Consider the following 72,089-nt stretch of genomic DNA (forward strand, 5'->3'; position numbering starts at 1 on the left):
AATGCATATATTTATAAATCACAAAAAAATAATTTATTATAGAACATGTATGTAAATAAACCAGAAATTATTATTATTATAAGTGTATAAAACCTGTTAACAACAAAGACTGTCAATAAACATTAACATATTTTTACTTCAGTTTTATTATTTACAAACCACAGAATTCAACTGAATGAGATCATGCAATAACTAAACAAGAGACAGAGAGAAAATTATTGTTGATTACTTAATCTGTTGTTGTTTATAGCAAGACCTGAACCTCTCCCCATGGTGATCAGACCTCAAATGAAGAGACCTCCACAAAGTTGAGCTAGTTATAAAGGATGATATGGTGGAGGAGGAGGGAGGGGCCCAAACTTATTGGCCCATTGTGTTTCCTGTCATTTTATATCATGTGACCACTGTTGAATTACGTAATGGGCTCGGCTTCAGCTAGCACAATTGCCTACGGCTTATGGGAGATTCCCATGGGTGAAACTGATCGATTCCCAGTGCTCTCTGGGGTTCGGGAGGGGGTAGGTTAAGAAAAGGGAATAAGGGATGACCTTAATTGTAAGTGAGCCAAATGTGTAATCTGACAGAGGATCTGATAAGGTGGTTACCTGTACATAACCTCCCCCCTGTTCTAATAAGGACAAAATCAAGCTAACCAAAATCGTAATGATTTAGGATAGAGAGGACATTGAAAAGTCTAAGAAACAGCAAACAAATTTAGTTTGACTCCACAGATATGTGACAGATGATTGTTGATGCTGAAATGCATTACGATGTTTTAGTTTCTGTTCAGTATTGGTAACAGAAATTTGTTTTGGAAGCTGTATTAGTCTATGAAGGTGTAATATCTATAGCAAAATGGTTCAAAATGGACATCACACACATCCATGCCTGAGGCAGGATTCGAACCATCCATGCCTCGGGCATGGATATGTGTGATGTCCTTAGGTTAGTTATGTTTAAGTAGTTCTAAGTTCTAGAGGACTAATGACCTCAGAAGTTAAGTCCCATAGTGCTCAGAGCCATTTTGAACACTGCGGATAAGAGCAGCTTGCAACAAAATTCCTGAAAACAAGATGTATTCTAAAGAATTTGTTTTAAATAAAAAGGAAACACTAATTATTGGACCTATGCGCATAGAAACGCTATGGATGGGCTAACAAGGAAACTACTACGTAGATGGCGTAGGTAAAGGAAACGTAACATCGGTACACTGGGTAAGACGTGAAACAAAATAATTAATTTTTTAAGATATTGGTATAAGACATCCATACAACTGCTGTTGCCTGATAACTGTGTACGACTGCTAGTGAAACGCTATGCAATTCACAACAGAATCTCTCAATTTAGACTCGTGGTCGTAATTAGCGGTGGCGGGAAAGGTTTAATACTCGCATTCAGACCCACATTCACCCAAAGAACAGCAAGGACGGACCCAGCGCCAACATACAACGAGGCTAGGGGGTTTGTTCCGCTTTGTTGAGAAATAATTAAATAAGAGAGTAAATCTGAATATCGCGGTTGCGTTTGAAGTTGAACTTCGGTTTGGAGAAACAGCCTCAACGAGGGCCACACGTACACTCTTATGCGCTTAACATGAAATCATAAACCACAAATACAATTAAAAATTCCGGACAGTATATATTTAACATTCCAAAATCAGAACAATAAGTAAACTATAGGACCGAGACAGGGGGCCACAGCAGAGTTAGGCTCACGGTTAACTTGTGTGGCAACGTGGTTCTCCGAATCACAATTTTACGTACCGTGGCCCATATCTGACTACATTAAACCACGCACCCGTTAACAATTAACATTTTATAGAGGACACATTTGAGTAGACAAAGGGTACTGGCAGAGGGCCAACCAACTCTAATCTTAACCCACGTGGATGGTTTCCAACGGACATATGGTAATGAAACAAAGAAAATTCACAAAAAGGACAAAATTCGGAAAAGATTAGAATGCATACACTCGCAGTCGCAGGCACACAAACATTCACACTGAACCGAGGGAGTACTTTCTCCCTGAGATCGCTTCAACATTAGCAACACCCTTACGCTACGTTTTTCTTACACACCTGAGTCTACATTAGGAATGAAACTGAAAAAACTGCAAAAGCCTTCCGTTCCTTGCTGCGAACCAGCAATACAACCTTTATAAGACAAACGGGGGGCCAAAAACTGCACAAAGCGCAAGTTCAGTGAGACTGAATTACAAAAAGCTCCTCTCTCGCTATGAGACAATGCGCCACGTGGTTAAATCAACTCACCCTTCTTCGAAGAGATCTCGCCTACAGACCCTCGGAGAGCTGGAAGCAGACTGACTATCTCACTCTAAAACTTCTCCCACACAACGCCGCCAACCTAACAACAGTTACTTGCACGCGAAGGGAATAAACCTCTTTGCCTACGTGAAAACGACCAGGGTTGGCCATTCCGTCAGACTACCGCTGATTCTATGCAGCAGACTAAACCGCCGTACAGCAAAATGAAACACACCCACATTCGTTCACTCACGCATGCCAGAGAGTTTTGGAATAGGATAACAAGGGATAAACATTTTATGGAATCACAGTCGTGAGTTGTGACACGTATAAAGACATGGACGACTTACAATGGCGTTATAGACACATTTGCATGTCTGAAAAGAACCAACATAACAACCATCATAATCTTGAGTTATTTGGAAACAGCTATTCTAGCTAAATAATGTGATATATGGAAACTGTAATGTTGTGTAATATGGGATAAACTAAACTCATTTGTCATCATATACTAGGTGTGTGGCCACGCATGCAGAGCACACGAGGAATTCATCAGTCTACTGACTGGTTTGATGCGGCCCGCCACGAATTCCTTTCCTGTGCTAACCTCTTCATCTCAGAGTAGCACTTGCAACCTACGTCCTCAGTTATTTGCTTGACGTATTCCAATCTCTGTCTGCCTCTACAGTTTTTGCCCTCTACAGCTCCCTCTAGTACCATGGAAGTCATTCCCTCATGTCGTAGCAGATGTCCTATCATCCTGTCCCTTCCCCTTATCAGTGTTTTCGACATATTCCTTTCCTCTCCGATTCTACGTAGAACCTCCTCATTCTTTACCTTATCAGTCCACCTAATTTTCAACATTCGTCTATAGCACCACATCTCAAATGCTTCGATTCTCTTCTGTTCCGGTTTTCCCACAGTCCATGTTTCACTACCATACAATGCTGTACTCCAGACGTACATCCTCAGAAATTTCTTCCTCAAATTAAGGCCGGTATTTGATATTAGTAGACTTCTCTTGGCCAGAAATGCCTTTTTTGCCATAGTGAGTCTGCTTTTGATGTCCTCCTTGCTCCGTCCGTCATTGGTTATTTTACTACCTAGGTAGCAGAATTCCTTAACTTCATTGACTTCGTGACCATCAATCCTGATGTTAAGTTTCTCGCTGTTCTCATTTTTACTACTTCTCATAACCTTCGTCTATCTCCGATTTACTCTCAAACCATACTGTGTACTCATTAGATTGTTCATTCCGTTCAGCAGATCATTTAATTCTTCTTCACTTTCACTCAGGATAGCAATGTCATCAGCAAATTGTATGGTTGATATCCTTTCACCTTGTATTTAAATTCCACTCCTGAACCTTTCTTTTATCTCCATCATTGCTTCCTCGATGTACAGATTGAAGAGTAGGGGCGAAAGGCTACAGCCTCGTCTTACACCCTTCTTAATACGAGCACTTCGTTCTTGATCGTCCACTCTTATTATTCCCTCTTGGTTGTTGTACATATTGTATATGAGCCGTCTCTTCCTATAGCTTACCCCTACTTTTTTCAGAATCTCAAACAGCTTGCACCATTTTATATTGTCGAACGCTTTTCTCAGGTCGACAAATCCAGTGAAAGTGTCTTGATTTTTCTTTAGCCTTGCTTCATTATTAGCCGTAACGTCAGAATTGCCTCTCTCGTCCCTTTACTTTTCCTAAAGCCAAACTGATCGTCACCTTGCGTATTCTCAATTTTCTTTTTCATCTTCCGTATATTATTCTTGTAAGCAGCTTCGATGCGTGAGCTGTTATGCTGATTGCGCGATAATTCTCGCACTTGTCAGCTCTTGCCGTCTTCGGAATTGTGTGGATGATGCTTTTCCGAAAGTCAGATGGTATATCGCCAGACTCATATATTCTACACACCAATGTGAATAGTTGTTTTGTTGCCACTTCCCCCAATGATTTTAGAAATTTTGATGGAGTGTCATCTATCCCTTCTGCCTTATTTGACCGTAAGTCCTCCAAAGCTCTTTTAAATTCTGATTCTAATACTGGATACCCTATCTCTTCTAAATCGCCTCCTGTTTCTTCTTCTATCACATCAGACAAATCTTCACTCTCATAGAGGCTTTCAATGTATTGTTTCCACCCATCTGCTCTCTCCTCTGCATTTAACAATGGAATTCCCGTTGCACTCTTAATGTTACCACCGTTGCTTTTAATGTCACCATAGGTTGTTTTGACTTTCCTGTACGCTGAGTCTGTCCTTCCGACAGTCATATCTTTTTCGATGTCTTCACATTTTTCCTGAAGCCTTTTCGTCTTAGCTTCTGTGCACTTCTTATTTATTTCATTCCTCAGCGATTTGTATTTCTGTATTCCTGATTTCCCCAGAACATGTTCGTATTTCCACCTTTCATCAATCAACTGAAGTATTTCTTCTGTTACCCATGGTTTCTTCGCTGCTACCTTCTCTGTACCTATGTTTTCCTTCCCAACTCCTGTGATGGCTCTTTTTAGAGATGTCCATTCCTCTTCAACTGTACTGCCTGCTGCGCTATTCCTTATTGCTGTATCTATATCGTTAGAGAACTTCAAACGTATCTCGTCATTCCTTTCCGTATCCCACTTCTTTGCGTATTGATTCTTCCTGACTAATGTCTTGAACTTCAGCCTACTCTTCATCACTACTATATTGTGATCTGAGTCTATATCTCCTCCTGGGTACGCCTTACAATCCAGTATCTGATTTCGGAATCTCTGTCTGACCATGATGTAATCTATTTGAAATCTTCCTGTATCTCCCGGCCTTTTCCAAGTATACCTCCTCCTCTTGTGATTCTTGAACAGGGTATTCGCTATTACTAGCTGAAATTTGTTACATAACTCAATTAGTCTTTCTCCTCTTCCATTCCTTGTCCCAAGCCCATATTCTCCTGTAACCTTTTCTTCTACTCCTTCCCCTACAACTGCATTCCAGTCGCCCATGACTATTAGATTTTCGTCCCCCTTTACATACTACATTACCCTTTCAATATCCTCATACACTTTCTCTATCTGTTCAACTTCAGCTTGCGACGTCGGCATGTATACCTGAACTATCGTCGTCGGTGTTGGTCTGCTGTCGATTCTGATAAGAACAACCCGGTCACTGAACTGTTCACAATAGCACACCCTCTGCCCTACCTTCCTATTCATAACGAATCCTACACCTGTTATACCATTTTCTGCTGCTGCTGATATTACCCGATACTCATCTGACCAGAAATCCTTGTCTTCCTTCCACTTCACTTCGCTCACCCCTGCTATATCTAGATTGAGCCGTTGCGTTTCCCTTTTCAGATTTTCTAGTTTCCCTACCACGTTCAAGCTTCTGACATTCCACGCCCCGACTCGTAGAACGTTATCCTTTCGTTGATCTTCAATCTTTTTCTCATGGTAACCTCCCCCTTGGCAGTCTCCTCCCGGAGATCCGAATGGGGGACTATTCCGGAATCTTTTGCCTTTGGAGAGATCATCATGACACTTCTTCAAATACAGGCCACATATCCTGTGGATACACGTGACGTGTCTTTAATGCAGTGGTTTCCATTGCCTTCTGCATCCTCATGTTGTTGATCATTGCTGGTTCTTCCGCCTTTAGGGACAATTTCCCACCCCTAGGACAAGAGAGTGCCCTGAACCTCTATCCGCTCCTCCGCCCTCTTTGACAAGGCCGTTGACAGAATGAGGCAGACTTCTTTTGCCGGAAGTCTTCGGCCACCAATGGTGATTATTTATCAAAATTTAGGTCGTGGTGAAGATCGAACCCGGGACCGAAAACGTTTTGATTATGAATCAAAGACGCTACCCCTAGACCACGGGTACATGCTCTTATAAGGAAGCATTGCCTTTTCTGTCCTCTAATTGGCTATTACTTGAGTATAGAAACTACAGAACGCCCCGATACGGAGCTGTGGCACATCAATGAAAGTAGTTGCTGGAATGACATTAAACGTCGCCAAATTTTTCTCTTTCCTAACATCTCATGTGAATTACAGGAAGTGATCCTTTCCAAATATATCTTGGTCGGCCAATTTTCGCAAATACTCTTTTGTAGCTTTCGTTAATTTTTTATGTCTGTATTTAGTTAACTGTCGAATTCAGACAAGAAGTGCTGTATAACACCCCCATCACTTTGCTTGGAAATTAATGAATGAGAAACGCTTGGTAAAGCCGATATAGCTCAGAACCTTTCATATATTCATGGAATTCCTTAATGCCACATAGCCTCAATTCCAGTTTCAGTGCCACGACAACGGCCACTATTTTATGAATGACAGTCATCATGAGTAATGGTATTTAGAAATTTTTAAATAATTGACATCATTATGTCACACTGATTGAAAGTGATAAATATGTTTACATTGTTACACGTGTAAGTGCTAACACAACGTTAAATCTGACCATTTTTCAACGTGATCTTATTTATCGCTGTATGTACTTCGTTACTGACACTCGCAAATAATGAGACACGCATCACCTTCTGGAGAAGAATACTAAGTGCCTGAAACAGCTCAAGGAATAAAATTTCGTATATGCAACTAGTCGCTTATTATTTCGTTATAGACGACTACAGTTACTGAAAATGGACAAAATAATATTTTTATTTTTCGGAAGAGGTTTACTTTACCGAGTATAAAATAAATTATGCTTAATCTGAGTGTATAATCTTCACATCGGTCCTTTTGATTTTGCATCGTTGCGATGTAAGGAGAAATCAGTAAACGATGCTGACATGTTCGAATGGGTAATACTATAACACAGAAAATGAAAATTCATATAAAACTGGTAGTTGTCATATTCAGCAACCAGTTCATAGTTACTGGTTTCTAAAAGTCGAATCACTATTACTTTTAAAAGATCATGAAACTTCTGACTTTGCAATAAATTCAGGATATGTGCATTTACTGTTCTGTCAGTAGGCCAGTTCTTCAGGAACGAATAATCTTTTGTTGTAATAGCAGTATTTCCAAGCAGTACAAATACTTAATTGCGAGGGGGGACTGGAAATCGGTAGCATGAAAATCAAGAGATGGAATGATTGTTGGTGAATATAGACTGGGGTAAAGGAATGAAAGAGGAAGTCACGTGGTAGAATTTTGTACAGAGGATAATTTAATCATCGCTAACACTTGGTTTAAAAATCATGAAAATAGGTCATAGACATGAAGAGGTCAACAAACACCGGAAGTTTTGCTATTTATTATATAACAGTAAGCCAGAGATTTGGGAACTAGATTTAAAATTGTGAGACACTACCAGGAGCAGATGTGGGCTCTGACCACAATTTATTGGTTATGAACTGTACATCAAAACTAAAAGATTTCAACACATTAGGAAATTAAGGAGATTAAACCTGGATGAGCTGAAAGAGCTAGGGTTGTTGAGAATTTCAGAGGGTGCATTAGCCAACGATTGACCTGAACAGAGGAAAGGAACACAGTAGAAAACGAATATCTTTAGAGATGAAATAGTGAAGGCAGCAGAGGATCAAATCGATAAAAAGACAAGACTTACCAGAAATCCTCGGGTAATACAGGAGATGCTGAATGTAGTTGATGAAAGGACAAAATATAGAAATGTAGCAAGTGAAGAAGGTGAAAAGGAAAACAAATCTCTAAAAAGTGAGATTCAAATTAAGTATGAAATGGCTAACCAGGATTGGCTAGAGGGCAAGTGTATGTATTTAGAAGCGCTCTTTACTAGGGTAAAGACAGATACGGCATAAAAGACTATTAAAGACTCCTTTTTGGGAGAAGATATGCAGTTGTATGAGTATCAAGAGCTCAGATGAAAAACCCAGTCCTAAGCTGAAAAGTGGAAGTAGTCGATGGAAGGAGGATGAATTTCAAGGCAGTATTATTAAATGCAAGAGGATGTAGATGAAGGTGAGATGGGAGATATGATATGACATAAAGAATTTGTCATAGAATTGAAAGACTAAGTCGATACAAGGTTTGGCAGTAGATATTCAATCATTCAGAAGTACTGATAGCACTGAGAGAACCGATAATGGCGAAACTCTTCCATCTTGCGTGCAAAATATATGAGACAGTCGAAATACTCTCACACTTCAAAAAGAAAGTAGTTATTCCAGTTCCATGGAAGGAGGAGATGAATGATGTCAATAATGCCGAACTATCAGTTTCATAAGTCATGGTTTGCAAAATACTAACTTGAATTCTTTACAGAAGAATGGAAAGACTTAGAAGGTAGGTTAAGTGAAGAACACCTACCTTTATAGCATTTGTCGACTTAGAGAAAGCTTTTGACATTGTTGATTGGAGTACCCTCTTTGAATTCTGAAGGTAGCAGGGGTAAAATTCAGGAAGCGAAAGGTTGTTTGCAACTTGTACAAAAACCAGACGGCAGTTACAAGAGTCGAAGGACAAGAAAGGAAAGCAGTGGTTGAGAAGGGAGTGAGACAGTATTGTAGCCGATCGCTGTTCCTATATTATCAACGTTTGAGAAAGCGAAAAAGACAGCAAAGAATAATTTGGTGTAGGAATTACCTTGAGGCAGAAGAAATAAAAACTTTGAGTTTTGATGATGACATTGTAATTGTGTCAGAGGAATTGGAAGAGCAGTTGAACGGAATGCGAAGTGTCTTGAAAAGACAATATGAGGTGAACATCAACAAAAGCATTACAAGGATAATAGAATTTACCCGAATTAAATCAGGTGGCACAGAGAGAATTAGATAGGAAAATGATACCTTTAAAGTAGCAGTAGGGTTTTGTTATTTGGGATGTAAAATAACTGGTGGGATTAGTTGGCAGGAAACATTCTAGCATATCAAGTGATTAGGTATTTAATATTGGCGGAAGTATGGGGAGCAAGAACTGTGATGGAGACCAATAGATGCATACAGTTAGCAGATTCAAAAGGATGAGGGTTTTATTAGTTATTCGGAGGTGAAGAAGCTTGCACAGGTTAGAGAAGCAGGGAGAGCTGCATCAAACCAGTCTTTGGGCTGAAGACCACAACAACAGTTTCATAATGTTAAGAGCTACTCGATATAATGGAGTATGAGCGTTTTGTGCAGTAATGAAATGAAAGTTAATTAGTGGATAAGACACTCGTAAAGACAAGATAATTAATTTAGGTGACATTCAATCGATGTGTCTCTCGTCGCTTACAGTACTGATGAGCAGAATAACGACTGGGAAATATCTTGCTCTCCTTCAGTTAGGTAGCATTGCGACAGTGGAGACACAGTCATCCGAATTTACACTGATTTTTAAGTTTATGCATAATGAAGTAGTAACGAACTATTTGTATACATTATTCACAGAAAGAGGAGACCTTACAGCAAGTCTGAGGCATTGCGAGGTGCATTTATTGAAGTAAAATCAAAAGAATACTTCCAGTTCAGTGGACACATATCATCGCTATCGAGTTTCTCAAGAACAGTTATGACTCCACGTGCCTTCATGGATGCAGTAAAACCTTTATATATACTCTTCAGGATGTGTGGTTACGCTTCAGTGATTAGAATAGACAGAAACAGGAAACACTTCTGTCTGAGAGGGTGGTATGTAACAAGTGCAATATGGTTTGCTTGTATTGTGGCACTAGGCTCATATTGTAGCTATAGTTACTCTTGTAATCCTCCGATTAGAGAATACTTACCAACTTTGACGGTTCCTGCGGTATTAGTTTTACTGCTGGTGTGGATGGAGTCAGCTATAATGCTATTCAAGTGTCTCACTACTGGGAACCGACACCTCTGCCAAATAATTAATCTGCTGGAAACAGTAGATCAATTGCTTCTCCACTGCCAATATGGGTACAGCAAGGTTTTTACCAAAACACGGAGAGTGGTTTTTATTTTTGTTGCACTATTAATAGGACTCTTTATTGGTCTCTGTTTACATACTGCAGCTGTTAGTTTTGAAGGGAAGTGGAAGGAGAATGTTGTCTTTTTTTCTGCACTCTATAACTTAGTTTGGCAAGTACAGTTCTTCGGCATGGTGCTGGTTGTGCGGGACCGGATGGGCGCCATCCGCAGGCAGCTGCTGAGGAGTGTGCGGCCGACGCTGCGCAGGGAGGTGGAGCTGGAGGAGGCGGCGACCTCCGGAGGGCGGCGGTGGGTGGCGGAGGGTGGGATGTGGCGGCTGCAGCGCGCCAGGCTGGCCCTGCACCGTGTCGCCCGCCTCTGCGGTCAACACTTTGGGCTCTCGCTGTCGCTATCCTTTCTCAACCGCCTGTTCCAGCTCGTCTGCACCAGTTACAGCTCCGTGCTCTTGGCGAACAACTGGCAATACCTCTCGTTCGGATTACGTGCCCTTGCCGCTGCGATCGGTGTTCTGTTGGTGGTTGAAGCCAGCTTCCTGCTAGCCCTGTGCTGGGCGTGCTCGTCTGCTCAGGACAGAGCGGTCAGAGTTGGCCTGGTGCTGGACAAGATTCAGTCCCTGCTGGGGCCCAGTGTTACGTCACGTTCTCTCCAGTTGGCAGTGGAGAATCTGCGTTTTTCCGCTGCAGGTTTCTTTGACTTAGATATACGTTTATTTGTTGCTCTTATTGGTACGAGTGTCACATATGTTATAATACTTGTACAGTTTCGCAAATAAGACAACAAATGCATGGTTCACTAGCTTTCTTTTAGTACAATTAGTCACTCACTCAGAGACACTATGTAACAACTCCTACCACTGCACACTTGGCTTTGAAATGTAATTACGCTTTTTCATAGTATTAAAATAAAAATTAGCAAAGTCGTCAATATGACTATTCTTCCTGTACAGACCAGATTTTCCTGTTACATAATGTGCGCATGAAACAGATGTGACTCTCCAGTGTGGTATTATCATTCAGTTCATATTCTATAAATTGCCTTCAAATTTTTTGATAGTAGTTTTCCAGAAAGTTTCTCTGTAAATATTGTTAACTATTGTACCTGTACATCTTCGAATGTTTGCTATTAAATACCATTAAAAATATGACCAAAAGTACATTAAAAGCCAGGCTTCCTTCCATAACTCAGTTGCCAATAGTAAGTCAATATTAGTTATACATCAAATTAACACTTACTTACAGTATAAGTTTTATTGTAGGAATTTTTGCTTCTGTATTTTGAATCGTTAAATGGGATGCATTGTATTTGGTGCAACAGGTATAAGGGCAGATATTTGTATATGTCGTAGGGTGATATGTACACACACCAGAGTGTTGGTTGTTTTTTTTTTCTCTTTGTCCATCACTCCTCACACAAACACATCACATACTCCACAGCCCAATGTTTTCTGCATGGTTGTAACTGCCCCACTAGGTGGACGAGACCTGCCAGTACAGACTCATATTTTAGTATCCATACAGCCACTCTTCAATACATGACCTGCTGTAGAGGAGAAAATAACCATTAATGCCTTGCTGTGACCATTAGTTCTTGGAGGTACTACCTAACATAAAAATATACCTCTTGTAATACCTACAAATATCAGTTTATAAGTGACTTAAAATACTGATGTAACGTTTTTCGGTACACCGTCCTCAGTCATCAAAAAAATATCTCCATTTACACCCGTTACACCCTGAAAAACGAATGGTCCACATCGAAAAATCGAATAAATCCCTGGGTAGAATCGCTACTAGGAATACTATTTCACACTCTTAAATGTAAGGTTGCCACAATACAGTGAGAAAAAATGGGGCCACTAGGTTTTGTAAAATTATATATATTTCTTCATTCTACACACAACACAATTAAGAAGAGTACTTCTCAGTTGAGCATGCATTTCTCAGGACAGTATTATAAAAATCACTGTAACTTAAATCAAATTTGAAGAAAGTATAAATTCATTATCATTAGATCAACTAAATATCTTTTTTGCTCATCACTGTATTTAATGTTTGTAGTGGACAAACCTCTACCTGTGGAAGTAAAACATTCCATATTTCTGATGCACTAATCAGCTGTATTTTGTAGACCCATTTCTGTGGTACTGAGATTCTGGCTAACTTTGCTTTCAAATGTTCATCCCCCACCCCATAAAATAAATTACAAACCATATCTGTGTCTGAATGCATATTATCTAAACTAAGTAAATCAACAATATAAAGTCATTCGGCTAATTCCAAAATACAGGCTGTACATAAAGTCCGGGAACACTTTCAATTCTTTCTAGCACAAGAACAAAACATTGTACAGATATTATACATATAACATTTTGAAGAGAAACCCTGAAAGTTCTTTTTTTTTTCATGATTACCGCCACAGCGTAGTTTGGTGATTTGTCGATAGACAGCGTTAGTCGCAAACATGGCGAGTTCAGGTGCGGAACGAACTTTCTGTGTGTTGCAGTTCGACAAAAACAAGTGTGCTACAGCTGTTCAACGGATGTTTAGAACCAAGTACGGTAAGAAGCCACCAACAAGGAAGGCCATTTACCACTGGTACAACAAATTCGTTACGACGGGTGTCTTGTGCCCAGCAGAGAGAGACGGACGTCCCAGTGAGAGTGAAGTGAGTGTGGAGCGCGTACGAGAGACATTCATCAGGAGTCCAAAGAAAGGTGCCTCAAATGCAATCGGACTCTCTGTTCATCTTTCAGCAGAATGGGGCTCACCCCCAATTTTCATCGGGAAGTTCGTGGGTACCTGAACACGGAGCTGCCGTGTCGATGGATCGGCCGTGCTACAGAAGTGGAGAGTTGTTTCATGAAATTGACTCCCCGATCACATGACCTCACTCCGTGTGACTTTTTTTCGTGAAGACACATTAAAGATCTGATGTAGCAGAGCTCCGGGAGAGAATACGGGAAGCGACTGCCACAGTCGACGATGCCATCTGGGACGGGTATGGAAAGAAATCGATTACCGTACTGACGTCTGCCGGGTCACTCATGGATCGCATATCGAATGTTTGTAAAGAAAACTTTCAGAGTTTATCTTCAAAATGCAATATGTACGACATCTCTACAATGTTTACTTCTTGTGCAATAAATAACTGCATGTATTCCCACACTTTATGTACACCCTGTATTTTGAAACTCATCGTTTTTGTTTTCAAGTGATGTATTATTCATTAATGATGGAACTTGGTTATCATTGAGATCCCTACATTCATTCAAATATTTCAGACACACTACATTTATGTGTGTCTGTATTCTTATAGTTGTGTTCGCCTTTGACTTTGTATTAGATCCTCTAATTTATCTAGCAGCTGTTTGCAACTCATAACGAAAATAACAGTTAATTAACCCATGTACAAACTCCATTTTTATTTTCCCCATTATCCAGTAAGGTTCACAAATTGTCAGTTCATTTTCTTCTGAGTTGAGTATACCCTTGGAAAGTGTCATTTAAATGCAGAGAAAAATGAAGATATAATTTCACTAAAATAAATTATTGTTTTTCTGAACCAGACGCATTCATACAGTTCATTTTAATGAATTAGGGTCATTCATCTACACTAGAAAAGTACGATGTAATGGCAGGAAGATTTTTCAACAAACGTTCTACGGCAGGCGTTAAGCTTAAGCATCTTGTAGGTCCATGTCTCAATAAGGCAATGTATTCCATATTAAGAAATTGAAAGAAATATTTGAGCTGCGATACGCCTCTAGCTGAATTTGATAAATAGTTGATTACTGTAATTTCATTATCTAAGGACATAACATTCACACCAGATTTACAGATTTATGGACTGTATGTGGACAGCAATTAAATTTCACTACACAACGTATTTCCCTTTTTAAGTGAACGTAACAAACAGTTATTCTTCCCACAGTTTGCATTTGTGTTGTCCACAGTAAAACTTGGAACCTGGGACGAATTCAACTCGCGTTATGGGATCTTTCTGAAGACTTGCTAAGATACTGCAGGTTCACTAGCCTCATCAGAGAAATCTATAATTCTGTCGGACACACCTGCTGGCACGTCAAAGTATCTTACACAAATAGTATAACACTTTTGATTATCTATGTTGGAAGTGTCAAATCCTCCACCGAAATATTTGTTAACCTTTAAGTTTTGCGATAAATTATTGACGCTGTTTGGTCCAAAAAGAACAGCAATCAATGCCTCACATTTTGTTTTATCACAGGAGATCTTATCTTCATTTGTCAAATCTGGGAATAGCTGAGACGATACTTTCACACTGCTGTCATTGGTGGCGTAGCTAAGATGATGTTTAAATGTGTGAATTGCGAATGTAAGCTCAGACGCAGTTTTCTGAAAAGCACTTTTAATAGCGCCATTTTATTAATTCTTAAATAGGTCTATTATTAGCTTGAAAATTAGAATTTGTAGAAATTAGCACGCATCTACTACATAACTCCTCAGTTTCAGCAGAGTCCATCTCCTAGTTACTTTTCATCAATGTGGTTTGTACCGTCGTTAAGCGTCTGCGTTTGTGCTTAATTCTGTTAAAAGGAAGTCTACCATAGGCTACACCACCGTGTGAAATGGAAAATCTCTCTCTAGTTTTCCAATTAATGATGTAATACTTACTTTTTATGTATTTACCGGAATGGTCGCAATTCTGGAAATCATGTTTCCCAACACGAACGAAACATTTGCGGTCTTCTATTCCGGTATGTGCTGGTCTGAATATCTGATACACTTTTCGTGAGATTAGTGACACTACTGTTGTTGTTGTTGTTGGTGTTGTGGTCTTCAGTCCAGAGACTGGTTTGATGCAGCTCTCTATGCTACTATATCCTGTGCAAGCTTTTTCATCTCCCAGTACCTACTGCAACCTACATACTTCTGAATCTTCTTAGTGTATTCATTTCCTGGTCTCCCTCTACGATTTTTACCCTCCACGCTGCCCTCAAATGCTAAATTGGTGATCCCTTGATGCATCAGAACGCTTCCTACCAACCGCTCCCTTCGTCTAGTCAAGGTGTGTCATAAATTTCTCTTCTCCCTTATTCTATTCAATAGCCCCTTATTAGTTATGTGATCTACCCATCTAATCTTCAGCATTCTTCTGTATTACCACATTTCGAAATATTCTATTCTCTTCCTGTCCAAACTGTTTATCGTCCACGTTTCACTTCCATATATGGCCACACTCTATAGAAATACTTTCAAAAACGACTTCCTGACACTTAAGTCTGTACTCGACGTTAGCAAATTTCTCTTCTTCAGAAACGCTTTCCTTGCCGTTGGCAGTCTACATTTTATATCCTCTCTATTTCGACCATCATCAGTTATTTTGCTCCCCAAATAGCAAAACTCATTTACTACTTTAAGCGTCTCATTTCCTAATATAATACCCTCAGCTTTATCCGATTTAATTCGACTACATTCCATTATCCTCGTTTTGCTTTTGTTGATGTTCATCTTATATCCTCCTTTCCAGAGACTGTCCATTTCGTTCAGCTGCTCTTTTAGGTACTTTGTCGTCTCTGACACAATTACAAAATCACGGGCAAGCCTCGAAGTTTTTATTTCTTCTCCATGGATTTTAATTCCTACTCCGAATTGTTCTTTTGTTTCCTTTACTGCTGGCTCAATACACAGATTGAATAACATCGGGGATAGGCTGCAAGCCTGTCACACTCCCTTCCCAACTACTACATCCCTTTCATACCCCTGTACTCATAAGTGCCATCTGGTTTCTGTATAAATTGTAAATAGGCTTCCGCACCCTGTATTTTACCCCTGCCACCTTCAGAATTTGAAGGAGAGTATTCCCGTCAACATTGTCAAAAGCTTTCTCTAAGTCTACAAATGCGAGGAACGTAGGTTTGCCTATCCTTAATCTATTTTGTAAGATAAGTCGTAAGGTCAGAATTGCCTCACGTGTTCCAACATTTCTACGGAATCCTAACTGATCTTCCCCGAGGTCCGCTTTTACCAGTTATTCCATTCGTCCGTAAAGAATTCGTGTTAGTATTTTGCATCCGTGGCTTATTAAACAGATAGTTCGGTAATTTTCACATCTGTCGACACCTGCTTTCTTTGGGATTGGAATTATTATATTCTTCTTGAAGTGTGAGGGTATTTTGCCTGTCTCATACATCTTGCTCACCAGATGGTAGAGTTTTGTCAGCACTGGCCAGAAAATAGTGCCAGTAGTGTCAGTGTCGTCGTAATTACCGTCTGCTTCACATCTGCTGTGCAAAAAAAAAAAAAATGGTTCAAATGGCTCTGAGCACTATGGGACTCAACATCAGTCCCCTAGAACTTAGAGCTACTTAAACCTAACTAACCTAAGGACATCACACACATCCATGCCCAAGGCAGGATTCGAACCTGCGACCGTAGCGGCCGTGCGGTTCCAGAATGTAGCGCCTAGAACCGCATGACCACACCGGCCGGCTCTGCTGTGCAGCGAGCTACTTTAAGTATTAACTGTATTATTCTTACTTGTCACTTCTTCCGTGTGTTTTTGCTTTTAGGAAGCTTTAATTTTCGAGTACTAGTAATAATGTTCCATAGATTTCGTTTTTGATTTGAACACAGTCAGAGAGAGTCCCTTTAGTCAGTTGTAGTACCAGTAGTGCTAGCATTTGTTTTGAATACAGTTCAGAGACAGGTAGTGCTCATTTTCATTGTTTTCAACAAGAACTGTCTAGTAGCCACAGTTTAGTCTGCTATCAGCCGCCTTTAGTGAATTAGCAGTCTAGTTAAAAGTTGATTAACTGTCTACAGTAAACCGTTGATTTCTTAGAATGGATAGGATGTGTGACTGCTGTGTACGGACGCAGGAGGAGCTGGCCACTGTTCGCGAACAGCTGACCGTGTTGATGGTTGCGGTCAGCCGTCTTCAGGCTGCTGCCTCTGAGTGTAGCGGCAGTGGGGAGTCCGGTGCGTCACATGGTACACCCCAGGTGTTACAAGTTTCACCCACAGTCCCTGCTGTCGAGACATCTTCGAGGGTACCGGGCGCGGTTAAGCTACCCTCTCCCAAAGGGCAGTGGCGGGTTCAGCGGCGTTCGCGCCGCACCAGGCGAAGGGTCAATGTGGAGAGGCTGGCCGTGTGGCATCGCCCGCTCTGCCTGTGAGTGGACATGTGGCCGCTCCTTCAGCAAGGTCCGAGCGGGCACACAGGGGGAGGGGTTTATTAGTGATTGGGAGCTCCAACGCTAGGCTGGTGATGGAGCCCCTTAGGGGGATCGCGGAAATGTCGGGGAAGAAGGCCAGTGTTCACCCTCTCTGCTTGCCGGAGGGTCTCATCCAAGATGTGGAGGAGGCCCTGCCGGTGGCGATAGAGACCACTGGGTGCATCCGACTGCAAATTGTTGCTCATGTCGGGACCAATGACTCCTGCCGTCTGAGTTCAGAGGTCATCCTCAGTTCATACAGGCGGTTGGTGGAGTTGGTGAAGGCGGAAAGCCTCGCTCGCGGGGTGGAATCTGAATAGTATCGTTCCCAGAATCGATCGCGGTCCTCTGGTTTGGAGCCGTGTGGAAGACTTAAACCAGAGGCTCAGACGATTCTACGGTGTTCTGGGGTGCAAATTTCTGGACCTCCGCTATCGGGTAGAGAAATGTAGGGTCCCCCTGAATAGGTCAGGCGTGCGCAACACGCAGGAAGCGGCTACAAGGGTAGCTGAGTACGTGTGGAGTGCACATATGGGTTTTTTAGGTTAGAGAACTCCTTCCCTAGGCCCGACAAAATGCCTCCTGAGACGCGACAAGGTACTAGTAGGCAAAACGCAGCAGGGAATAACAATATTAATGTGCTAATAGTAAACTGCAGGAGCGTCTATAGAAAGGTTCCAGAAATGCTCTCATTAATAAACGGCAACAGCTCCCACATAGTACTAGGGACAGATAGTTGGCTGAAACAAGATGTAAACAGTAATGAAATTGTAAACTCAGATTGGAATGTATACCGCAGAGACAGGCTGGGCAGTGAAGGAGGAGGCGTGTTTATAGCGATAAGAAGTGCAATAGTATCGAAAGAAATTGACGGAGATCCGAAATGTGAAATAATTTGGGTGAAAGTCACGGTTAAAGCAGGCTCAGACATGGTAATTGGATGTAATAGGCCCCCTGGCTCAGCAGCTGTTGTGGCAGAGCACCTGAAGGAAAATTTTGAAAATATTTCGAGTAAATTTCCCGACCATGTTATAGTGCTGCGTGAAGATTTGAATATGCCGGATGTAGACTGGGAGACTCAAACGTTGATAACGTGTGGCAGGAACAAGGAATCCAGTGAAATATTTTTAAGTACGTTATCTGAAAACTACCTGGAGCAGTGAAACAAAGAACCGACTCGTGACGATAACATATTAGACCTTCTGGTGACAAACAGACACGAACTATTTGAAACAGTTAACGCAGAACAGGGAATCAGCGATCATAAAGCGGTTACTGCATCGATGATGTCAGCCGTAAATACAAATATTAAAAAAGGTAGCAAGATTTTTCTGTTTAGCAAAAGTGACAAAAAGCAGATTTCAGAGTACTTGGCGGCTCAACATAAAAGTTTTGTCTCAAGTACAGATAGTGTTGAAGATCAGTGGACAAAGTTCAGAACCATCGTACAATATGCACTAGGTGAGTATGTGCCAAGCAAGATAGTAAGAGATGTAAATGAGCCACATTGGTACAACAACCGAGTTACAAAACTGCTGCGGAAGCAAAGGGAACTTCACAGCAAGCATAAACATAGCCCAAGCCTTGCAGACAAACAAATAATACGCAAAGCGAAATGTAATGTGAGGAGGGCTATTCGAGAGGCGTTCAATGAATTTGAAAGGAAAGTTCTATGTACTGACTTGGCAGACAATCGTAAGAAATTTTGGTCTTATGCCAAAGCGGTAGGTGGATCAAAAAAAAAAAAAAAATGTCCAGAGACTCTCTGACCAAAATGGTACCGAAACAGAGGATAACAGACTAAAGGGCGAAATACTAAATGTCTTTTTCCAAAGCTTTTTCACAGAGGAAGACTGCACTGTAGTTCCCTCTCTAGATTGTCGCACAGATGACAAAATGGTAGATATCGAAATAGACGACAGATGGATAGAGAAAAATTAAAATCGCTCAAAAGAGGAAAGGGCGCTCCACCTGATGGGATACCATTTCGATTTTACACAGAATATGCGAAGGAACTTGTCCCCCTTCTTGCAGCGGTGTACCATAGGTCTCTAGAAGAGGGTAGCGTTCCAAAGGATCGGAAAAGGGCACAGGTCGTCCCCGTTTTCAAGAAGGGACGTCGAACAGATGTGCAGAACTATAGACCTATATCAACGTCGATCAGTTGTAGAATTTTGGAACACGTACTATGTTCGAGTATAATAAATTTTCTGGAGTCTAGAAATCTACTCTGTAGGTATCAGCATGGGTTTCGAAAAAGACGATCGTGTGAAACTCAGCTCGCGCTATTCGACCACGAGACTCAGAGGGCCGTAGACACGGGTTCCCATGTAGATGCCGTGTTTCTTGACTACCGCAAGGCGTTCGATACAGTTCCCCACAGTCGTTTAATGAACAAAGTAAGAGCATATGGACTATCAGACCAATTGTGTGATTGGATTGAAGAGTTCCTAGATAACAGAACGCAGCATGTCATTCTCAATGGAGAGAAGTCTTCCGAAGTAAGAGTGATTTCAGGTGTGCCACAGGGGAGTGTCGTAGGACCGTTGCTATTCACAATATGCATAAATGACCTTGTGGATAACATCGGAGGTTAACTGAGGCTTTTTGCGGATGATGCTGTGGTATATCGAGAGGTTGTAACAATGGAAAATTGTACTGAAATGCAGGAGGATCTGTAACGAACTGATGCATGGTGCAGGGAATGGAAATTGAATCTCAATGTAGACAAGTGTAATGCGCTGCGAATACACAGAAAGAAAGATCCTTTATCATTTAGGTACAATATAGCAGGTCAGCAACTGGAAGCAGTTAATATCTGGGAGTAGGCATTAGGTGTGATTTGAAATGGAATGATCATATAAAGTTGATCGACGGTAAAGCAGATGCAAGACTGAGATTCATTGGAAGAATCCTAAGGAAATACAACCCGAAAACAAAAGAAGTAGGTTACAGTACATTTTTTTCGCCCACTGCTTGAATATTGTGTGGGATCCGTACCAGATAGAGTTGATAGAAGAGATAAAGATCCAACGGAGAGCAGCGCGCTTTGTTACAGGATCATGTAGTAATCGGGAAAGCGTTACGGAGATGATAGATAAACTCCAGTGGAAGACTTTGCAGTAGAGACGCTCAGTAGCTCGGTACGGACTTTTGTTGAAGTACATATCTTCACCGAGGAGTCAAGCACTATATTGCTCCTTCCTACGTATATCTCGCGAAGAGACCATGAGGATACAGTCAGAGAGATTAGAGCCCACACGGAGGCATACCGGCAATCTTTCTTTCCACGAACAATACGAGACTGGAATATAAGGGAGAACCGATAAAGGCACTCAAGGTACCCTCCGCCACACACCGTCAGGTGGCTTGCGGAGTATGGCTGTAGATGCAGAAGTAGATCCCATCCCCTTAAATTATCAGCTGTTTGCAGTTTCTTCAGTTTTAATGTACAGTTCATAACCATTCGATTGTGGCCAGAGTCCATATCTGCACCTGGAAATGTCTTACAATTTAAAACCTGGTTCCTAAATCTCTGTCTTACCATTATATAATCTATCTGGAACGTTCGAGTATCTCTGGGCCTCTTCAGTGTATGCAATCTTCCTTTATGACTCTTGAAGCAAATGTAAGCTATGATTAAGTTATGCTCTGTGCAAAATTGTACCAGGTGGCTTCCTCTTTCATTTCTTACTCCCATTCCATATTCAGCTACTACGTTTCCTTCTCTTCCTTTTCCTACTATTGAATTCCAGTCACCCATGACTATTAAATTTTCATCTCCCTTCACTATCTGAATAATTTCTTTTATCTCATCATACATTTCATCAATCTCTTCGTCATCTGCGGAGCTAGTTGGCATATAAACTTGTACTACTGTGGTAGGCGTGGGCTTCGTGTCTATCTTTGCCAACATAATGCGTTTACTATGCTGTTTGTAGCAGCTTACCCGCACTCTTATTTTATTATTCATTATTATACCTAGTCCTGCATGACCCCTATTAGATTTTGTATTTATAACCCTGTATTCACCTGACCAAAAATTTTGTTCCTCTTGCCATCGAACTTCACTAATTCCCACTATATCTAACTTTAACCTATACAATAAGTTTCCTTTTATTTACGTCTATGTTCACACACGTTTTGTTAACAGAATACCGGTTTCGGTCTGTGAACAAAAAGTTTCTGACCATAGACGTAAATAAATGGAAACTTATTGTATATACGGGTTACTGTTTTTTCAGGACAATGTCGCAGCTTGTTTAACCTATCCATTTCCCGTTTCAAATTTTCTAACCTACTTGCCCGATTAAGGGATCTGACATTCCACGCTCCGATCCGTAGAAAGCCAGTTTTCTTTTTCCTGATAACTGTGTCCTCCTAAGTAGTCCCGCCCGGAGAACCTAATGGGGGAATATTCTACCCAAGAGGACGCCATTATCATTTAACCATACAGTAAAGCTGCATGCCCACGGGATAAACACTTCAATACATTTTAAAAACACTGTCTCTATAAAGGTCTAAAACCTAAAATGCAAGATTCCTTGCGATAAAGTGTTGAATTTGCTCCCGAAATGAACGGAACCGAGTGTCTTCTCGCAGTTCTGCCTGTGACGTCACATGCGTCTCAACTACCATCACATGCGCGCCTAGTGTGAAAAATATAATTTGCTTCTTAAAATTTGGTACTCTAAGATTGAAAATATAAATATTACACCTCACGTCCAAAATCTGAACATGTGGTATGGTTAAAAGTTAGTAACGTACCCAGAACAAAAGGGAAAAATTCCCTATTGACCTCGCTAAAACCACACGTCTGGTAACCCTAAAAACTAATGTTCAACGTTACGTGTACAGTTACTATAAAGCTGAGATATAACCTCAAACATGCTTAGGTCAATTATACGAATTCTTTGTTAATTTTCGAAACATAACACGCGTCAGTGTTGTTAGACATCTAAAAAATTTACAACAATGAAATTCCAAATCTTCGCCAAAATATGATATTTGGTCAAATAGCAAGGCTTTGAAGAGGCATGCAAACACTGTGGAATTTAGTACCCATTAATCACAGTTGAATGTGAGAACTGCAATGTGATGATACGTATGAGGGTTGAGCAAGATCTTATATTAACTCTTTTAGGCGTGTACAAAAAGGCTGTTAATGTTGTTGAATGTTGCCTACTCATGCATGCTGTCCATCAGCGATGTGTGACGGAACACAACACGTATGTCCGCCAGACAAAACCATATGAACCAACGTCTGCGCCTTGCACATAGAGGAATGCTCTTCCTTCGCTCCCTGTCGAGCCGAGACATTACAAGGCGACATACCACTGTACTGAAACTTGAGTGGAAGACGAGTGTGGCGGCTCTGCAGTAGACCTCACGATAAGACTTCATCACGTGAAGTGACGGACTAAAGAGCTCCAGCTAGTGTGATGGTACACTGTTCTGGCACTGGTGGTTGTTTACCATTCCCTCACACATGTAGGAAGATGTGGAGTGCTACTTTCCATAGGTGGTTAACGTTAAATGAAAAGAGCGCTTGGCTATAGTGGCTTTCTCTATACGGTGGCCTTCCGACATCTAATGTTCCTTCTTTTCCGTCAGTTTTGCTACGCTGAGTAGCCATAAGACATATGTTACATTGACATACATAAGTCATATATTACATAGACATACACAGGACATATATTACATGCAATATTTTTAAATTTATTTGTTTATCGTATGGCAATACACGTACAAAGATTACACTTCAGCGTTTAAACACAGCTCTCCCACATAAAAAAAACATAAATGACAATAGCTATATATGGTTCTCAAGTTTTTATGTATTTTATAACATCAATCGTCGCTGTGTCAGGAAATCTTCGAAAGGACTCTTGTAGGCACGTGAGGCACATGTCGACACAACATGTGCTGTCGTTCCGCGCCACACTCACACGATGGTAATGAAGATTTGCCCCACTTGTAGAAAGTGTCTGGACATCACCCGTGGCCCATTCGGTTGCGCTCCAAGGTAGCTCTAATTGCCCGAGGCAGGAAGAATCCTGGGGGTTTCTTCTGGGTGCAGGGCAGCTTCAGGCATTGTAGAGAACAGTTTTGTTGTCAGTAGCGTTTCCATTCATAGACCATCAGAGTCCCGGCTACTATGAGAGTGATATTTCTTGATCTTTTCTTTTTCACTCCGCAGGGAATACGTCGTCCAGTATTGGAAGGTCAGTGTTACTAGCGATATTCTGGTACTCGCGCAGTAGCGCGCTCTTCCGCGTAGCATCAGGGGGTAGAAACAGGCTCACGATAGGTAACCAATATGTACGAGCAATCTCATTGACCCAATAACAATGTGTGGGGCCTAGTTAATCTTTTTTACAGGCGGACTGTTAAGCCACACAGGAGTACAGTACTTTGCTGCTGACTGTACCAATCCGGCCGCTCATACCCAGACAGTGTCTGCTGACGATCCTCAACGAGAGCCACAGAGTTTATGGTGAATGTTGTTTTTGGTTTTGAGTTTAGCCGATGTTCGTCTCAAGTACTCCTTAAAGGAAAGTATCCCACCAAATTTGATCACAATATATTTTGGGTGCATATCATGATGAAGTTTGTCCTCCTCAAAACAGACATCGAGGGCTCTGTATGCCAGTCTATTGGACAGATGAAAACATGAAACTCGTATTTTATATAAGATTGGTCGTAACCTCCACATATGGAAATAGTGGCCTCAGGTGACTGGCTCATGAGTGACAATTTCTTCAGCTGTTTCAACTGTTTTGTATTCAGAATAAGATTTTCACTCTGCAGCAGAGTGTGCGCTGATATGAAACTTCTGGGCAGATTAAAACTGTGTGCCGGACAGAGAATCGAGCTCGGGACCTTTGCCTTTTTTGTGTTGGTTAGCAACTGCCCAGTCGCCTGCATAGCCAATTTTTCTGCACGGTGTTGGAGGAATATCAGATTTACATAAATTAAACAAAAGTGAATCAAGGGCAGATCCCTGTGGTAAACCATATTCAATTCTTTTGCGCAGCTAGTGTCTTTTTCTGAAGTTAATGTAAATGACCTTAAAGCTGACATGTCGTCAGTTAGTTGTTATCCGTTTGCATGGGACAAGAACTAATAATTTATAGAGCAAACCATGCCTCGAAACCGTGTAATTTGCTGCAGTTAGATCAACGAAAGCAATGCTGCAGTTAGATCAACGAAAGCAACTGCTGTTTTCTATTCTATTCGGTATCCTGCTTCAATAAATGTTGTTCAAGATAAAATTTGATCAGCGTAGCTCTGTCCTGGTCAGAATAGAGCTTGCTCAATAGAAGGGTTCTGAAAGATTACTCGTCTAATCTGCCTGTATAGGATTCTTTCGAGGAGGCTATAAATAGTTCTCAGTAATGCAATTGGGAGATAGTCCTTAGACTGGCCTGACGCCCTGCGGGGCTTCAGTATTTCTATGATTTTTGGCTGTTTCATTTTTTGTGGCACTGAACCAGATATCAAAGTCGGAGAGAAGAGATCCTCCCTCTACATTTTTGCGCAGTTCCCGCTAAACAGAAGAAATTCTATTTGGATTCCGTCATTTCCCGGTGCCTTAACGGGTTGTATAGTTTTAAGAGTAGCTGAAATTTCGAATATGGAGAAAATTCTTGAGAAATCAGAGTGTTCATTAGTGTTCTTTTTGAGGAATGTAAGTTTGTGTCTGATGTATCTTGTATGATTTTTATACTTTGTTGATCTTCATGAGGGCAGTAAATGTGATGCAATCCTATTTCCTGTTATATGAGTGCTATTCTCTACTTAATTTTCTTTCCATCCAATTTCCTTTGTAATGCCCATATTCTCCTACTTGATGTTTGAAAACTGAGCGACTCAGCAATCAATATCAACCTAATACGTCTGGCCGAATCGAGGTTATGAAGTAGATATTTCCCCGAACCCGTTTTTTAGAAATTAATCGTATTGTTTCTCAGTAATTTCATTTCAACCTGGAATATATACGGAATTTTTCCGCTTGGTTCCGGGTACGTAACAAACTTTTAACCGTACAACAAATGTTCAGATTTTCGACATTAGGTGTAATACTTATATTTTCAATCTTCGAGTACATAATTTTACGAAGCAAATTATGTTTTTCACGCTAGGTGCGCATGTGATGGTAGTTGAGACGGATGAGACGTCACAGAACTGCGAGAAGACACTCGGTTCCGTTCATTTCGAGAGCAGATTCAACACTTTATCGCAAGCCATCTTGTATTTTAAATTTCAAAACTGACTTCTTTATAGAGATACTGTTTTAAAACTGTGTAGTAGTCTGACTAATCTCACGAAAAGTGTATCAGGTATTCAGAACAGTATATACCGGAATTGAAGACCGCAAATGTGTCGTTCGGTTGGGGAAACATTATTTCCAGAATTGCAGCCATTTTGGGAAATACAAATAAAGCAAGTCTTACAGCATGTATTAGAAAACTAGAGAGAGATTTTCCATTTCACACGGCGGCGTAGCGTATGTTACACTTCATTTTAACAGTGTCAAGCACAAACGCAGACTCTTAACGTCGGTACAAACCACGTTGATGAAAAGTCTATAGGAGATGATTCTGCTGAAACAGATGAAACACTGGTGTAAGCATGTCCAGACTGTATCTTATCAACACGTTTCGTTGCAAAATCTCTCATATCAGCTCTAATGGTACGCATGGCATCAATGAATGACATTAAGAGTGGAAACCTCTTCGTCTCACAACAAAGTTGCTCAACTCTGGAATGAAGACAACCACATCATGAGCCTTCCGGAAGAATGTGTTGCAAAAGTGACAATACGTGTTATGGATAATTTCCTTGGTTTCTCCAATTTCAGTGATGATGGATACATGTGCTGTGGAGTACGCTTGATCACCTACAAGTTCATTGATCAATGGAAGGCACACAGTCTTGGAGTATTTCCATTTCTCAGCTTGTGTCCTCAGTCCATGAATCGCTTCCAACTGGATACTAATAACTGATGATGACTGCCTGTTCATCCCATACACCCAGGCAGGTGGTACGACGTGCTGTGCAAGGCTCATATTTATGTCAAACAATTTTACAGTTTTTAATCCTCCATTGTGTGGGCAGAGAAACGGCTTAACTACAACAGTGGCAGTTTTTACAGCTATGATTGATGATAAGAGGGCTTTCATGCAAATTACATGTCCCTCTGGCCACAGTACTTTGAGATGCGATGGCCATTACTCCTCCCATGTCGTGTAGTGTGTCTTTTTCCCGCTAGCGAACTCAGCATGGTTGAATGGATTGGCTGATTCATCAACTACATCTTTCGTAGCCTGTAGCGCATACGATCCTTCGAACCTACAAGCTTCATCATGGGAAGCTGAAAGTCCTAATATCGCTAGGAGGTTTAGACAAAGTTTGATAAACATACATTACAACCGCTGCTGAAATGGGTGACAATGGTGATTTTGATCACATGTCTGACATAATGGCGTGTTCACAGCAACATATTTCCTCTTCTACGATTCCACTGTACACATTGTTTGCCTAAATGATCGTTTCCCAGTCATACGTTTCATACAAAAGATTCCACTGTAAATGTATACTATTTAAAACATCCTAATATAATCAAAATCGTTATGACAAAGTTTGATTTCTTGTAAATTTTAAATAATTGTTTCTCAGCTTCAAGATGTATTATTGTTTCACATTAACATAGTGACTGCTTTGCTATCTTGCTAATTTTGCTCAAAAGTAACGTCACAATTTTTCAGTAATTGATGCAAATTCTTACGTAAATTCAAAACTTTCACAGTTTGCATCCGTCTCGTCGCTAAGTGAAAGGTAAGTCTGACAAAAAAAAAATTCATTTCAGTAAAAGCTAAATTATGTTGAAACATTAAAGTTAATTGCTCCATGAGAGCTGGGGACAGAAATCTTCGTAAAACGACTTTCTCTGCAGAGTGATTGTCAAACAGGTAATACCAGTCCTCTTTCAGCCTACAAACTGTGTGTTGCTATATTGAGGGTGAAACCAAGTTGTAAGGACTGAACTTAGGTAGGAAGTGAAGTGAAGAGTGATTTGCATGTGTTCCAAATTCATAAACTTGACCTCTTATCATCATCACGCTTTGGTAGAGAACTCAGGGATAATTTCTGATCACCTTGATTATAAAGAAAATTTCAGTTGTATTCTACATGGTCAACATCAATTAAAAGCACGTAGAATGCATTAGGTAAAAGTGTTTATCTTCTTTTACGTACAGCTCAAACGCTGATATTCCACTGACAAAGGACAAACGTTAGCGGTTCAGGAAACCGTGTCCGTCACGAATATTGTTTTTTTGTGAGAACACATCGGCCGTCTTGGCACAGGAACGAACAGACGAGTTGCCTAATCTGCAAGATACAGTACTTAAACAGTGCTGCAGTTAAGAGCGAGTTAACTTAAATTACATCACGTCTGTTATTTACGTAATTAAAAGCTTAGTCTCTATTACGAAAACTTATAGGTTCGATTTCACACGATCTGTTTTTTAAGAATTTAAAAGGAAGATCAAACAAGAATTAGAGGGGTTCAGTTATAAATACATTTTGCATGATGTATTAAATAAAAGAACACATATCACTGACGGATTTCGTTGTGGCCGGTTCTTATCGTCAAAGTTAGAAATGGGTAAAAAGACCCACTACGGCGCGTCCAATAAACCACCGATTTTTTGAAGAACTGAATTCCCATGAACAAAACAGCTTCAAACGGCTGAGTACTTTACAAATGAGGTAACTTCTTAAAGGTTTGACTATAAGCGTGTAAGCGAGAGAAAGTTTGTGTAACGTTAATATCATGTTTAAAGTTTGTTGGAAGTCGCAAAGTGCTCTCGTTACGAAACAACAGATAAATATAGTCTCGGTTATTTGCTTTCTGTGTTAAACAAAAGATAGTTTCTCCCGCGTCTCAATGTTTATGAAGTTTTGTCTTGGACCATGCGTTGTACAACGATATAATTTTGCAGCTGCAGTCAGTGCTATGTGCGGATACTGATAGCAAACTGAGCTATGAATAGAGTCTCTAGTAAAGAAGTAATAAATTAAAGCATCGTGCTTCATAATGAAGTTTGACTGGAAGAACAGCAAAAGTTTAGTAAGTGATAAACTTTTCCCCATTCCTCATCTTGTATGCGTTGGGAGGGGGGACTCTGTATCACTGTGCAAACATCTCTTTAGGGTTTGAAATTAAGCGTAAATTTTGTTGGAAGTCGCTAAGTGCTCACATTCCTATATACTGGGTGAAAAATTCTGCGTACTTGCGCGCCATCAGTTACGCTGCCTCAAGAAAACCACTCAGTTTCTGGCTGTAGTACTGTCTTCTTGCGTTACAATTTTAACATAACATTTTACCTTTTAGTGAGTAGGTCATGACAGGAGTCTGAACTGTTAAATTCGGAAAATAATTATATGAATTACTGAAAGCCAAATTTTGTTGTGCTTCGAAATCTCTAGGTAGGCTACCTGCATCCGGTATTGAGTTCTGGGATGCTGTTATAGTAATATAAATTGTTGGCAAGACCAATATCGTGGATAGTGACAGAACCTACGTCCCTGCTGCGTAGACAGCCGTTTGATAAATTTCTTTACGAGGGGCAACTGTATAAGAGAGGAGCCACCTCTAGTTAAGAAAATGAGTATTGTGTGTATTGTTGCATATGTTTTGTGTATGAGTAGCTGTTGTTATTGTGGACCCCAGAGCGACGATTCATTTATTGCCGGTGTCAACACCACGCTGTCTTTAATTTACTTCTGTTAAAGTTCTGTTGTAATCTTATTTCACGACAGTGTTCATTGTTGTACACGTTCCAGTGAGATTATGTAGGAGATCAGCAGCACCAAATTTCTGTACACCACTTATGGAAATTCTAACCCACAAGTTTCACATATAATTATTCTGGAAATATATTACTGAAGTTTAACTTCCAAATACGAATGTCTCGTGGAAGAGGAAATTGGTCAGAAATGGGTACCTATACGTTTGTGTGCTATGCTTGAGAATTAATCATAGAGAAGACGTTGAAAAAGTGTAAAGCTCATCTATTTCACTGCGAAACTTCTCAGTCACAACACAATTATGTACAAACCGAGTATCAGCCTGAGAAATATTATACTAATAAAATTGTTCCCAGGACTTAGGAAAATATAGAACCAAGAAAGAATCAAAGAAAGTGTTATCATAACATCAATATTTGTTTTTAATTGTCAGTGAACAGAATTAATTATTGCAGTTACAGTGGTATCAATAAGATATAATTTGTCGTTGACATAAGGAAAAGTGAATCAAATGAACATTTCATTACTGTTACTACCATTTTAGTTAATATTTATACCAATTAAATTATTATTAGTGTTATTATTATTATTATTATTTAAAGTATAACACAAAATTATTTGTGGTTGTAGGATAATAGCCTGATGTTATGGTATTCCTGTAGGATAATGTAAAAAGAATGTAATAAATGATTAATTAGGACAGTTTTTATAATCTTAGAGAAGAATGTATTTCTGCAGAAATTTTTTTAACGATCAAAATTTGGCCTGGAGACTAGCATCCAAAGCATGTAATGGAGTAAAACTGAATACAAGCGATGTTTAAAATAATTGTTAGCGTATTTTGGGATGACTATTTCTCTTTGTCAAATGTATCGCAAAATATTTAGCATATATTGGTCTTTTTAATAGCTAAACTGTGCCAAGTCAAACAATTGTACAGCAAGCAAAATCAGTAGACCACAGTAAGGAATTTACACTAGTAACAGCGCCAGAATCCGAACCCAGGTCTCCTGCTTACTAAGGAGATGCACTATCTGTTAAGCCCCTCTGTCACTGTACATATTACAGCTGCATGGACTACTCTAGTATGTGTGTCTACCTTACCGATACAGGTCGCAACTCATTGCCATTCCCCTTCTAAACTGGCATTAGATTTCCAAGGCATTTGGCAATGAACAAAATAGGCATAATACTGCCTGTATCTTAGGGTTACTTGATATGCCTAAGACATACTGAGTCCCAACTTTATCTACAACGATCATTTAGGTCAAAGCAATAAATGAAAACTAGTATCAGAGCTGTGATTGGAATCCAGGTCTCCTCTTACTAGGTGGTTGTGCTATCCATTACATCACACTGGCACTACAAATACTGCAGTGCCTTGACTACTCCAGTATGTCTCCATCATTGATACAAGTTCTGACTCACTGCTGTCCTCCCTGTAAACTCACATCAGTATCGTGTGGCTCTACAATACTGGAATAGCACCTTAACGATGAGCCCAATGATGTTAATCAAGCCTGTACCTCCAGTGTAGGTGATAGGTTAATCATATCCAAGTCTCTGCTATTTCTCAGTATGTCTCGATAACACTAAGTATATTTTATTAATATATCATCTACGCCTATGCGCCATTAATTGTACAGCAGTACTTCAAATACTAGAACTGCGTAGAAATTAGATAGAAATTAATGGATGCACACTGAAAAACAGGTAAGATGTGTAGAAAGGTAACAGATAAGAAAGTTATAAATATGTATGACAAAAATTAGTCACCTGCACGAGACATTTCGCTAATTCTGTGTAAAACTGCTGATAGAGAGTGAACAAGACAGTCTACAAACTCCAACAGTTGTATTGCACCCAGGGGAAGTATTCAATGATCCCACGGAGCTACCAAGTTTCAGCAATGGTAGTTCCTATGTTTCACCCTCATACAGACATTTTCTATGGAGTTAAGGTTGGGTAATTTAGTGGGTCAATTGAGATGTGTGAGAGTGCCTGAATGTTCTTCAGTGGGGTAGGTATGCGTGTAGCTTTGTGAACATGAGTGTTGTTCTCTTGGAAAAAGGCAATGTCCTCAGCATACTAAATGATAATTGGAAAATAAACAGCTTGATTCGTGTTCACAGTAATCTGAACGAAGCAGCCCAAGGTGTAGTATGCGAACCATCCTAAAAATATCTCACAACCACCTCTGGCCCTGAACTACACTGTCCCTGCACTAGAGGTTAAATGTCTCATAGGATTGTTGGTGTACCAATGGCCTTCTACCAGTTGAAAAATGACAAAACCGTAGCTCAGGGGACTGCAGTACTGGTATACAAACCCAGAGAGGTATCGTGCAGTTTTTGTATTGTTTGGACTAACAAAGATGTGCAGCTCTATATGTCATTGTGAGTAATGACCTTTTGCGAGATACTGGGCTTCAAAGGCCCCTTGCAAGCAGTTCTCTTGAAAACTGGCTGAGTTGTTTCTTCCTGCATAGACAGACGCAATTACTGTCATTTTTTGAACCAGCTGTCTTTCATGAGGCATGTCGTCTCAAGTCCCTGGCAGTTAAAACAATTCCACAATGACTGTTCTTACACCATGCTGCATAGCTATGAGTTGCACGCCATTCAGGGTATACACATTGTGTAGTTGACGTTGATATACCAACAAACAGGGCAGTTTCATTCACAGTGTTGCCATGAACATGTCCATACACGATAGCTCCCTTCAGCCATCTCGTCACTTCTCCAAGTCGTCCCATCTTATTACAGTGATTCGATACAACTGACTGACATACAGAGTGTAATAGGTGCAAGTGCAGATATTTTCATATGTGGCATCTTAACTTGTATGCACATCAATGTGTTGGTTGTTTTACCTCTACATCAAACTGTCATCCTACAAACATGTCATGCAATGGAATACTTTGTTTTCTGTGTGGTTGTAGCTGTACCACTAAGTAGACTACCACTTTCAGGATAGCCTAACAGTTTTGCATCCATTCATGCACACTTCAACATTATTCCTGCTGCCTGGGAAAATAAGCATGATGGCTTGTTCTTTCCACATATACTTGGAGGTACTGCTCCAGCATAAAAATATATAACTTGTAATAGCTACAGTTATTAGTGTACATATAAAGTAAACACTAATGTATTCTTGTTCAGTGTGTCACTCTCAGTCACCATTAGATATATCTACACCTACACCCATTAAACCATGCAGACATACCACTTCACTTGTTTAATCCATTGATTGATGGCGCTTCACATGAGCAAATAGTAGCAGTCCTACACCATCTGCAATTCTACAAAGCGAACAGTGGATTCTCTTAAGGCTGTGAGTAGTATTTTGGCCAGTGAGTGTATCCAGCTCTTTCTGCCGTTCTGCTAGGACTCTATGTCGACCCTTACTAATGCACTAATTTCATACAGTGGACTGGGAACATACAACTTCAGTGCCATGACTTAAGTGATCGATGGAACATCATATACCCAGCTCTGCTCCACCTACACTGCATCAGTTGACCAGCCAGATCGTTTAAGTCGGTGTCTACTGCGGTGCACAGTGAACTTAGCTGTAGGTTACTTCTTGGAGTTGTAGAGTGTCACTGGTGGCTTGGTTCACATTTTAACGTGGAATCTGTAGAATCACTATCAGGTAGGTGACGGCAGCACTAACAATAGACATAAAGAGAGACAAACTGATGTTGAAGAAACCTGCAGCAGAGAAGTGTAGTGGTTCCACTTCCAGCCGGAAAGTGTCACACGCATCACTACGTCTTAACAGCGTCTCGACCTTGTACAATAATAGAGTCACTCTGACAGCGCGATGGGATGCAGAAGAGCACGCCCAGCAAGTAAGGAGGAGATTTCCCAGCACAAACAGCAGCCAACTGGAGAGCAACGACAAGAGCAGACTGTTTTGCTTCATGGCTCGCGTCATCACCACCCCATAGCTCAGAGTGACGATCATGACGAAGTTGCTAGCGGCAGCAAGCAGCAGCGCTGGTCCGAAGTGGCGGCCACACAGCAGGCCGCAGCGGTGCAGCGCCAGCCGGGCGCGCTGCAGTCGCCGCAGTTCACCGACCGCCACCAGGGGCGCTGCAGACAGCCCCGGCCACGTCACCGCCTCGTCCAGGTCGTTTTCCTCGCGGATCCGCGGCCACACACTTCTCAGGAGGTGAACACTCATTGTGCCCAAACAGTCTCGTATTACCAAAACGATGCAGGTGAACTGCGATCGCCAAACCATAGAGTATGCTTGGAGACAGAAAATGATGGGCGGCGCGCGAGCCTCACTGAAAATATTGTATATGTAGAACACGAGAGGTATGAGGAGAACGATTAGAACTGAAACCAGCAAGACAGTAACTATTAGCTTCGTTTTACTGTAATGATTTCGGAAGTAATTTCTCTCATACTGGGCAAACAATTCGTCTACCAGTTCCAAAAGTCGAAAAATTTCTCTCACATACCTGTTTGCAGAAATTAGACATGTGGTCATCATCACAGCTGGCTCAAGCCAACTAAGGTGCGAAATCAATAAATTAATAACTTGAATCGCTGGTGATCGTCCAGGATTCGGCCCTAAACATTTCTCGCTGAAGGTGCAGTATGAGCCAGCACCCGCAATGAAGATCAGCCAGACAGATGCTATTCCTACAGTAGCCAATCTACTCACTCGTGCATTGAACATATTATGTTCTGAAGAGGCCTGACAGCCGAATGTCACTGGAGCCAGACCACATACTTGAGCCACAAAATGCAGAGGCCTGATAGCATTTTTCTAGTTGTAGACATTCATTGCAAAATAGATACAACGAATTTAGACTATAGTGTCTCACTGCAAATGCATGAACACCCACTGAGAAAAACCAAAACACGATGACGGACGCAAGTGTACTCTATCCCACCACGAACTAAAAAACACTTCTTAATTTACTTTTCAATTTTTCTCCTCGTGATGTCATAAAATAGTGAAGTAACCGCTAGTAACTGTGTTCTTTAACTGTTCTTTAGTGTTCCTTAACTGTGCTGAAAGAATGAGGCAGAAAGCTAGTTCTCAACACTTGGTGCTAATGAGCAACAACTCCATGAGGCCGTTGGAGCCGCGACAAACGCCTTACTGCGAGCTCAACATAAGAAAACTGTTCTCTTCCTATCCTACTTAATGCACTTAACGTAGATTAATTTCGATCTCCAGCTCGTCAACTGTAATGAAAGTGTGGTTGACAAGTCTGAGTGTGCTGTCATAAGCTAAATATTATCAACAGAGAACCGATCGAAGTCCAGTTGAGTTAATGTGATGAAAAGCACGACATTAATCAGTGGACATACAGGAAAACCAGTTCTTTAAGTATTCATTCATAAATTATTTTAGAAATGGTACATTATAGAAGCTCATGTTCCTGAGAAAACAATATGTGAAACTCAGTATGAAAATACCAATGGAAGATCAGACATTCTGCTATTTAAAACTACATGCTATTAAAAATTGTTGGCTCATGTAGGAAAGAGCCCAGTTATTTTCAGAGAGCTGTAATATTTTTCTTCCCACTCAAAAATTGCTTTCAGACAATTTTCACATGATCGTTTTTCTTTAATAGTAGGGCAAACTGTCTAAAACAGATATTTTCATTGTTTTGTGAGCGGAAACTTATTCTGTTGCTATTTGTGTGTTGCTGTTTTCTGTAGTATATGCATGAGGTTGAATGTTACGATTTTTTCGTATTTCTAAATATGTGATATGCATTCCAAGTACTTCACTGACACAATTGTGCATGTTTCTGCGAATATTTGCCAGGTATTACTAATCATGGTATAAACAAGTCTGCAATTTGATACAAACAGTAAGGAGCAATTCACTCACTTGATCTACACTCCTGGATATTGAAATAAGAACACCGTGAATTCATTGTCCCAGGAAGGGGAAACTTTATTGACACATTCCTGGGGTCAGATACATCACATGATCACACTGACAGAACCACAGGCACATAGGCACAGGCAACAGAGCATGCACAATGTCGGCACTAGTACAGTGTATATCCACCTTTTGCAGCAATGCAGGCTGCTATTCTCCCATGGAGACGATCGTAGAGATGCTGGATGTCGTCCTGTGGAACGGCTTGCCATGCCATTTCCATTTGGCGCCTCAGTTGGACCAGCGTTCGTGCTGGACGTGCAGACCGCGTGAGATGACGCTTCATCCAGTCCCAAACATGCTCAATGGGGGACAGATCCGGAGATCTTGCTGGCCAGGGTAGTTGACTTACATCTTGTAGAGCACGTTGGGTGGCACGGGATACATGCGGACGTGCATTGTCCTGTTGGAACAGCAAGTTCCCTTGCCGGTCTAGGAATGGTAGGAAAAAAAAAAAGTTTTGTTGTCCTTCCTAGGAAGACTTTTTATTTGCTAAGACAGCAAAAAACGATACATTGGTTACTAGTTTTGTCCAGTTAAATGGCTACTTAGTGGTGCTTACATCGACTACTGAAGCAAGTTGGCTTATTGTATAATTCAGATATCAAAAATTGTTGCTAGAATACATACATGTTACATGCGATAATATTTACATATTTGTAACCATAATTTTTGGATTTGTAATTGTAATCCTGTTGTTGCAAAGCATCTTGCTTAAGTTGCCAGTAGATCAGGGCAGTGATAACATGCCGAACTACACACAAGTATTGGGGCCAGGGCAGTTCTGAGCCATCCAGCATTGCTGCCAGATGATTCCAAGATGGCGGCGATGACGTCATCCAAGATGGCGACATGAAGACTTGACAACAGCATATGGCATCATCCAAGGTGGCGGCTGTGCCGTCATCCAAGGTGGCGGATTCTGGTGGGAAGGTAGATCAACTGGGCTATGTCCACTAACCTAATCCCTCTCCCCTCCCTTCCCCCAGAAAAATGGCAGGAAGTTCAAATTCCAACAGGATAATGCATCATACCACATTTGTGTCTACAAACCTAAGAAAATTGCAGAAGATATGTCACTTGGGCTACCTCCACTAACATAAGTCATCTGACTGACACCTCTACCTAGGAACTGGTGCCATGTTTGAATTTTGGTGGTAAAGAAAGGTCAATTGGGCTATCTCTACCAACCTAAGAAAATGGCTGGAAAGAAAGGTCACCTCCACTAACCTAAGTCACCCAACCGCAACCTCCACATATGGATTGGCGGGCATAGGTCTTGACCTGTGCTGGACATAAGTCTTTATTATTTTGCATGCTCTGTTTTATTTAAACAATTAGAGACACTACCACTGTCCAGTGTGGTCTTTAAGGGGTCTGGACTCCATCTGACCTAGTACACAGTACCACCACTAGGGAGTGCTGTCACCCCTCCTGGGACGTAATTCGAGATGTTTGGGGAAATGGCTGGAAACACTGTGGTCACCATGGGGTCAGGGCTCAAACTGACCTAGTACACAGTACCACCACCAGATGGCGCTCTCATCTTGACATACCCCAAGACGGCCACTATGATGTGAGTACCATTTTCCAAGATAGTGTGAAACAGTGTGTTCGCCACGAGGTCTGGGCCTAGTACACAGTACCACAACCAGAGTGTGCTGTGATCCATTCCGTGACATAACCCAAGAAGATGGAAGAAATGGTGGAATAAGGACTCTGCCTCTACCGGACATAAGTCTTTATTTTGCAGACAGTGACTCCACCATTAGATCTAGATTCCAACCGAACTAGGACACCGTACAGCCACCCGAAGATGCTGTCATCCCTCCTGTCACGTAATCAAATATGGTGGCCTGGAGGGAGAAAATGGAGCAAAAGTGACTCAGCCAGTGCTGGGCTGCTGGAGCGAGTAAGGAAGGAGTGTACTTTATTTATTTTGGAACCATTTATTTAGGTCTGGAGAATTTACCACACTGATACAAACCACACGCTGTGGCATGCTTGAGGTCACGCAACACAGCCCACAGATCTGTAAACTACTTCTCAACAACGCTCTGCAGACATGCAAACAACTCATAACTTACTGAAATAATTTCAGTTCAGACATGCAAACCCCTCCTAAATAATACGGTACACTGATGAGTAGACACAGTCAGTCCTTGTAAACTGTGGAAATAATGCATAGCACAGCCTACAGACTTGCTGACAAAATAATGCAACAGACATGCAAACAACATACGCAGACACCATGAAGTGACTTGACAATCAGCTGTCAAACCACACACAGGTGCCCGTTTGGGTCCTGCACAAATGAGGCGGGCACATCCCTCTAATACATGGTACCGCCAGTCGCGGTGGCCGAGCAGTTCTAGGTGCTACAGTCTGGAACTGCACGACTGCTACGGTCGCAGGTTCGAATCCTGCCTTGGGCATGGATGTGTGTAATGTCCTTAGACTAGGTAGGTTTAAGTAGTTCTAGGTTCTAGGGGACTGATGACCTCAGGTGTTAAGTCCTGTAGTGCTCAGGAAAGTTGATCAGATCCGCCCTCCCCAAGTATTCCATTCCCTGTTCTTCACCTCAGCAACACTATGAGCAGCCAAGACACTGGAGAATTGCAAGATCTTGGAATGGTGGAGGTCTTTCTACTTCTCACCAAATGAACTTAAAGCTCAGAGGATCCAGTTTACAACGCGGTATTGCACTCTCGTGACCACTGGCCTTTGATCCAGCAGCCCATGTGAGCCACCAGTGGTCCTGGCGCTTTCTTGCACTGTGCAGACATGGCTCCTCTGGAGACCCCAACCGAACAGCCCACTGATGCCCACTGACAGGACCAGGAAGAACAACGACGTCACCCCAGAGTTAGGACTACAGTTACTACAAATCGATAGCCGCAACTGCTGTCACTAGCAGACAGGCAGTGCTTGCGAAACTAAGTGGCGCCATTCAACACGAGAAGAAGACAAACAACCGCAACCACGTCAACTAAACGATACGGTGTGGCCTTCAACAAAGGATAGAAACCTAAAAACAGCACCAACGGGAGCTGCAGCAAGGCTGAACCTCCCCAAGGAGAAACCCAGAGGGATGGGGGGAGCGGTGTTAGGAGACCCAACTAGTGGCCTAACCAAACTTAATTTGGCTGAGGTGGAACCAGTACTGCTTACCGGTATGGTTGTCCTTAATCAGAAGATTAACTGGACCTAAAATGCGCATAATCGTACACGGACCCAAAAAACTGGGAGTACAATTACCAATGCTGCCAACACATACATGCCTCCCGGGAAAATTACGGCCATACGTCTGATCTCTCAGCTTACCCCTGAAGGCTCGTCGATTACGGCTACAACGACCAGCTTGTTTGTTGTTGGCTCTGAGAATATTGAGCCTCGCACGATGCCAATTTTCCTTTTCAACCTGAGGAGTGATCTGAGCAGGAATTAGGTCCTGAATCTCCCATAAGTTCGAAAGGGGGGGATTAACAGGATAAGCAAACATCAAGGGAACCGGAGTAGCCTTCAGAGCCTCATGGCTGGCGGTATTGAAGGCAAAGCTAACCCTAGGGAGACTAGAATCCCACTTACCTGACGGCTTCTGTTGAAAGATGATCAATGCGGATTTAAGGTTATGACTGACCCTTTCTGCAAAGGACCTCTGCAGATAATACGGAGTGGTACTTACATGCTTAACACTGCTTTTAAAACAGAAGGCCTTGAAGGGAACTGAAAGAAAGGCCAGTGCATTATCACTAACGACTTGCTTAGGGGATCCAAAAACACTACGTACGTTAGTTAAATGCGCAAAAGTGGTAGCAGCAATCACATTACAACTCTAAAGAACCCAGGTAAACCTCGAAAACGCGTCAAAAATAATTAATACATACCGATGGCCTCTTTTGGTGCAAGGTAAGGGCCTCACATAATCAGTATAGGGTTTGTCCATAGGGCTATATTAAAGCTCAGAACTAAGGAACCCCTGGTGAAGAGCGTTATTCGGTTTGGCCACACGACACCATTTCCTCAACGTCTCGTTCAATAGATGGCAAAGTCAGATGCTCATTATTCTTCTGCAAGGTTTATAGGTTCCCAAATGCCCGCCAATCATCGAGTTGTGAAAATAATGGAAAACCGGGCGTATTAGGGTGCTTGGTAGACAGATCGTAACCCCCTTGGTACATCCCACCCTTTTACACCAAATGCTTCTCCTGATAATGTATTCATTCAAATGCTCGCCCGCCGAAAGCCGTTTCTTAACCGGTCCCCAAGTGGGGTCCTGATCCTGATGGTTGGCAAATATCACTAAACATATGAGGAATAGCGCCAGACACGACATAACTAAGATTGCCTTCCCCAGCTTCTTGTGCACCCTCACTAGATGGTTGTTCGGTAAACATACGGCTGAGGATGTTCGCGAGCACATTCTCAGTGCCTGTAATGTGCTCAACTTAGAATTGAAACGCCAAATTGCGTACCGCCCACCTCGCGATTTGGCAAGTTTTACGTGGCCTGGCTAGCACCCAAGGCTTGATTACCGGCGCATTTCATTTAGAGGAGCCGCCAATTGAGCAAAATTATGGACAAAACGCGTAAAATAATTCGCCAGCCCTATGTACTTGGTAATTCCTCGCTTATAAATGGGCGGCGGGAGGGCTCTCAAGGCTTTAGTCTGCTCCTGATCGATGCAAATACTCTCTCCTGATACTAAGTGACCTATAAAGGATACCTACTTCCTGGTTAATGTCACCCTATTGGGTTTAACAGTCAAATCGGTCCCCTGCAAGGTAGACAAAACTTGCTGGATATGTTCCAAATGCTCTTGAAACGAACGACTATAAATCGCCAAATCGTCCAGGTAATTGTAAACACAGTCTCCAAGAATATTATCCAGCAATCGAGTAAGGATGGCCGCGCCAATAGCCAAACCAAAGGGGACCCTATGAAATTCAAACAATCAGTACAGAACGCTGTAACGGGTTTACATTCTTCAGCTGAGGGAATCTGGTAATAGGCTTGATTCAGGTCGAGCACAGTAAACCAATTGCCCCGGCAAACCAAGTAAAAAAGATCAGATAAAGTAACCGATTTGAGGACAACCTTCTTATTTAGGCGACGGTAGTCAACAACAGGCCAAAACCCAAGCCCCCCTGATCCTTAGGGATGAGGAACATAGGGGAGGCATAAACGGATGTAGAAGGCCTAATAACTACCTGCTTAAGAATTTTTTGGACATCTTTTCCCTTAGTATCTTCATCTTAGGCGGTGAGAGGCGATATGGGAAATGCCTGGCGGGAATATGGTTAAACAGATGAATATGGATGTAAAGAACTCTAGTAACCCTGAGTCTATCACAGAGAAGCTCTGGGAACCTCTCCAACAATCCCCTTAGTTCAGAGGCCTGCTGGGAAGAAAGATGGGTGACATCAAACTCACTATCCTTAGCATCAACAGCCAACAATCCCGCATCTCGATGCACCTTACGATTACTACAATCACAGAAACCACGTTTCTGACCAGAAACGAACTTAACGGAAAAGCTGTACCCTGAATAATCCAAGACAAGACCAGTTTCACCGATAAAATCACATCCCAAAATCAAATCGACTGGCAGCTCCTTAACCAAGGCCAAAGGCATGGGCCATGAGAAATCCCAAACCAAGATACTCCCTCCAACCCAACCATGCAGAGGCAACACCTGCCTGTTGGCAACGCGACATCTCTGCTCTGAGGAAGGGACTGGGCTAAGTCTCGCAAGATGACCAAATTCAAGAAACCTACCCAAGATCAACAATGAAAAGGAGCTACCTGAATCCAAAAGGTCACATAATAGGTTCACCACCTACTCGAGAACAAATATAAGGCAGTAGGGGTGGTGATTGAGGACACGGGCACAACAGGATTTAAAGGCTCGACCCCAGGTCGCTGCCCAGCCGGGTGCCATTTATTGACACTGTGTGCCTACGGATGAGCGCAAACACGAACTAAATGCCTTGTTACACCGCACCTGAAACAACGCCGCAATTCTCTTTTAGCAGAGTCAGCTGGTGTTGGTAATCCACAGTTCTCCTCGGTGATGCCCACAGGGTGAACCTTAACCTCATGGTGTCTATTTTCCGAGAGTAGCAACGCGGATGTCGCTACAATGCGGGCACGAAGTTCTTCCCAAGTGGAGGGACGACCACGAAAAACAAAATGTGACTTATCCGCCACTCTATTCCCCTCAAGACAACAGAAATTATCTCTAGTTCTGGCAAGTCGACTAACAAGACTAAACAGGCAGTCTTAACCCTTTCCATGTATTGATGCAACTCCTCCCTATTTTGCTGTATCTGCCAAATATAGCGACACTCGAGCTGTTTACGAACTCCCGTGGTCAACCTTTCGTTGATCACAAGCTCCCTCAACTGTTGCAATGAAAACTCTTTTGCCATAGCTCTTGATACCAAGGTCCTCAATTCGCCTCTAGTTAAAGGATACAATAGAGACAAAATTACCTGACTGCTAACCATTTTAATAATTGTTCTGTGGACTCACTCGACTCTTCCATTTCCTTCAGAGTGTGCTGGTGTAGTCCTTAACTGTGTTATTTGCATTAGCTTACAAGTCTGTTTAAGTAACTCACTCATAAAATTCGTTCCGTGATCAGTAATTATACTTAATGGTGATCCAAACTTTAGAATCCATTCTTTTACAAAAACCTTAGGTATAGTCTCAGCGCTCTGATCAGGTATTGATATCATGCGAAGGTATCTACAGAAATGACCTGTCTTTGTTAATATATATTTGTTTTCATCTTTAGTCTTAGGTAACGGTCCTACGACATATAGTCCTACTTGTTCAAATGGTTCAATTGTCTCTGGCAATTCTTGCAATGGTGCTCTACTTTTCCCTACATTATTCCGTCTGTTACAGAGTCACATTGTGAAACAGACTCAAAATCGTCAGCTTTGCAGCTTGGCCACCAAAATATTTGAGCTATTTTTATGTTTGTTGCTTTTTTACCTAAATGTCCTGATAATAAAGAATCCTCTTGCTCTCTCAAGATTTGCTCTTTCATGCTTTCTGGAATACCTAGGTTGTTTCCTTTACTAGTGATTTTGTACAATAAGCCATCTGTTTGGACAAAATGTTGATCATTTTGCCATAATTTGCATTGTGGATCTTCTTCTTGAGCTACCTTTAACTCTTCATGTCTACTTATTGTAACACAAACATTGACTTTTCGACTTAATGCATCAGCATTCACATGTTGTTTACCAGGTCGGTGAACTCACTGTCTTAATGTCCATCTTGTTAATCTGGAACCTGGATCCCTTAAGTTCAGTAACCATTTAAGTGTGACATGATCTGTAATAACTGTAAATTCTCTTCCCGTTAAGAAACATCTGTTATGTGTTACACCAAAAACCAAAGCACAAAGCTCCTTCTCAGTAGTAGTATAATTACATTCTGCTTTGTTTAATTATCTGGAAGAAAATGAGATTGGATGTTCATGACCATCAACTTCTTGAAAGAAGATTGCTCCTAAAGCAAAATTGGATGCATCTGTTGAAAGAATAAAAGGTTTACTGAAATCCGGATAGGCTAACACTGTGGCTGTGGCTACAGCAGTTTTAAGATCTTCCATTGCCTTTTTGAATTCTGTAGACCAATGAAATGTGGCTCTTTTCTTCAGTAGCTGTATGACTGGACGTGCTATATTCGCATATCCAGCTATAAATCATCTGTCGAAATTTGACAATCCCAAGAATGATAGTAATTCTTTCAAAATCTGTGGTTAAGGAAAATTCTTTACATCTTCAATTAATTTTGGATCAGGGTGAACACCTTCACTGGTTATAACATGGCCAAGAAAGTTAACTTTGTGCAAAATCACATTTATCTATTGATAAACAAACGTTTGCGCTTCTTATACCTCAAAAACAGCTTGTAGGCTCTCATTATGCTGCTTCATGTGTTCACCAAAAAATATTGCATCATCAAAGTAAACAAGTGCTAGTGCTGGAGTGAGCCATCGTAAAACCGAATCCATAAAATGTTGAAATGTAGCTGGAGCATTAAGAAGTCCAAATGGCATACGAAGATACTTGTGTCCCCCCTGTTGCAGTTATAAATAATTTTGCTTGATCATCTGGATCCACTGTTAATTGGTAATAACCACTTGTTAAATTACATACTGAAAAAATTCGACATCTGCCCAAGTAATACAAGGTTTCCACAAAATTTGGTAAGGGGTAAATATCGGGTGTGGTCACAGCATTCAAAGATCGATAATCAACACAAGAAACGGAACTGTGATTCTCCAGAAATTGATTTCTTCTTTTCAATTACAACAGGCGAACACCATAGTGGCTCTCAAGGATCTCTTGGTTTTATAATTCCGGCTTCTAATTGTTCTTAAACCATGTCTTCTACCAACTCTTTTTGACTGAGTGGTATTCAGTAAGGTTTCTGTGTGTTTAGGGCTGCATTCCCTGTATGAATACGATGCTGAACTAAATGAGTGACAGGTAAATTTGCACGTTCTTTGAATAAATCTGCATACTCCAACAAAACAGGTGCTAAAATCGTCCGTTCATCAGCTGTTAAATCTTCTATCTTCTTCCAAATCTTGCACTTCAGTTCATTAATAACTTCGTCTCCTCGTTGCAATTTTGCGGTACTGTTACAGAAATCTGTGTTTATAACTGCAGCATTTGTTACCTCATCTGGAATCCGTATTACGTCATATTTACTTACGTTCGACACTTCAGCAACGTTAGTTTCTCGTGTCAAAACAACATATTCATTGCTCATATTCGTTATTGTAACGAGGACTTTTGCGACATTCTGTCTCACCATTGTAACGACACCGACACGTCTAGCAACATAACAATACATCTCGGATTGCTCATTTAATAACAAAGTTCCTTCCTTGCACCGGGGTGACTTAACATTAACGTAGATTGTCTTTCCTGCTCCCTTGGGATTTTGCTGAGGCTCATCAATTTGAACATCGACTTGGATGGTTTGAACTGATGCATCGTTTGAGCGGTCCATTCCCACTACGTCAGTATTGCTGCTGCTTTGAGTATGATCTGAAGAACGATTTCCTAGGTTACAATTGCTACGGCACAGTCTGATCTTTCTTTCTGCGACAAATATCTCTGCCTCGATAGCGGACAAAAAATTAAATCCAAGTACACTGTCAAATGCGTTTCGTTATTTGAAACTACTTGCACCTTTGCTGTGTGTTTATCTTTACCTTTATTTTCACCTTCATCTTGGCCTTAGCCAAGAATTAAATCTACGTCAACTTCTCCATAGTTACGTAGCATTCCTCCCTTTAATCCCCGCACTTTTAACAGCGACGGTTTCAATTTATCCCGTTTATCTATGCCACACAACATTAATGAGGTCTGTGCTCCTGTGTCAATAATTAGTTTGATGTTTCTCCCACGATATACAGCACCTATCACGAAGTCATTTTCAATCTGCTTTTCACTGGAACTAACAGGAATCACTGTTTCTGGAAAAGGGGCGGACTGAGTGGTGGCTCGTACGTCCCCGTACTCGTTTAAAGATCTGGCAGTTAGTCTGGTGTTCGCATTACCTTTCGTCTTGTTGCAACAATCTCTCGAAACATGAACCTGCATCCCGCAATGATAGCAGATTCGATTCCCTTTACAATCCTTATGGTTGTGACCCAGCTTATTGCATCTGTAGCATTGTACTGTTGTGTTGAAAACTCTGAGTTCTTGTTTCTGCATCTCATTCGGTCGTCTTAGTGCTTCAATGAAACCAACAGCTGATTCTACTGCTTCCTGAAACGTTTTACACCGTGACAATCTAACAGATTTGCTTACTTCCTCTCCGTGCAACCCATGAACGAATGTGTCCAAGACTCTGTGGTCGACTTCGAACAACTGAATACGATTTTCATTTTCATCTTCTACTAACTCGTACGTTTGAGCGTCGATGTATCGAATTCTGTCGGCAAACTGCTCGATTGATTCGTCTCGTCGCATTCGCAAACTGTAAAGCTGCTCTCTCTGAAATCTGATCGAGTTTTAACGTTTAAATCTCTGAGCAACAATAGTTCTAAACTCATTGTAATCTTCTGTTTTCACGCAAGTAGGCTCTACGCTAATGAAATCTTGTGCTGCCCCTGAATTTTTAATTTTGCAACCACTAGCTTATTGGAATCTGTCCATGATCCTAACAGGGTGGTACCTTCAAGTTTACGAAAAAGACCTTCACATCATCTTTTGATTTCCCTCTAAACACTGGTACTGATGGCAATAATGAAAAATTCCTTATTGTAGTTGTACCTGTACTGCAAGAACTATTATTTGCCAAGTCTTTCAGAATGTTACGCTCGCTTCTTTCTGCTTTTTACTGACGAATCTCTTCTTGCAGTTCATTGATAATATTTTTTAGATAGACAACGTTACTCTGACTGGATTGCGACATTTTGTCTAATTTAACGCCAAAGCATCACTCAAAAGTAAAATAAAAATACATCACTGCCTTCCGTATTCTAGCCAAACTGGAATTGCAGCGTTGGATATCTCTGCCTAGTCGGAAGTTGTTCATGCTGCTGCTGCTGTTGCTGCTGCTCAAAATTCACGTTGTGTTGCTCTTCTACAGGACCGTAGATTTTCCATTATTATCCCACTTCTGATACCACTTCTACAAGTGGGTTGTCTGTGTGGCTACCCTAGATGATGATCACACGAATATTTTGTCAGGATTTGTAAGCGGTGGGTCCTTCAGGTACGACAATACTCGAACACCGAGAGGTAAGTTTAAACAGTTTTATTAACAAAGGCAGATTATAAAACACGCACACTATGCGTACCTATCATCACTGTGTCTCACATCCTAACAGCGGCTAATTACAGTTGTATCGAAAGGCTCCATGGTGGGCTAAGAAAAAGAGACGTATTCGCGCCCGAAGCCGGGCTCGATAGTACTGCACGCTCCGGATGGCGGCCAGTGGCGTACTCCGCATCGCAGTGCGGCCGGAGGAGCGTCTACTGACCGAGCAAATTGTCAGCATTCCAGACAGGCCGGCTAGCGAGCGCGTGTTAACGTACCGTACGGCTCCGCGCAATCCGCAGACCCTTACAGAATTACACTACCGGCCACTAAAATTGCTACACCACGAACACGACGTGATTCAGACGCGAAATTTAACCGACAGTAAGAAGATGATGTCAAATGCAAATGATTAGCTTTTCAGAGCATTCACACAAGGTTGGCGCCGGTGGCGACACCTACAACGTGCTGACATGAGGAAAGTTTCCAACCGATTTCTAATACACAAACAGCAGTTGACCGGCGTTGCCTGGTGAAACGTTGCTGTGATGCCTCGTGTAAGGAGGAGAAATGCGTACCATCACGTTTACGACTCTGAAAAAGGTCGGATTGTAGCCTGTCGCGATTGCGGTTTATCGTATCGCTACGTTGCTGCTCGCGTTGGTGGAGATCCAATGACTGTCAGCAGAATACGGAATCGGTAGGTTCAGGAGGGTAATACGGAATGCCGTTCTGGATCCCAACGGTCTCGTATCACTAGCAGTCGAGATGACAGGCATCTTACCTGCATGGCTGAAACGGATCGTGCAGCCACGTCTCGACCCATGAGTCAAAAGATGGGGATGGTTCAAATGGCTCTGAGCACTATGGGACTCAACTGCTGTGGTCATCAGTCCCCTAGAACTTAGAACTACTTAAACCTAACTAACCTAAGGACATCACACACATCCATGCCCGAGGCAGGATTCGAATCTGCGACCGTAGCAGTTGCACGGTTCCGGACTGCGCGCCTAGAACCGCGAGACCACCGCGGCCGGCAAGATGGGGATGTTTTCATGACAACAACTATCCGCACGAACAGTTCGACGACATTTGCTGCCGCATGGACTATAAGCTCCGAGACCATGGCTGAGGTTACGCTTGATGCTGCATCACAGACAGGAGCATATGCGATGGTGTACTCAACGACGAACCTGGGTGTACGAATGTGCAAAACTTCATTCTTTCGGATGTTTACAGCATCATGATGGTCGCATCCATGTTTGGCGACATCGCTGTGAATGCACATTGGAAGCATGTATTCGTCATCGCCATACTGGAGTATCACTCGGCGTGATGGTATGGGGTGCCGTTGGTTACTCCTCTCAGTCACCTCTTGTTCGCATTGACGGCACTTTGAACAGTGGACGTTACATTTCAGATGTGTTACGACCCGTGGCTCTACCCTTCCTTCGATTCCTGCGAAACCCTACATTTCAGCAGGGTAATGCACGACCGCATGTTTCAGGTCCTGTACTTGCCTTTCTGGATACAGAAAATGTTCGACTGCTGCCCTGGCCAGCACATTCTCCAGGTCTCTCACCAATTGAAAACGTCTTGTCAATGGTTGCCGAGCAACTGGCTCGTCACAATGCGCCAGTCACTACTCTTGACGGACTGTGGTATCGTGTTGAAGCTGCATGGGCAGCTGTACCTGTACACGCCATCCAAGCTCTCTTTCACTCAATGCCCAGGCGTATCAAGGCCGTTATTACAGCCAGAGGTTGTTCTGGGTACTGATTTCTCAGGATCTATGCACCCAAATTGCGTGAAATTGTAATCAATCACATATCAGTTCCAGTATAATATATTTGTCCAATGAATACCCGTTTATCATCTGCATTATTTCTTGGTGTAGCACTTTTAATGACCAATAGTGTATTTATAGAATCACACAAACACTCCATTGGACCATGGGGCTTTCCTCACATTTAGCGATTTCAGCTGGTTCTCAACCTTGCTGTCGCTAATGTCTACGACACACATCTTTTCAGTCAGCCGGAGTTGAAATATTTTCAATATTTATATGCGTTGGGCATGAATACGATTGTACCGTTAAATTCACAGTAGAGGACGAGCCCACTTTGCTGATTTAGAAGTCTCAGTAAAGAGCAATCGAAAGGCAGAATGTTGGACATTGACTATTAGTAGCAATGCTGCCGATATGCACCTGGAATACTTTAATAAATGGTAAATCAAACTCAATTTGGCTGGATGAGGAAAACGAACAATTTTTGTTTTCTAAAAAAACAATTTGTGACTTGCAACGGTAACAACACAATTAAATAGACAAAATATTACTTGGTGTTCACGTCATGCAGGTTTCCTGTGTTATGGTGATAATCGATTATTTCTATACCGCTTAACGATATAATCCATTTTCTGTGATTGTGTCAAAGAAAATGTTAATTGCAGGTAAAATTTTCTCAGTTGTTAACCAACGTCATCTTGACTGTCAAAGGCCTGTGTCACTATCTCTTACAAATCTATCCAACGACGATGATCTCCCTTATCGTAGCCACACGTGAAGATATAGCCATTAGTGATAGGTACTTTTTCTGTTTTTTTTCTGTCTTTTCTTTCGGTTTCTTAGACTTAGCATTCATATCTTTGATGGGGTAACATAGCTGTGTTTCATAATAATATCAAAATGTAACTACAATTTATTTCTTTTTCTCTAACGAATAAATATTTTTCTCATTATTACTTGAATGGGAAGACCTTAAATTACTTTGTTTATTTTATCTCTATTTATCATATTACTTGTGATGTGAAGATCTGCTATGTAAATCGTAGATACAAAAGCACAGAGAGCGATATCTAAAGCACAGTTGAGCAGCGATGTACAGTGACGGATAGTTAGTGACTGTGTGGGCGGTAATATGGCGGACGCAAGTTGTTGGTTTGAGATGCGGAAACTTCCCGAGACCGTGAACTGTTGAACTTTAGAACTGACGATTGGGATTACCATATCAGTACGTAACGAAAGCTGAAGTGATCATTATCTAGAGAAAGATCTCACGGTTTGATAATTACTAAATGGACTGTGCCTCTGTCGGTACTGACAGTGCTAATGCGAGTGAACATTATAGTTACTGCTACCGTGCGTGTGAAACTGCTTTTACATTTAACCGCATCGCGAGAGCCAAGGCTTCATAAACGTGTTAATATGTTTGTCTTCTTAACGAACAACCAAGTGTTTGAAGCCGTAACTGTCTCAACGAACAAAATTACATCTGTGGATCGGTGTAAGAACGGTATCACTGACTAAGTTCGCGGTCACCGTAGTTCTATGCACACTCGACGAACAGTTACATCGCGGTCGGAAATTGTCACGTACAGTGCATAAAATACTGAAACTGGAACTAAGTGTGCATAACGAGTAATGAACTTGTACATGCTAAAACTGTTATATGCTGCTGCGGATGACTTTGATGCCCAATCAAGAAGGGACTTCACCAACATATTTTGACGTAGAAATACGACAACAGGAGTTGCTGTAATAGCTTCGATTGCATCACAAGCCTCCACCAACATCTCAACACGCTGCCACACCTCTCCAGCAGAGAGCAGATAAGCTACATCACCGTTCTCACTCCCTAGCTGAAAGACGTAACAGATTTTCGCAGCTCATACTGTAAATGGTTTGTTTTGAAATGTCTCCTTAGAAAAATTATAAATGACTGTGATTAAACTGACACACAATATTTTTAGCGAAACGCAATCTGACTTTCAAAAATCCCTACAAAAGAATGGCCCTGACTAACAATAACCTATACCTTTCACGAAGCACTTACCTCACAAAAATCTTCGTTACTCGAACTACTGCAATACAGCTAGCGCCAATACTGCCAGCTAAATAAAGGATTCTAACTAATGAAGGCACTAACTACTGATATCATTATCTTTCTGTTGGAAGGACAACATTGCTTCTTCAAGACTGCATGGAAATCCACTACTTCCGTGTGCATTTTCTTTTACTGCACACACTTTGTGCATAAAATTGTAATTAATAGTGTGATGAATGATCAGGACTGTCTTTATGGACTGTGAAAAAATCTTTCCTTTTGACCAACAGTATATCAATAAGTGTGTGCATACGATTTCTTTGTTATTGTAATTATGAAAAATTTTTTCAAATCTGCATCGGCCACTGCCCAAAACAACTTATAAAATTTTTTGTGGGGAGCATGGGGGCTATGTAAGTAGGCTGTTTAGGTTTTTATGTTGGTAACGGCACCTAGCGCTCTGTATGAAAATCACTGGCTGTGCAGTGCGCAGTCTGTGGCTGGTTGGCATTGTTGGAATAGTCGCTATGCTAGTGTTGGGCTGTTGGAGGTGAGCCACAAGCAGTGGTGGATGTGGGGAGAGAGATGGCAGAATTTTAAGAGGGGACGATGTGGAGGTATGTCCGCCAGAAAGAGTAAATTTGTAATACTGGATATCATGAACTGATATATGTATTATGACTTTTGAACACTATTAAGGTAAATACATTGCTTGTCCTCTATCAAAATCTTTCATTTGCTAACTATGCCTATCAGTAATTAGTGCCTTCAGTAGCTACAATCTTTTATTTAGCTGGCAGTGTTGGCGCACGCTGTATTACAGTAGTTTGAGTAACGAAGATTTTTGTGAGGTAAGTGATTCGTGAAAGGTATAGGTTATTGTTTGTCAGGACCATTCTTTTGTAGGGATTTTTGAAAGTCATATTGCATTGCGCTAAAAATATTGTGTGTCAGTTTAAGCAAAGTCATTTATAATTTTTGTAAGGGGACGTTTCAGTTTCATTATAAAAGTATTTTCTTTCTTAGCTCTCGCTACGCAAATAAAATTGCTTGAAGTGAACTATTAACTTCCAGCTGAGCAATGTTCAGCCACCGTTATTTATAAGTATTTTCCTTTTACTTAAACAACTCTTACTTTTAAATTTATACTGTTGCTGTTACATGTTTTTGTATTCCTTCCTAGGGGATGTTTTATAAACGTGTGTGCAGTCATTTTCAAAGTGATTTGGAATACTTTAGTGTTTGATAAGGTCTCGCATGATTCGCAATGTCTGCCATTAGTTTCTCGCCAACGAGAAATACAATTGAAATTGATTTTTCTCTATTGGTCTAAGATTCGCGGCGAACGCAGATTGAATATGACAGCCGTCAAACCAGGCAGGTTGTGTTTACATCGTATTTAGAGTCATGTTACCATACTTTCATGAGCAATAACTTGGTTGTTGATGATTACAGGGACAGGTGAACGGATGTACAGTGTAATCTTGTATGTTTACAGGTTTAGTGACAGAATTGTGCGTTATTTAAATAATTTAGTGACTAGGTTGAACCACATTCTCCACATCCACACAATTCGGAGGTAAAACGAGTTCTTCTGGGGCAAAATAATCAGACATCAATGCGGTTAGGTTATTACTAACAAAATCTTGCGTCTATAATGTCGTGAAATACAACTCTGAGAATAGTTTTCTCCAAACACACAAGAATTTTATCCAATAACACCACTTCTCCAGTACATGAGAATGCGGCATTGGTCTATGACAGCGTTTAGTTAACCGTTGACGCCACACGAACATTAAGAAAATCCCAGCAGATGTGGGGGGGGGGGGGGGGCGAAATCAGGAATGTACAGAAGAAATATGACGCCGCGTGACAACCTGTAAGATCTTATCTTCACGGAAGCCAGGAGACCTACATAAAATACTAATTGTGCAGTAAGAAAATCAGTCAGTCACTATATCCAAGATCAAATGTTACTTTTTCCAAAAACAATGAAATAAATGTTACCTATTAGGGCACTGAATGAAAATAGCTTATCAAGATAAATGGTCGTAGTTCGTATAGGTAACCTGTAGTTTTTCGAAAAACAGCCATCACCCGTTCGAAACGTGTGCTGCGCGCTTTTCTGTCCTCGTGACATGATACCACTTTACTCACCTCTCTCTAACTAAAACATGATGGAACCAAGAGATGTTTTATGCCTGATGTACGACGGCAGTTCAATAAGTAATGCAACACTTTTTTTTCTGAAACAGGGGTTGTTTTATTCAGCATTGAAATACACCAGGTTATTCCCCAATCTTTTAGCTACACAACACTATATTTCAACGTAATCTCCATTCAATGCTACGGCCTTACGCCACCTTGAAATGAGGGCCTGTATGCCTGCACGGTACCATTCCACTGGTCGATGTCGGAGCCAACGTCGTACTGCATCAATAACTTCTTCATCATCCGCGTAGTGCCTCCCACGGATTCCGTCCTTCATTGGGCCAAACATATGGAAATCCGACGGTGCGAGATCGGGGCTGTAGGGTGCATGAGGAAGAACAGTCCACTGAAGTTTTGTGAGCTCCTCTCGGGTGCGGAGACTTGTGTGAGGTCTTGCGTTGTCATGAAGAAGGAGAAGTTCGTTCAGATTTTTGTGCCTACGAACACGCTGAAGTCGTTTCTTCAATTTATGAAGAGTAGCACAATACACTTCAGAGTTGATCGTTTGACCATGGGGAAGGACATCGAACAGAATAACCCCTTCAGCGTCCCAGAAGACTGTAACCATGACTTTACCGGCTGAGGGTATGGTTTTAAACTTTTTCTTGGTAGGGGAGTGGGTGTGGCGCCACTAGATTGATTGCCGTTTTGTTTCAGGTTCGAAGTGATGAACCCATGTTTCATCACCTGTAACAATCTTTGACAAGAAATTGTCACCCACAGCCACATCACGAGCAAGCAATTCCGCACAGATGGTTCTCCTTTGCTCTTTATGGTGTTTGGTTAGACAACGAGAGACCCAGCGGGAACAGACCTTTGAATATCCCAACTGGTGAACAATTGTGACAGCACTACCAACAGAGATGTCAAGTTGAGCACTGAGTTGTTTGATGGTGATCCGTCGATCATCTCGAACGAGTGTGTTCGCACGCTCCACCATTGCAGGAGTCACAGCTGTGCACGGCCGGCCCGCACGCGGAAGATCAGACAGTCTTGCTTGACCTTGCGGCGATGATGACACACGCCTTGCCTAACGACTGACCGTGCTTTTGTCCACTGCCAGATCACCGTAGACATTCTGCAAGCGCCTATGAATATCTGAGATGCCCTGGTTTTCCGCCAAAAGAAACTCGATCACTGCCCGTTGTTTGCAACGCACATCCGTTACAGACGCCATTTTAACAGCTCCGTACAGCGCTGCCACCTGTCGGAAGTCAATGAAACTATACGAGACGAAGCGGGAATTGTTGAAAATATTCCACACGAAATTTCCGGTTGTTTCATCCAAAATTGGCCGGGGAAAAAAAGTGTGTTGCATTACTTATTGAACTGCCCTCGTAGATCAAAAAAGAATGCAAGGAGACGTTGGTGTTTAGAAACAGCTTACAGGATTGCCCCGCCCATCCTAACTGGAAGATCAGCTATTCAGCTATGGGTTATCCCTCCTGGAAACCACACTGACAGAGGTCAAAAGATACCGAGATTCGAGAACCCAGCATAATTGACCACCGTGTCAAGCAGTTTGCAGGGCACATTGGTGAGGTCAATTAGACAGTAGATGTCGATGAATGTTAGATTTTATTTACTATCTCACCACTGCAAAGGGCCAAATACAGTTCAAGACATGGGACATGTTGCCAGCATCTGATATCACCCTTGCACGACGCGCCAAGTTTGTAATACAGTGCTCTCGTGTCCTGGGTGCTGATGGCTGATGACGTGCAAGTACAGATCTGTGTGGGTAGTTTTCATACAGACGACGGAGCCGAGGAGAGAATTTCGTTTGCATCACGAGAGGGCGTTTTTTTCTTCCTCCATGGTGAACTGGATGTTACTGTTAGCGCTGTTCAAATGTTCCAAGAGCTCGTCGTCCGTGGAGCCAAACGACGAGCATTTCGTCAACGTATCGATTTAAGCAACTAGGCTTTAATGGCACCACGTTTGGGGCAATATCCTCGAAATCCTCCAAGAAGAGCTTTCCAACAGCTGGAGCTAACGGGCTTCACATAGCAGTGCCGTCCGTCTGACCGCAATACTGGTCGTTGTACGGAAAATAAGAAGACGTAAGAGTGTGCGTAAATAGCTCTACCGTGTCATTTACAAAGAACAAGGATATTACGTCTAGAGGGTCTTTGATGAGCACATGCGTATACAACACTACCGCGACAAAACTGACCTTAATGTCACACTCATCAAATCGAATATGGTTAACGCGGCTGAGTTTTTAATACATTGTTCACCGTGCCCCATCTGTTGAGCGAGGAGATTAGCCAAGCACTTCGCCAGCTTGTATGTTGGTGAGCCAGTGTGGATTCAGTGAGACGGGATGGCGATCCATTCTTCTGAATCTTTGGTAAAGTGTAAGCTATAGGTTGACCAAACTGTCTTTCACCGAAAAGCGCTTGAGAAAATCAGATGTCTTTCTTATTATTCTCGATTTTGGGTCGCATGGCAGCTCACAGTAAGTACCTTCGACCAGTAGCGAGCAAATCTTCGTATCGTAGTCCGCATATTCCATAATTACGGCTACATTGCCCTTGTCAGCAGGAACCATCTCAATGCTTACTCACTGCGTAGTGTACGCAGGCCATTGAGGTCAGCCCTGATCACGATGGGTGCTGTACTTTCCTGGAAATACGGCTCGTTTCGCCCCATATTTCACCCACTGTTTGACTTGGAAGCTTGCGGAACGTTTCGACATCACTTATTATTTCAAAGATAGGAGTGACCCACGGCGAAGGTACGAAGTTAAGTCCTTCCTAAGAGCCGACATTACACCCGTCAGCTTGATGACTGTCTGTTCTGAAGATCTGTGTCCGCACCATGTTGTCGATGGAATGGCGTCTGAACTTTCCTTCCCGTTTCTCTGTAGTTTGTTTCTGTGATTAATTTTGATGGGAAACCAAAAGCGCGTCGACCCAATCCCACTGAAAAGCTGAGAGCGTCCACGATAGTTGCTGATGCAAGGCCATAGGAGCATGTCCACTTGCATCCAACTGTCGCCTAGTGTTGTGTACCCTTTCTGGCACAACGAAATATCTTCCTGGAAGTGAGGGTGTTCCATGTGATGGGATACCTTAGTCAATCGCACAACAGACTTCTCGTCACAGCAGCGCAGTAGGAAGACTAACGAACTGAATAAATTAGTCTTCTATGTGAGTGACGCGGTCGAGGTATTTATGCACATTCCTATGTCTTCTTACTATGAGTAAAACGGCCAGTATCACGAGCAGACGGATGGCGTTGCAATAGAAACCTCATTAGTTTCAGCTGTAGCAAACCTCTTCAAGGGGAATTTCAAGGATATTGCATTAGACATGGCGTCATTAAACCCTAGTTGTTTCTTTCGATACATTCGTCATTTGTCCCCACAGATATGAGAAGCATGAAATGTTCATCCAATATCTCAAAGCGTTAACAGTAACATTCAGATCACCATGGTGGTAGAAAAAGGCGATGCATTGCGTAAATCGAAGTTCGTGGAGATTTGGAGAGATCAGAGCTTACAGGCGGGCTTACCAACAATCGCCTTTCCCTCAAAACATTCACGACTGGAACAGGTAAAAGGGTGAAGAATCAGTGAGTGACAATAGTACACAAAGTACCCTCTCCCACAGACCCTATGGTGGCCTTCAGAGTATCGCTGTTGGTGCAGAGACACAAATACCTTGATGTGTGTGGTGATGTTAACAGCTGGAGAGACAGCTGAAGCAAAAGAGAACTCCCTTGGACGACAAATTAGTCATTCAACTAGAAGGTGCCTAAAAGTATACAAGTAATAAAGTTTTGATAGGCGTTCTAAAGGCGCGAAATGGAGGAGACTCTCACGGATCCTCGTCGAGGGAAGAACGTAGGTCCAGCGTAGTGCGGAATTTGAGTGTTTACGGCAGTTCTGCTGCTCTGTCTATGATGACGTAGCCCTCAACGTGGCTTTTAATCTTTGTTTCTTCCTATTTACGACCACATCCTTCACAAATCATGAAACAATATAACCTGCTTTCTGTCACTACCGCATGGATCGCTCAATTTAAAGGTAATAGAATTATTCATGTCTTGAGTTAAAACAGGTGAGCGTTACGTGTGTCACAGCAATACTCTGATTGGGTAGTAGCAAACTACGGAGGTGAAAACAAGGCAAACACCAGTTTCGTCTAGGTTTACTAAAATCATATCGAAAATTGTTTAAAACTAAATAATCAGCTATTGTTGAAACAATACTAAGATCTCTGTCAATTTAACAACACAGCAAACTGCGTGCTGAATACTTTTAAAATCAGAAGCCAACAGGCTTGAAAATTTTTGCATGTGTGTTATTTATTTCCCTTCGTCGATTCCTACGGTCTGACAGAAAGCTACAGCACCCTAGAAATAATGAGCAAAGTGGAGGCCAGCCGCTGCGATTAGCAATTCCATGAATGGGCCCGCCGCGTAGCGGTCAGCACAGGTAACGGGATTACGACAAGAGATAAGGGCGCGACATTCATGAGGGCGTGGCGCAAACACGCCTGCAGCTTCGAAGCGTCAAAACAAAGCACGACAGTACATGACGTTCGCCTAATGATAAGATGAGGTCTGAGAGTAGATGTGAACGAAAGCAGCGTCACAATTTGCTAAAGGGAAGCACGGTAAATTCTGGCCGCGTGACTGCGGAACACACAAACTGAAAAATAAACGATACCCGGCAGACACTGTATCGACATAAGAGAGATGTTGGACGTACCATTGCCTCGCTTTGGTTCCTGCAAGTCCCGTCGCTCGATAGCCGCGACTTCCAAAGAAACAGCGAGGCGCCTTCAGGGGGTGTGGCGGTGGGGTGGGCGCGGCAGGCTTGCTCACGCACGACACCTCTGCTACTTTGTCTGCCGGCACGCTCCACGTCTCTCGCACTACTTTTCCACGCAATTGAACTAAAGAATTTTGCAGAGTAAAGCTTGTGCTTACGTTTTGCTCTCAATCATACAGCTACTACCAGACCAGTCCAAGATACATACGATGAGAGTAACGGATAATTTTCTACATTGCTTAGAGACACTTAGACGAAGGATCTAATGTGTCATCATCAAAATAAGGTCCTAAACCAACAGACCAAAAGAATCCGACAAGTATTAGTGAACTTTAAAGTGAGGTGTGTCCATTATTCACCTTTATGACTGCTAGAACTCTACTGCGCTCACTTCAGTGAGGTGTCTAAATGTTTGTGGATCAATGGCAGCCCATTATTCCTCGAGAGCCGAAACCAGAGTATGCAATGATGTGGAAAGAAGTCGGCGTTCTAACTCATGCCAAGAAAGTTCCATTATATTCAGCTTGGGACTGAGCAGATCACTCCATTTCAGGAATGCTGGGGTGGCAGGGTCCATTCTCATGCAGATACAAACAACAATAGTGTCAAAACTCTTACGCTACTTTTAGCAGTACCGCATGCCATAAAGAAGAACAAAAAAATCGTGAAAAACGTCCCTATTCCGTAATACGACCTGCTCCTTACTTGTTCGCACTGCACATGATGGGAGATGACATTCTCTAAGTGTTCGCCAGACCCAAATTCTCCCATCTGATTGCAAAAGGGCATAGCACCATTCTCCACTCCAGTTCGCTAGCTTCTAGTCATTCACTGACCAGTGACTTGGTGGTGTGTTGGGGCTTATGGGCGCTCAACATCGAGGCCATCAGAGCCCTGATACACATTAAAAGGAACGAATGTGGACAGACCTAATAAAACTGAAGGACTCACTCAAAGAAATCAGGAAAAGAAGTAATATGCTGCACAAGAAAGTAAAACCTAAGGAAAGGGGAAACATAGCAACAGGAATGCCACAGGAAATTGTCATTGGCTGGCCACTTACATAAAATATTGGTGAGCTTGTCACACAATGAACAAGTTAAAATCCTCTCCCTAAAGTCTGTGTAAAAACATTTGACGTGGCACAGAACTTTAAAACTTTAACCACATTGGTCCGAGTGTTGCCTAAAAGAGATGGCAGGTCCGCCGGGAAGTCAGCTGCGGCCCGCTGGTCAGAAAATAAAACACAATCCAATAAAACGTGGCGCACAGTGACCTGGACGCCGCAAGCACCACACATTGGAGGGTCCTCTCGCCGGCGCAAGAACCCATGCGTCATAGGGCTGTGGCCTATTCGAAGCCGCGTGAGGAGAACCTCGTCCCATCGATGGGGCTGAAAGAAGTACACCACACACGCGTTGTGGGCTTGACTATACGCAGCTTACTGTCAGTCACTTCCAGCCACTCATCCTCCCACCGACGCGCGACTCGTGAGCTCAACAGCGAGATGAGTGCGTGCAAGGGGATAGCACACTGAGATACTTGTGGATCGAGATACGCCTCGTTGGTTGCGAGATCTGCCCTTTCATTCCCAGCAAAGCCGACATGCCCCGGAACCCAGCAGAAAGCTACAACCTTCCCCAGTCGCTGTAGTCGGAGGAGGGCATCCTGGATGGTCTGGACTATTTTGTCTGCCGGATACAAACGTTGCAATGAGTGAATCGGAACAGACAAGAAATTTAGGAGTGGAAGAAAGCCTCATCTGCTCCAGTGCCCGCAAGATCGCAGACAATTCTGCATCAAAGACAGTAAAAGTCTGAGGCAGTCGAACCTTGAGGACACGATCCGGAAAAACAGCTGAGCAACCAACGGAATCCCCTTGTTTCGATCCATCCGTAAAAACAGCTACATAGTCGTGGTACTCAGATAAAATGGCAGAAAATGCTGCATTAAAAACGGTGGCAGGAGTGCAATCTCTCTTGTACTCCAATAAATCTAAAATCACTCCAGGCCTCTTCAGTAACCAGGGTGGCAGACGGTTAAAACCCAGGATTTGGGGTTGTACAGACTCCGCACCGAGTGACTCTAGCACACGTTGCACACGGATCCCAAATGGCAACGTAGCCCGGGGACGGCGGGAAAAAAGGCGGTGTAGAGGTGGATGGGCAACAAGATGGTGAGCAGGCGAGCTGGGAGCTGGAAGAAACTTGCATGCCTGGTGCACCAGCAGGAGCTGCCGCCGGATGGTAAGTGGCGGTTCGCCAGCCTCAGCACAGAGGCTGGGTACGGGACTGGTCTGATAAGCACCCATGGCCAGTCGAATCCCAGCATGGTGAACAGCGTCAAGGATCTGCAAATAAGACGGCCTTGCTGACCCATATACTGTGCACCCAAAGTCCAGCCAAGGACGCACAAAAAAAAAAAAACTGAAGGAGACGCGCCCTATCCGCTCCCCAAGATCTGTGGCTGAGGCACTTGAGGATGTTCTGTGCCTTCAAAGTTTTGGCTTTCAAGTCAAGTAGGTGTGGCAGCCATAACAACCTGGAGTCAAAAATTAGGCCCAAAAAAACGCACTGTGTCTCTAAAATGTAGGACAGTATCCCCCATATGCAAGGCAGGCAAAGTAAAAAGACGACGAGAACGATTAAAATGAACACAAATACACTTATCGGCAGAAAACCGAAAACCCATCTTTGCAGCCCACTCCTCTAACCGTCGCACTGTTAGCTGCAACTGACAGCTCACGGTTGCAACAATGGAGGAGGAACAGAAAACAGAAAAGTCGTCCACAAACAAGGAGCACTGTACTGGACTCCTCACTGTAGACGTTATACTGTTGATGGCTATGGCAAAGAGGGTAACGCTTAAAACACTGCCCAGGGGGACACCTTCTCTTGCTCAAAGCGATCAGACAGTGTGTTACCAACGCGGGTCCGAAAAAACCGCTGAGACAGGAAAGACAGAATGAAAATGGGGAGGCGGCCATGAAAGCCCCATTGATGCAGTTGTGCAAGAATACAGTGTCTCCAAGTAGTATCATATGCCTTACTGATATCAAAGAAGATACCGATACAGTGATGCTGACGGAGAAAAGCCTGCTGAATAGCCGCCTCCAGGAGGGTCAGGTTGTCAACCGTGGACCGAAATTTTCGGAATCCACACTGAAAGCGGCTAAGAAGCTGTCTGGACTCTAACAGCCAGACCAGACGACGGTTAACCATCCGTTCCAGGGTCTTTCCGACACAGTTTGTCAAGGCGATACTACGATAACTACTGGGACATGTGCGGTTCTTTCCTGGTTTGAGGAGAGGGATGAGGATTGTCTCCCTCCACGACGTAGGGAACACTCCTGTCTGCCATATGAGATTAAAACATTCAAGGAGGATATCCTTTGACGCCGCTGGCAGATGTCGCAGCATGGAGTACCGGATGCGGTCGTAACCTGGTGCAGTGTCAGAAGTCTCATTAAGTGCCGATTCAAGTTCCCACGTGGAGAAAGGGGAGTTGTAGGCCTGAGAACTGTTCGACCGAAAGTCCAAGTTCGCTCTTTCGACAGTCGCACGGTAGCGGCGAAACGCTGGATCCTGAGTTGCAGTGGCAGTACTTTGTGTAAAATGCTCTGCCAGCGTCTGAGCAATAGCTCTGGGTGTCGTTTGGAAGTATCCCTGGTTCAGGACTCCAGCTATTGGTGAACGGCTGCGTTTACCGGAAATCCTCCAGATGGCTTCCCATACTTTTGTGGAACAAGTGGAACGGTTGATGGAGTCCTGCCATGACCTTTTCTTGCTCTCTTTAATGACACGGCGTGCCCTGGCTCTCGCGATTCGAAAGGCGGTAAGATTGGCCGCTGTTGGGCGGCATTTAAATCTTCGAAGAGCCGCACGCCTGTCCCGGATGACTGAACGGCACTCCTCTGTCCACCAAGGCACTAGGCGCCGCTTAAGAGGGGCAGAAGACAGTCGTATGGACAGGTCAGCAACATGATGGATCACAAGTGTGATGTGGTCCACCCATTCCTGTACGCTGTTGTGGCGTTCAAAGACAGCCAACCGAGTGAACAGTGGCCAGTTTGCTCTGCCAGTCATCCACAATGGCGGCCTCTGCTCCAGCAATACACCATCCAGGAGCTGAATGCGGATGGGGAAGTGATCGCTGGAATGGAGGTCGTCAATGACCTCCCAGTGAACAGAGTTGTTGAGGGTTGGAGAGCAGAAAGATAGGTCAATGGCTGAGAATGACCCAGTAGCAGTAGTGAAATGAGTCGGAGTACCTGTGTTGAGGATGCACAACACTTGAGATGTTAGGAGGCTCTCCAAAATTCGACCTCGAGCGCAAAGAGAAGTGGAGCCCCACAGGACATGATGGACATTGAAGTCTCCCAGGAGGAGAAATGGACGGGGGAGTTGGTCGATAAGATCTGTGAGAGCCTCTAAGTTCACTGCATCCAGAGGGGGTAAATAAAGGGAGCAAACGGTAAACCTCCGACGTAAATGAATTTCAACTGCAACTGCTTGCAGGTCAGTATCCAGGGGGAGAACAGAGGAGTGGTGGTCATTATTGACAAACACGGCGACTCCACCTTTGACCCTATCTCCAGACAGGTCATCTTTGCGATAACGTATAGCCCCTTAGTACAGGAGCATCAGAAGGTTTGAAATGCGTTTCCTGTAGACACAAGCACAGGGGACATTGCCGTGCTAGGAGGTTAGGTTCCTCCACATGTGCCCAGAATCCATTCATGTTCCATTGTATAATGGGAGCCATCTATCAGGGTGGGAGTACCTTCATTCTCACTTTCTGTCGAGGAGGAGAGCCCACAACAGGTGGAGGCTCAGTTTTGGGGCGAGATGATTGCCCCAATCTGACATCAACCTCCATCGCCTCTGAAGAGGAGTCGAGAGAGACGTCAGAGAGAATGACATCAACATCAGCAGACTGTATAACTTCAGTTTCCTTCAGTGGGCGAGTCTTTACCTTTGGCTTAGGTTTAGATTTTCTGGCCTGAGGTGGCGTTGGAGCCAAAAACTCAGAAGCAGTAGGGGGTGTAGAAGCGCTGGGCAGTGCACAATACTGGACCCGGGAAGGGGCAGGAAGTTCCATGATGTCAGCTACCACGGCCTGGTCAGAAGGCCGGGAAGTGGGGGGGGGGGGAGGGGGGGGGGGCGAGCAGCAGGCTTCACAGGAACGGCAGCACCACATGTACATTGACAAACGCAGGTGCTAGTGCTGACAGTAGCAACCTCCGTTTGCGCAGCGGCATCGGTTTTCAAGACTGGCTGTTTCAGAACGGAAGAAAAGGAGGCAGCGAACGTGGGCGGCTGCATGGACTTGTAGATTTTCTTTGCCTCACCATACGGGATGCGTTTAGTGGTTTTAAGTTCCTGGATCTTCCGTTCCTCAAGGAAAACTCTGCATTAGTTGACACACTTGGGAGGAGAGGAGCAACCAACTCCCTCATGGGCGGCTTTACCACATTTCCCCTTTACAGCCGAGAGTAGTGTGGCCAAAGTGTTGGCATTTAAAACACCGCATGGGGTTAAGGTAATAAGGCCGTACACCGAGACGTACGAAACCTGCCTTCACTTGCTCTGGCAATTTGGTGCCGTTAAACGTAAGGATAAATGAGGCAGATTTCATGAGGGCACCATCCACCCGTTTCATAACGTGTTTCACGTCGACAATTCCTTCCCGGGACCATTCAGTTCGTCTTGGGGAATGTCAACGAGATCTCTGCAAGTCACAACACCCTTGCTGTAGTTCAAGGTGTTGTGAAATTCAGTCTCTATCGCAAACTCCCCAAGAAATTGTGCCTTCTGAAGGTTCTGGACTTGCTGGAAGCTAGATGTTTCAACCAGCAAGGTGCCATTTCGCAAGCGCTTTACAGACTTTAACGTGCCAGCAATACCTTCTAAGCCCTTCTGTATATAAAATGGCGAAACTTTTTCAAAACTCCATCTTTTCTTTTAATTATGAGAAACACATTCTGCGAAGCAGCAGGCGTTCTGTTACTACTATCTGAGTCAGGAGGACAGGCTACACGTGCCCTCTTGTTAGAACCTACCAGCGGCCCACCCTATCCGCTGGGAGGAGGAGAAGAAAAGTTCGAGGGTTCCATCTCGGTCCCACGAGCAGCTAGGGAACTAGAAGCCCTCCTAGACAGAGCCCCGCATGTCTGGGTAAGCCTTATACAACTGAGGTGCGGCAGGTTCCCCAGAGGTTGCCCGCTAACGACTGTTCCACCTCAACAGCCATGCATCTCATCAGCGTGCAGCACACCTTGAGATTGAGGGGTTGTTTATAGAGGTTTATTCCATCCTCGCGACCCGGGCGGTCAGGCCAAGATCCCCATTCCCTGAGACACACAACGTTCCACCGCCGCGCCGCACGGTGGTCGCTGAAGTATGCTCAGAGCTTACGGTGACAGGGGACTGGCGGCGCTGACCAGTCCCCAGCTCAGGAACCCAGGGGTCGCCAAGCCCGTACCCAGCAAAAATGGCTCTGAGCACTATGGGACTTAACTTCTGAGGTCATCAGTCCCCTAGAACTTAGAACTATTTAATCCTAATAACCTAAGGACATTACATACATCCATGTCAGAGGCAGGATTCGAACCTGCGACTGTAGCGGTCGCATGGTTCCAGACTGTAGCGCCTAGAACCGTTCGGCCCCTCCGGCTGACTGGTCTTGGTTTTGCTGTGATTGTTCCTTTTGTTACTACTACACAGTCACATCTCCAACAATAGACTTGGGCAGTTTTACAAGATTGGAAATGTCCTTGGTGGATTTGTTAGTCAGGTGACAGTCAACTACTATTCCGCGTTCGAAGTCATTGGCCTCTCCCAAACGATCCATCTGTCGTTACTGCCTCTCCACTACCAACACAATACTCCGTGTCTCCTTTTATAGTCGCAGGTCCGGCTCTGATGACATCAGGTGCTGAATTTCGTATTACGTAGGAGTGTCTGCATGCTTTTGATTAGACACTGTATTTCCTTGTTCAACGAAATCTGTTCTTTTTTTTGCCTCTGAGTTCAGACTAGTATCATCCCAAACAATATTTCAGATTTGTTAAACGCCAAAGCACTGCGTCATTCTTCCCATTTGCATCTCCAGCCCGAAACTAAACCAGCATTTCGCCTAATCAATGTTTACTTATTCTATGATACACGTAACGTCATCTACCATTGGAAGCGCTGTTGTAAGCGGAATTTAATGTAGTCTCTATGCTAAATAAAGTAACGATATTTAACACATATACAAGACACGTTTCCGAAGACATGACGGAATACTTAGCTGACTGCAGAATGTCGACAGTTGCTGGAATGAACAATACAACTGCGTTCCTCTCAAACCTGTCAGTTAAACGTGACTGTGAAGTCAGAGATCGAAGAGGCCTTCCATTACGGATCGTCAAATAACAGTGAGGAGCCCCACTTATGGCAGCTTGTGTCTACGACATTCATTCGTATATTCTGCAGTCGATGAGGTTACCTGCAGCTTTCCAACTTACTGATGAATGAACAGGGAAAAAACTTTATGCGCAAATGACTCTGTCTGACAAGAAAAATAAAGCACTTCACGGGTTGACAGGGTATCTGATGTTATTTCAGTGATTAGAAAATCGAACTTGGTAGAATGAGACCACTTACCAGTATAAAGTTGCACAGTCTCTGATCTGGATTCACGTACTGAGTCAGTTGGGAAGGATGTCATAAAGCTGTAGTATCCTCTCCTAAGGCAAACTCCTGCGGAAAGCTGAGACACGACTTTTGCAACTGGCCCTTGATATCTGCGATACTGGTAATGGGATTGAGTTGACGCCCGAGCTGGCCCCACACATTTATTGTCGACAGTGTGTCTTATGGGCTACTTTAGCAAGAAGCAGGCAGTTCACAGGGACTGGTTCCATGTGTTGGGGAGCATTGTCCAGTTGAAAAGTGGCACTACGATACTGTCACATGAGAGGCAACACTTGAGGACGCAGGATGTCCGTGACACACCTTTCTGTCGGCAGAATTCTCTCTGACATCACCAGTTGTGATCCGAGGCCCCACCCGAATTCTCGCCCCCCCCCCCCCCCCCCCCCCCCACCGCGGGGCCAGTAGCAACACCGCTATGCCTCTACGAAACACAGGAAGAACGGGAGCTCTCCCATGGCCGCCGTCGTTCTCACTGACGGTGGTCATCCACCGTAGAGACGTACCACGATTCATCACTGAACACAGTGCGACGCTTCTCGGCGTCACGGTTGTACTCTAAACACGGCTGTTCCTGTTGTTAACAGTGACCTAAGCCTGCGACGCTAATTCCTTAATCCGGCTCCAGCTAGTCTCCGACCAATGGTGCGCTATGACACAGATGGGGGCAGGGTATCTGTCACTTCATCTTGGATGGCAGACGGAGATGCAAATGGGTTACGACGTGTTTGGCGATCTTCACTTGTGGTGGTCCGACGTGGTCAATCTGAAGTTCGAGGACGGGCATGCCTATCTTCAGGTTCCTATGTAGTCTAAAGTCGTGCCTTTACCACAACCGAATAGACAAAAAATCTGGATAGATCACGATTCGACCAGCCGCCACAGTGAGGCTCCTTTCAAACTACGTGAGGCGCCAGCAACGCCACCTCATACCAGTATGCGGCCTCTCTGTCTCCTGCACAGTGATCACTCAACATCTGATGCTGTTCGCGCCCCTTCTGTACCTTACCAGGCCTGGTAACAACACTACATACGGACAACATTAACGCCCTCTCTGGAGGCCATTCTACCTGTACTCTCCGACACTGGCAGGCAACGTACATATTATGAATCCCAGTATTCCCCAAGACTTGTTTAGCAAAGCAGTGAATACATACGTAAATAAAACAGTAAAATTGCTCAAGGGAGAGTGAGTCATGAGGACTTTACTTCTTCGTTCGTTTCGTTTTCCTTGCCTTCGTCCCGACGCATAGTGCCCCAGGAGGCAAAAGTAATCCCATTACAAAACAAGAATGTAACATCCAAGCTTAACGAATATTCTAACTTCATTAACATGTAAATTGCCAGATTGAGGAATCAGGAACATTTAGTGCTCAAAAACGGAATGACGATCACATTATTTTAATGATAATGCGTATGGAAGCAGATATCTTACACCTAACTTTTAGTAAGACTTGAAGTTTTCCACTGAATGGTGGAATACGGTGCGCACATTACTGCGATCTTAATTAGTACGGAAAATAAATTGCATTATGTAGTTACTAAATATGTTTATTATGCAGATCTACATGGAAGAATTGTAGGTTTCTTTCCAATGAGAAAAATCATTTGTAGTTGTAGAAGTAACTTATACACTGTACTTTAGAATATGTTTAATTAAAAGTGTAGATGCTCATTTTGAATACAATCCCAATAAGTAAAATCCACTATAAACAATATTGTAAAACATTTCATCTCATGTTTAATGTTAGCCTAAAGTTTTTGTAACTGCACATTAAGATAAGTTAAAAAAATGTTCAAGTACAGTTCTTGCTGAATTACAAATGTTTTTTGTTCATTTAAAATGAGGAAATAATGCTCTGAAGAAATACTACTTGTGCCGTGGAACTTCTCCTTCTCACACATCTACTTCCTGTGCTACTTTCAAGGAAGGGCATGCACTGGTGATCGGCTGGAGACACTACCGAGCAACGTGACATCGTCTCAAGTACTAAAGAGCTACACTAAAATTCCCCATCCGGTCATCAACATCTAGTTTTTCTGAACTTTTGTCGAATCTAAATACTGCACACGCATGGAAAACATTACCTGCCCCAAGAGTATCCGCGCATGTGTTGTGTCTGTCTTGTCCTCGTCGTCGGCGACGTAATGTCCCTGACCTTCGGTCATTCTTCTTGTCCAGGTACCGGGAGGGCGGGGAGGCGCCTCAGATGATGACGTGGCATTACGAGCTGCTGGATTCACAAACAATTCCTCGTTATCTCGCGCGTTCCATCCCCTCCACCGCTGCCACCAACCCCTCCCCTTCCAGTACCATTACGAGTCACAGCTACAGCGATTGAGCCCGTAGACAGTGGACCAGTTACTGAGGCGACACAGAGTGAACCAGTGTTCGGTTGACGGAGCGTCACTTAGTATCGTTCATTCTGCTGTGAAAGCCACGTTGGAGATGAAACCGCAGCCTACTTCGCACGGAGAATCGGAGGAGGAGTTATCGAAGGAGGGTTCGTCGGCAGAAGGACAGGCGACACCTGCTCCGAGCTCCGACATCATGGTTTTCGAAGTAAGTGAGCAGCGCGCTGTCCGGTATTCCTTACACTTTGGTGCCCAATGAGAAATGTAGAGCGCAGATTTCGCATTCGGTTCGTTACGTCAGTAACAAAAATCAAATTGTCTATGTGTTTTAGATGTTAGCAATAATCTCGCAATTAATTTGACGTCGCCTCTCCTACCATTTCTTTTTGTCCTCAGGTTTTTCTTCGTAATAGTGTTGACAGTTTCGTCACAAGCCACGTAATAGATTACTTCACATTTACACTACTTTTACTGCCTTAAGACTGAAAAACGAACTGCACAAATGTTAAAGTTTCAATCTATTGCTAACATGTGGCACACATTTTGAACGGCATCATTTGCGTGTTGTCCCATCCGTTTAGTCTGGAACAGTACTTAGTGTTTCTTCAAACCGCCAGGTACCCTAATACGAAGATTCGTTGCATCCTTTGCTGGCGTTAATGTTGGCCATCTTGTAACTCATTGACAGAAAGGAGTATCAAAATGGAATACTTAAGTGTACTTCTGTATTTTGTAGTCTGTGTGTGTAATATAAACAGTCTTCCCTTCTTCTCTTTTGATACTTTTGAACATACTGCTGATAATAAAGCTTAACATATCAGTAGCATTGCATTAGATGTGATGCTCGAAATAGCGTAATGCATGCCATTAGTTTAACAAATGCGAGCGCACTTCTCAGACCGCATCTAGTCGGTTCGTTTCATGACTATTCAGAAGTATAGTTTCAGAAAGCAAAAACGAGAAATTATTCTCAACGTAGCGATATGAGCATTGGCAACCTTTGGAACAATTTCTCTTTCTCTATTGTTTGTTTCCGTAATGTTATTTAAAGTGTGATCATAAAACTTATAAAAGCTTCATCCGTATTTACATTAATTTTGCTAAATTCTCGCTGCAAAACGGACCCCGTAATTGTTACGGTTCCTGTCTATTTTTGGATAATGGAACACTTTTTGCATTGCGGTCAATACTTTTTGTACTTTGCTCCACCTGTTTAGTGCGGAAGAGTAGTTAGTGTGTGTCTTGCTGATAGGGGAATCTGATAATGAGAACGTGTGTACGCTTCCAGTATTTACGAACACGTGCACAAATGCTCTGTTTGCTTCACGCGTTCATTTACGGTATTCTGGATAAGTATTTCTTTTCGCCAGTTCTGAGACTTGTAACAAGATTATTTTGACGTTCACGTTGTGTCTTGGTTTCAGAACCATTCTATGGCTGACTCATCATTACATTACGTACATCTACAAGTCAGTCTCAGAACATAGCGCCTGGTTCACAAATCTGCCGCCTACACAGCTGTCTCATATTCAGCAGCGCAGCTCCTGTTCTTAACTTCACTGCGGTACTGTAGAATTTCAAAGGTCGGTGGATAGTTGTTCAAACAAGTATGTTATTTCACTGTAGGCAGCGGACTTGAGTGAGATGCAACGGTGCTCGAAGGGAACAGATAAGGTGGAGGGGACATGTAATTTAATTGCACTTCCAGGCAGTACTTTTGCTGCTCTCAAGTTTTGCTTGGTACGATCTAGTGATTAATTTCGCCCTGAATGGTGTTTCGACACCTTCCAGGATTTTCCTTTAATTCTCTGGAACAAGTCGGCACTGGATGTTTAAAATAGTACCCTTGTATTACATCGCAAAGTACTTATAATTTGCCTTTACATATCAGTATCCTTAGTGTCGACTGTCTTTTGGATACGCCTGCAAGGAACCTCAGAGATCTCTAGTACAACTGAAATAATATGAGCTCCGTTCCGAAGTTGTGATGGGTAAATAACGTCTTTTGTTTGCGACTGTTCATTGTAAATCCAAAATCGTAACTTTTGGCTTTTATGGCCTGGGTGGTGGGGGGGGGGGGGGGGGGGGGGGGGGCGAGGTTTGTTTCGTTGAAGACGTGCGTTTCGGCACCCAAGCCTTTAGAAATTAAGTACTTGTAAAATTTGATGTTTTTTTTGTTTTTTTTTTAACGAACCTGTCAAATATTTTATGATAAAAACAGCACTTCAGATAATGATACGTTAATGGGTGAGTACTCTATAAATTCTAACATTCTAATTTAAACGCTGACATAAACCGATTTTCAGTCGGCACCTCATTTGCTGTACATGATATCTTACATCATTCAAAGGCACGTCTTACGTTTACAAGAATCATTTCACAAAAGATTTAACAGTTTGGTATCATTTTGTTCCAAGTTTTGTTCGGTAATCATAATATAAAGAATATCTAAATATCGATCGGTCTTCCATTATTGTTAAGAGTGTACAAAGCAAGAAAAAAGAAAAAAAAATGCCGTGATTTGATGTTTTTTGACACATCATTTACATAGCTAGTCTTCGTTTGCAGATCTAGAACTCATGCTAGCAAATTTGATACACCAATTGTCCATTTCCCACTCTTGATTTCTCTATTAAAATTCGGACAAAAATCCATTATGCATATTCTAGCGAGCCTTATTTTCGTTCCACTCAAACACTTGATCAATAAAAAAAATGGCGAAGTGCGAGTAAGACTGGTTGTGTGAGGATTTCATATAGACTCAATTATGTATGTAGATAGTTCATCCATCCCGGGAATCGAACGACGATACCAGTCCCGGAATTTTCAAGACTTTTGATAATGTTTTAATTTTATTGACCTTTAGATTAACTTCTCATGGTTGGTATTGACAGTCCTATAATATTTCTTAAAAGACATTATAGTCGCCGTTGACTGTAAAAAATATTTATTATTACGATTGCAATTTCGGCCTAATGTCCGTTTTCAAGTAACACTGCAAAAGTTACGTTGTTAGAATACAGCACTATCTGACATGAGTACATGTCGTCGTCAAAATTCAGCCTTTTGACTGTGAGAGCCCCACAAGATCCGATTCCGATGAACACGACACTTATTACATCGTAATATACTGTTAAATATGTAGTGAACTGTCAATGTTACCATCGTTCTAATAATCTATCACACATACAAGCTCAGGTGCACTGACAATATGTGGAGCTATGCTATTGAAGGATCTTGAAAATTAGTGAAGAATTTAGAGATGGAGTAGAATTTCAGCAGAGGAAAAAATGGTGGAGATAGTAAACAGCAGTGGTCAATTATTAGGCACTATCTCGTTATTTGTTTGAAACGATTTTCGGCAATAAAGCAACATAGATTCCCACGCTCCACATATCTGAATTTAGCGCCCACGCGCACATTATCGTGTTTGTGTTTGCGCACGCAATAACACTTATGAATAAGCTTTATCGTGCTAAATCCTTGTTAAATAATCGTCTATTGGAGGTGTCAAAAATTACATTATAGTGACTCCGAAATCCTTGCCACAGGGATACACCTTTTCAGGATGTTCCAGTGTAAATGGTTATTACAAACCATAAGTGCAGCCTTAAATGTATGTCACATAGTACTACGGACTACAGAAGTGTGGTTCGGTCACAGTGAGAAGGCGTATACTGTATGTAGGAATGACCAAGTGCTACACCATGTACAGTGTACAGTGTTGTTACTACTAGTAAGTTGTCCACATATCTCGTATATTATCCTATGTTTTCCACCTGTTTTTAAAGCTACAGCTACTACACAGTACTTAGTATGAACGGAACTGAAATAGGTCAGTCGTCTTCTTAAGGAAACGCCAATGTTTAATTTATCTTGAATAATATCTGTGCATGCATTTTGCAAATCCACTGATGAGTGTTGTTAGGTAACTAATAATTCTGTTACAATTTTCAGGTTATCTGTGTGCTCTCACTGACGAAAATTCACGAGAAGACACCACGCTGCAACCAGAATCCACGGTAAGTGAGAACCTCAATTCGTTGAATCGTGTTACTTGTTTACCTGATGTTTAGTATATGTGTATCGGTTTTAGAGAATTAAACATCGTGGTGTAAAATGGGACTGACTTGCCACAATGTGTCTGCATAAATTACAAGCACTCATTAGTGTATTATTAGATATTAAGTAGTAAAGAGAAAGACTTACTGTAGTTTTAAACTGACTTCGCTTCTATGCTCTACTGGGTGAGCAGCTTCTTCTGCAAAGCTCTTCTCCATTTTCTAAGTGCGACGTTAAGTCTATGACATACATATTTTTCGAATTTTTGTACTTCCCATCCATTTACAAGTTGACATTATTGATTCTAAAGTTCTAAACTAACGTAAATACGCAGACATGAAAATGTTAAGCTCGCTCTTAGGACAGGAATTATTACTGATGATAAATGCCTCCCAAATTTATCGTAGTTTATCAATAATTCGAATAATTATCTGGTATTGGAAACTGCCACAGTCCGCGCTTACAGCTAAATGTACACACTGTACAGTTAGTTGAACGTACGTCTGTCCTCTTTGCCGGACGGTGTGGCGGTGCGGTTCTAGGCGCTTCAGTCTGGAACCGCGTGACCGCTACGGTCGCAGGTTCGAATCCTGCCTCGGGCATGGATGTGTGTGATGTACTTAGGTTAGGTCGGTTTAATTGGTTCTAAGTTCTAGGCGACTGATGACTTCAGCAGTTAAGTTGCATAGTGCTCGGAGCCATTTGAACCATTTTTTGTGTCCTTTCGTTTGTTTTAACGTACGTATGTCAAATTAAGCTGGTGTCCGTTACACTGTTGCTCACGTGATTTGTAAACAACAGCACTGAAAGTAATTAGAGAAATGACCCATTCTTGTAGGCAGTGGGAAGTCTCGTGCATGAATAAGAATGTACATTCTTCATCATGATGCGCCTTCAGTGTGGTCATGAATACTCTTGTCATCTTGAGGATCGTCGCACTGGTGGAATAGGGTGGCAGCTCGTCCTTCTCCTTGGTGATGCAGGTAAGAAGCCCGTGAAAAACACAAATACGACCCCCAAGGCAAACACGGGTTTTTGATGGCTTTATAGTGGATCCTTTATCTAGACTGGGCAAGGCGAATATATCCTACATGCAGCTCCACATTGGCCAGGGTTTTTGATGCTGTGTGGCGGAGGGTACTTTGCATATCACTCTCGTGTCCAGTATGAGATTTTCACTCTGCAGCGGAGTGTGCACTGACATGAAACTTCCTGGCAGATTAAAACTGTATGCCGGACCGAGACTAGAACATGGGACCTTTGCCTTTCGCGGGCAAGTGCTCTACCATCTGAGCTACCCAAGCATGACTCACGCCCCGTCCTCA

At 42.6% G+C, this 72,089-nt stretch overlaps 2 protein-coding genes across 2 annotated transcripts; one reads left to right on the top strand and one right to left on the bottom strand.

Annotated features, from left to right (window-relative positions):
* The first annotated feature begins 10,267 nt into the window (after positions 1–10,267).
* LOC124610066 (putative gustatory receptor 2a) lies at positions 10,268–10,870 on the top strand. The gene has a single exon (XM_047140130.1). The coding sequence runs from the start codon at positions 10,268–10,270 to the stop codon at positions 10,868–10,870; it is 603 nt and encodes a 200-aa protein (XP_046996086.1).
* Positions 10,871–32,734: 21,864 nt separating this feature from the next.
* On the bottom strand, positions 32,735–33,298 carry LOC124610220 (putative gustatory receptor 2a). The gene has a single exon (XM_047140144.1). It carries the CDS (start codon positions 33,296–33,298, stop codon positions 32,735–32,737), a length of 564 nt encoding a protein of 187 aa, XP_046996100.1.
* Positions 33,299–72,089: the final 38,791 nt, after the last annotated feature.

Source organism: Schistocerca americana, chromosome 1 (assembly GCF_021461395.2).
Source record: "Schistocerca americana isolate TAMUIC-IGC-003095 chromosome 1, iqSchAmer2.1, whole genome shotgun sequence".
NCBI lineage: Eukaryota > Metazoa > Arthropoda > Insecta > Orthoptera > Acrididae > Schistocerca > Schistocerca americana.

Bases quoted from the DNA above. Each gene is read 5' to 3' on its own strand.
- LOC124610220 (XM_047140144.1), bottom strand. From the start codon at position 33,298: ATGAGTGTTCACCTCCTGAGAAGTGTGTGGCCGCGGATCCGCGAGGAA.
- LOC124610066 (XM_047140130.1), top strand. From the start codon at position 10,268: ATGGTGCTGGTTGTGCGGGACCGGATGGGCGCCATCCGCAGGCAGCTG.